This window comes from Rhinopithecus bieti, unplaced genomic scaffold (assembly GCF_001698545.2).
Source record: "Rhinopithecus bieti isolate Rb0 unplaced genomic scaffold, ASM169854v2 scaffold_17655, whole genome shotgun sequence".
NCBI classification, from domain to species: domain Eukaryota; kingdom Metazoa; phylum Chordata; class Mammalia; order Primates; family Cercopithecidae; genus Rhinopithecus; species Rhinopithecus bieti.
Window position 1 is genome coordinate 270,680 of NW_016809081.1, and position 72,089 is coordinate 342,768.

A 72,089-nucleotide genomic window follows, 5' to 3' on the forward strand; every position below is an offset into this window, starting at 1 on the left:
GGATCTCAGCTCACTGCAAGCTCCGCCTCCCGGGTTCACGCCATTCTCCTGCCTCAGCCTCCCTAGTAGCTGGGACTACAGGCGCCTGCCACCTCGCCTGGCTAATTTTTTGTATTTTTTTTTTTAGTAGAGACGAGGTTTCACCATGTTAGCCAGGATGGTCTCGATCTCCTGACCTCGTGATCCGCCCGTCTCGGCCTCCCAAAGTGCTGGGATTACAGGCTTGAGCCACCGCCCCCTTTATGGACACAGGATACTATCTCTTGGGAAAATATTTTGTAAGGGAGGTGCTATGTCATATAGCTAACTTTTAAGCAAGTGCCAAACTGATTTCTACAATGGTTGTATCATTTTACACTCTCATCAGCAAAGTATATATATAACAGATAAAACCTCAATTGCTCTATATCCTTGCTAGTGCCAAGTATGTTGATCTTATCCTTAATTTTAGCCATGTAGTGAGAATTAGAAAAACATACTGTAAAAATGATCTTACCCTTTCCTGATAATTAATGATTTTGAATAGCTTTTCTTGTGCACATTGGTGTTTTTATACGTTCTCTTCTAAAATGTCTGTTAAAATACTTTGCCAATCTGTAGTGGTTGGTTTGTCTCTCATAGTGGCAATGTAAGAGTTCGTATTCAAAATAGAATCTTTTGCCAATTATATCTAAAATGCAAGTATTTTCTTCCAGTCTGTGTTTTATTGTTTTCTTTTTCTTAACCACATTCTTAATGAGCAGAACTTTTTTTAAAATGACAAGTATCATCTATTCTTTTGTTAGTGCTTTTTGTGTCCTAAGAAACTGTTGCCTATGCCAAGGTTGCAAAGAATTTCAACTATACTTACAGAGATTGTATAGCTTTGGTTTTTGCATTTAGCTCTATGATCTATTTCAAGTCAATTTTGTTATTAGGGCAAGGTAAGGGTTAAGTTTCTTTCTGTGTTTTTTGTGTTGTTGTTGTTGTTGTTTGGTTTTTTTCCCATGAGTGCCAAATGTTCCACCCTTTTTCCCATTTAAATAACTTGGCACATTAATTAGAAATCAAGTGGCAATATAAGTTTGATTCCTTTTCCTGGATTCTGTTTGTTTCGTTGATCTGCATGTCTAACAATAGCACACAGTTTTGATTAGCATAGTATTATCATAAGTCTGGGAACTAAGTATGGTGTCATGCTTCTTTCACCTGTGTGGAGATTATTTTGCCTATTTTAGATCCTTCTGTACACATTTTAGAATCATATTCCAATATCTACAAATTGGAGTTTTAATAGGGATTGTGTTGAATCTACAGATTAGAAAAAATCTAACATTTCACAATTTCAAATCTTTCTAGCCATGAAAATATTATGCTTTTGTTTATCTGATCTTTAATTTTGCTCAGCAATGTTTTGAAATATTTTTTAGTACAGATATTGCACATATTGTTTACTTATTCCTAAGTATTTACATTTTGACTTTTAATCTTATTTTCTAAATATTTATAGTGTATGGAAGTTTAATTTCTTTTTGTTTGTAAACCATATATCCTTCTAATTTGTTAAATTTACTTTTATCTAGTACTCTGGAGATTGCTTGAATTTTCTTTCTACATAACTGTGTCAAATGTAAACAGAACATTTTACCTACCCTATTCAAAAATAAATGTGACTGTAGTTTATTTGTTTTGCCTTATGACACCAGCTAGTATATGTAATATAATGTTGAATGGATGTGATAAAAGGGATAGCCATGCATTTTTCCCCCAGATTTTGGAGAAAAACATTCGGTTTTCACCAAATAGATGTTACCTTTAAATTCTTGTAGATGCCCTTTACCCGATTGAGAAATCTATTTCTAGTGTGCAGAAGGATTTCACCAATAATGATTCTAACCAAATATCTATTATTGCATTATTTTTCTTGTTTGTTTTATTTTATTGTGAATTGCATTAAGTGATTTTCTATGCGTTAATTGAACCTTGCATCACTGAGACAAATCCTGGTTTATGTTTTTATTTTTATATAGTGCTGAATTTGATTTGTTATTGTCTTAAAGACGTGTGTCTATGTTGAAGAGGGATATTGAAGTTTTTAAAATATATTTTATAGCCTTCAGTATCAATGAAATGCTAGCTTCCTAAAATGAGTTAGAAATTATTCCCTTCACCACTATTTTCTTAAAATAATTTGTGTAGGATTGATAATATATCATTCTTAACTTTTATAGAATTCACCAGTGAAGCTTTCTGGATCTGGAGTGTTCCTTATGAGAAGTTTTGTTTCTTTAATCACAAATTCAAATTTCTTAAATGATCAGTTTTTTTATTTAAAATATTTTCTCATGTCAGCTTCAGTAATTTGAGTTTTTCAGGAAATTTGCTTAGCAAACTGATAATGGTATATTGTTATAATGTTTATAGGATTTGTAATGATGTCTTCTCTCATTAGTGACATTAGTAATTTGGACTTTTTTTCTTTTTCATTCTCCTGATCAGTTTTCACTGTAGTTTTACCTGTTGTATTGGTCTTTTCAAAACCAGCTTTTGGGTTTCGTTATTTATCCTTTTATGTCTGCATGTCTAATTTTATAAACTTCTAATTTTATGTTGTTTTTACCTGTTGACTTTGGATTTAATATTTTCATTTTTTCTACTTTACTAAGATAGAAATTTAGATCGATGCTTTCAAATCATTCTTTTCAAATGTAAGTAAAAATATAAACTATCTTCTGTGCACTGCTTCAAGTGTATCACACAAATTTTTACATCTTATATTTCACTAGCATTCACTAGGAACAAATATCTTTATTTGTATTTTGGGGGGAGGCTCTGAGTATGTTCTTTTATTTTCATATATTTGGTGATTTTTCCCCAAATATGTTATTCATTTCTAGTTTAATTTGCTATTTAAGAGAAGACATATTTTTTATAATTTTATTTCTTTTAACTCTATAGAATTTTATGACCTATAATATAGTCTTAATTTTTTTGTGCATTTAAAAAGAATATTCTGTAGTTGTTTGGAATGTCCTAAAATAAAATGTCAATTATGTCAAGTTGACTGGTAGTGTTGTTAAATTCTTTTATATTCTAACTGATTTTTCATCTTTTTTTCCCCTATAAATTACTGAAAAGTACTGAAATATCTAATTGTAGTGGTGGGTTTCTCAATTTCTTATTTCAGTTCTATCAGTATTTTGTTTCATGTATTTTAAAGCTCTATAATTAAGGGCATACACATTTATAATAATTACTTTCTTAAATCAATCATTTTGTTATAACTAAATACTCTTTTCAAAATCTCTAGTAACATTATTTACTCAAATCTGCTTTTTTCAGATATTAGTATAACCATACCAGCTTTCTATTCAATAAGGTTACCATGTTATATATTTTTGATACTTCTACCTTTCTTCTATTTGGGGCTTTATATTTAAAATGTATTTAGTTTTATCTTGCTTTTGTTCTCCAGTCAAATATTTGACATTTTACTTTGAATACGTAGACTATTTAAATTTAATGTAAGAATCAATGTGCTTTTGTTTAAGCCTACCATGATTTGGATTTTATAATTACATTCTATTTGTGTCATCTGTTTATTTTATATTCTCTCTTGCCTTTTAAAACTAATTGATCATTTTAGTATTCCATGTGGTCTCTTCTACAAATTTATTTGCTATACTCCTTTAACAATTTTTGGTGGTTTCTCAGGGTTTACAAAATAAGCCTTTAACTTAACATAGTCTTTAACATTATGCCACTTCTCACATGGTCTAAGAAAGTTATTATTTTTCCCATTCGTTGTCCTATGATCATATGATTTCCTACATATCATAAACCCTCAATGCATTATTTTGTTTAAGTAGTCAAATAATCAGTTATGTTATTTTAAACAATGAAAAACCTGTATTTATTCACAACTACACAATTTCTAATATTTTCTTTCCTTTATGAGGATCTGAGTTTTTACTGGCTTATATTTTATTTAATATGATTTTTTCTTTTTTAACATTTCTGTCGTCTCACTGCTGACAAATTTCTCTCAGATGTTTTTGGTATATTAACCAGGAAAGACCCAATGGAAACTCTATTAGGACTTCCAGAGCACTTTCTCTGTTTCTACAATAACCTGCCCTGCAAAATCCAGCTACATCATTCTGCAAGCTTGAATTTTTTTTTTTTTTTTTTTTTTTGAGGTGGAGTCTTGCTCTGACGCCCAGGCTGGAGTGCAGTGGTGTGATCCTAGCTCACTGCAACCTTCGCCTCCCATGTTCAGGCAATTCTCCTGCCCCAGGTTCAGGCAATTCTCCTGCCCTAGGTTCAGACAATTCTCCTGCCTCCAGACAGGGTTTCACCATGTTGCCCAGACTGGTCTCAAACTCCTGAGCTCAAGTAATCCGCCCACCTCGGCCTCCGAAAGCGCTAGGATTACAGGCAGGAGCCACAGCACCCGGCCCAAACTTGAATCTTTGTCTCCTCAGCTCAATAAAATAGCTGTGCACTGATTGGATTACCCGTTTTGGGGCCCAAATTCAGGAAGATCCTCCAGACATAAAGCCAGAGCTCACTTCTATTTGCCTTCTCTCAGGGATCATAGTCCTGAGCTGCTGCTGCTTCAATATCTGCTTCATTGGTTTCACTTATTTTAACCAGTTTTCTATTTGTTTTCAATAGAGGGGCAAGTTCCATAACAGTTACTCCACCATGGCCAGAAGTAGAAATGTTTTTTACCTTGAAAATTTATTTGTAAATGCCATCTTTTCTCTGGTTTTTGTTACTAATACTTAGTTATATATGTGGGAACTATTTTTACGTCTTATTTGTAGAACAGCACTGTGAATAGTATTTCTGAAAACTTGGTGAGAAGATTTTTTTTAACCTCCAATATATTCCTGAGTTAAAGCATCTGTACAGTTTTGGGTAGATATAATAGGATTAAGTGAGAAAGAGAGGAGTAGGTAAGGTCAGAAGCTTCAGTGATATTTGCACATATAGTTACAAGATCCATATTCCTTGTACAGTAGTTAATGTATTCTGTGCTTATTGATTTGCCTGACCAGTACTTACACAAGGGGCATAACTACAACAGCCAGAAAAACAATACATCATTGTGTCATCTATGTATGCAAAGATCCTCACATGCAGAACCTGTGACAAGGTAGGTATACTAAAATAGAAATCTGTTATGTCGACTATTTTATAGCTTGTCTTTTCAGTGCATGCTGAGGTTGTCTACTCCTTTATAAAATTTAATTCTGTATGATTTTTGAACAGCTATGCACTTTACATTTTTATTTAAAATATCCTATCCTGGAAGTTCAAAACTGACTGCCTGGGTTTAAGTTAGGAGAAAATAAAGCTTAATACAGAGACAAAGGTAACAGTAATTTAAGAAAATACGTCATAGCAAACTAAATATGAGTTAAATGCAAGAAAGCTAATATAGTCTATGATTGAATCCATTTAAATAAAATATTTACAATAAGAAAGGTGATAGTTTTATTTTTTTGCTTGCCAAGACCATGACCACATCCAAATGATATTTCATTTTTGATGTTTTCTTTTTAATAGGGACATATTGAAATGAAAATGTAAGAGATTAAGACATTGAAAAGTCTGGAAATCATGTACTGTGATCTGGGCTAGACTAGGTCATGAGGATTTACTAGACTAGGTAATAATTTTCTAGAGTTTTGAAGAAAATTTTATTAAATATTCATTTAACCTTAATTCAGAGCAGAGTCTGAGCATACAGGGAGGAAAATTAAAGAATCAGGCCATCTAGTGACAGCTCTCTACCAGTATTCCACTTTGCTAAGCAAGTAAGCACTGGCCCCAAACTTGTGTACACCATCCATTCAAACGAAGGTCATGAATAACCAGACCCAATTCCCTTAGAAGAACATATAGGAATAACTTATTTTTTTGCTCAAGGTTTCCCCTTGGGAGAATATCTCAATTGCCTCACTACTCCACTGTAAACAGTTTATTAAAGCATACCATTCAGTCAAACATACAGTACTATCCATGACAGAGACTGCTAAAAAACAGTTACCCTACTCACTACATATTCAGTCTTCTCAGTGTCCCTTATCAATAAGGACCAGGAGTTGGTGCTTCTCTTTTACTAAGTTAAGCACTATTTATGAAAATAATTGGAAAATTAGAAACTTATAGTGTTAAAATAACTTATTTTATTCAATGAAAAACATTGTAACTTTCTTCGAAGAATTTAAGAGTTGCTCTGGGAAGACTGAAATAGAAATTTTACATGTAACCCTGAAGATCAAAGCTAGGGTCAATATGTATAAAATTTAAGAGGTAAATGTTGGCTTTCTACCAAACTCCAGTTGTAAAAATTAAACTTATAGAGAATCACAGTAAGGGATATTTTCAAATCTTCCCAACCTGTGTAACTAACCGTCATTCAAATTGGCCATACCTCAGAAATCTTGATATCCAATATCTTATTCAATATATTTTGTTATTGTAACAGGCAAACTATATATCTCATATTCTTAATTAGTTGTTGATTTATGAAACATCCAAAATAGGTGATTTTGATCGACTAAGAGAGAAAACATGACTGTGCTCTATAGATTCATTCAGAGATAGGGGCATTAATGCTTCCACTGCAAATGGAAGGTAGAACACTTTATGGACAGGTAGACAACTGTACCATTGCCCTATTATGTACCCAGTTTCTTGTCTTTCCATTTACTGCTTTCTTCCTCTCATTAACATCATTCTTTAATATCACAAACCATTCTGCTTTCTGATTTTTTTGTTCTTGTAATCAATCTGGACTTTTGAGGGCTCTTCCTTCCTAACTTGGGTATGTTTATCTTCCAAGCATCTCTGATTAGCACAACTATCCTTGTGGGCCTACCTATATTCATTCCTCAGTAAGCTGTGTATCTCATTTTGCATTACAAATAAGGACTGTCTTCAATAACCCTAAACCTGCATAATTTAAGTATGATGAGACATACACAAAATAATACATAATATAAACAATGTCTGGTCTCCATTATGACAATCACTACACGTGATGGAGATAAACTTCATGTCCTTTTCCATTGCCAACTTTCATAAAACTTCACTACTGACTTTAACATTCCATATACCCATCTTTTCTTCATCTTATGAAAATATGCTGCCTGAAATTTCTCTCAAACAGTTCTGACTACCCATGATGATCTTCTTCAAGCCCCAGTCTCTCCACTTACTAATTTTCATACACATCTAGTCAGAGATTGATGTGAGTTTATCAGTTCAAAGTTAATACCTATTCCTGAATATAAGCCCCAAACATTGTATTTCCTTCAGGATTATTTCGCATCCTTACCTTTTAGTCACTCCAGTTTTAATTCTTAGGTTTCTTGTCCATTAACTATAAACTATGCTCAAGTTTTTTCTTCTTAAAAATCTTTCTTTTGATCAATCTTGTACTGTTATTCCTTTCTCATTCAAGTGTCTCAGAAAAGTTGTCCATTCTTACTTTTCCCGTTGAATTACCTCATATTCATGCTTCAATCCCTGGTTATCTGGCTTTCATTCTTACTACTCTAGTTAATAGATACCTGGGTCAGCTGGTATGATGAGAAGAGTAGAGGTCCAAGAACTATGCAGAAGGCAGTTTCAAGATGGTACAATTCCTGAATTGTTTGCTAAATTAGAAAACTAGAATATAATTCCACAATGGTTGAACTAGTTTACACTCGCATCAACAGTGTAAAAGTGTTCCTATTTCTCCACATCCTCTCCAGCACCTGTTGTTTCCTGACTTTATAATGATCGCCCTTCTAACTGGCGTGAGATGGTATCTCATTGTGGTTTTGATTTGCATTTCTCTGATGGCCAGTGATGATGAGCATTTTTTTCATGTGTCTGTTGGCTGCATATGTCTTCTTTTGAGAAGTGTTTGTTCATATCCTTTGCCCACTTCTTGATGGGGTTGTTTAATTTTTTTCTTGTAAATGTGTTTAAGTTCTTTGTAGATTCAGGATATTAGCCCTTTGTCAGATGGGTAGATTGCAAAAATTTTCTCCCATTCTGTAGGTTGCCTGTTCACTCTGATGATAGTTTCTTTTGCTGTGCAGAAGCTCTTTACTTTAATTAGATCCCGTCTGTCTATTTTGGCTTTTGTTGCCATTGCTTTTGGTGTTTTAGTCATGAAGTCCTTGCCCATGCCTATGGCCTGAATGGTATTGTCTAGGTTTTCTTCTAGGGTTTTTATGGTTTTAGGCCTAACATTTAAGTCTTTAATCCATCTTGAATTAATTTTTGTATAAGGTGTAAGGAAGGGATGCAGTTTCAGCTTTCTACATATGTTGGGCAGTATGGCCATTTTCATGATATTGATTCTTCTTATCCATGAGCATGGAATGTTCTTCCATTTGTTTGTGTCCTCTTTCATTTCATTGAGCAGTGGGGTTTGTAGTTCTTCTTGAAGAGGTCCTTCACATCCCTTATAAGTTGGATTCCTAGGTATTTTATTCTCTTTGAAGCAGTTGTGAATGGGAGTTCACTCATGATTTGACTCTGTTTGTCTGTTATTGGTGCATAGAAATGCTTGTGATTTTTGCACATTGATTTTGTATCCTGAGACTTCGCTGAAGTTGCTTATCAGCTTAAGGAGATTTGGGGCTGAGAGTATGGGGTTTTCTAAATATAGAATCATGTCATCTGCAACAGGGACAATTTGACTTCCTCCTTTCCTAATCGAATACCTTTTATTTCTCCTGCCTGATGCGATTCCTCAGGGTTCTAGAACTAGAAATACCATTTGACCCAGCGATCCCCTTACTGAGTATATACCCAAAGGATTATAAATCATGCTGCTATAGAGATACATGCACATGTATGTTTATTGCAGCACTATTCACAATAGCAAAGACTTGGAATCAACCCAAATGTCCATCAGTGATAGACTGGATTAAGAAAATGTGGCATATATACACCATGGAATACTATGCAGCCATAAAAAAGGATGAGTTCATGTTCTTTGTAGGGACATGGAAGAAGCTGGAAACCATCATTCTCAGCAAACTATCACAATGACAGAAAACCAAACACTGCATGTTCTCACTCATAGGGGAGAATTGAACAATGAGAACACTTGGACACAGGGAGGGGAACATCACACATTGGAGCCTGTCATGGGGTGGAAGGAGTGGGGAGGGATAGCATTAGGAGAAATACCTAATGTAAATGATGAGTTAATGGGTGCAGCACACCAACATAGCACATGTATACATATGTACAAACCTGTACATTGTACACATGTACCCTAGAACTTAAAGTATAATAAAAAAGAAAACTAGCATATAATTAATAATCATGTATTTTCCATGTTCTTAAGCTCTAAAGAATATTTTTTATTCTAAAAATGGAAAGGAATGTTTTAGCTTTGGAAATTTGGGAACCATTGACAGTATATTGGAAGTTGTTAATCAAAAAGATATTGCTACTTCTAGGAAGCTGGAGTAAATATACTTTTCCCTGTTCCTCTCTCAATTACAACTTAAAACTTTGGTCATGATACATAAAACCAATGTAAAATGCAATGGAATGAACAAAGGCACATTGTCTAAATAATTTGGGACTAGAGCAATGAAGTGATATATTCCCTGGGTTATCTTTTTACCTTATATATCCTACATGTGCTTGGAACTGGAGAAGCTGACAATCTAGAAATGCCAGGAAATACAAAATTAAAGTGCCCCAACGCAAGTCTGCTGTCTCTAATCAAAGGGCTAAGAAAGGGCAACTTCACAAGACAAAACACTGGTAGAAAATAACCACTCAGTGTTCAGTCAAACAGCACAGAAAATACTTTGGTGCCCATCCATGCCAACAAAGGTTGGTTGGGGAGCCTAGATTTCCACTGTCATGAGGCTTTAACAAAGTACCCCAATACTCCTACTGTGGTAGTATCAAAGAAGGCTATGTGGGCACCCAAAACATTCATCCTCCATGTCAGATCACAGGCACACTCCTATCCCCAACAATGTCAGTGGAGACAATGTGGAAATTCTGAACTTCCACTCATATTCAGCAGTAGAGAAGTGCTCCCTCTCCCACTGCTTGTGTGGAATAAGAGAGAGTCCAGTGGAGAGCCAGGATTTTCACCATTACCAGGTGGTAATGAAGTCAACTCCATTGTAGAGTCAGTAGAGATGATATGAAGAACTGGAAGTCCCATCCCCATTCAGCAGTAATGCGGGCCTCCCTCCTTCAAGTGTCAACAATGGCCGAATATGAAACCTAGACTTCTACCCCTATCTGACAATGACAAGTCAGTTCTCTGCTCCCCTTCCTCTGCCAGACTGATGTTGGAAAATCCAGCTGAAAAATTAAGATCTAGAGTATCACATAACAATTTAAAAGTCTAATTTTTAACAAATCATTTGCCATGTGAAGAACCAGAAGGATTCCAAACTGAATGGGGGAGAGGGGAAGAGACAGGAAATAGATACCAACATTGAAAGGGCAGACATATCAATTATACACAAAGATTATAAGGTTGCCATGATAAAAATGCTTCAACTAGCAATTACAATCCAGCTTAAAAAATGGAAAATTATCAAGTCTCACTAAAGGAATGGAAAGTCTCAGCAAATAGATGTGAGATATAAAGACCAAACTGAAATTTTAGAACTGAAGAAATACAATAACCAAAATAAAATGCTTAGCAAATGTGTAAAACATCAGAATAAAGAGGACAAAGGAAAGATCAGTGAGATGTAAAATAGAATAGAAATGATATGACCTGAACAGATAAAATAGGCTGAATAAAAATGGACAATATATAGTTTCAAATAGCTAGAAGGATATTGAATGTCCCTAGTACAAAGAAATGATAAATGTTTCAGATGATGAATATGCTAATTACCCCGATCAGATACATTCATTGTATGTATCAAAACATCAGTGTGTACCCCATAAATACCTACAATTGTAATTGTTAAAAACAGTAGCAGGGATCTGTGGGACTATAACAAAATGGCGTTCATGTCACTAGAGTACTTGGAAAGGAGGAAAGGATGGGCTAGAAAATATACAGAGTTAATGGCTGAGAGTAAAGGTCCACCAAGAGCATCCTGCTGCTGAGCCAAGATGGCTGACTTGATGCAGCCAAGAAGAGCTTCCTCCACTGACAGACCAGACCCTCAAGAAGACTAGCCCACTCTGAGCAGATATTCAGAAGAAAGGTATTGAAAGTAGATGGAGGGAGGGTGCAGACCTTGGGCTGAAGGGAGAGGAAGCTAGGAACTCTGCGCAGGGTTGCTGAGCACTAGGACTCATTCCTGGTCCTTGGCAGCTTCTGGGGAAGGGGTGAATTAAATAAGCATGGAGTGACTCACTGTCACCACAGACCTCCAGAATCTTAGCTGCAGAAGACCCCACAACCCTCATGGACATTTCAGTTGACAAAGGGAGCTGCTCAGGGAGTTGACAGAAACAGGACTCCAGCCTGTGTAGACCCCAGAGTGTTTGGTGCCAGAATGGTTGCAGTGGTGCACAGCCAGGATTACCCAAACCTAAGGCTTGCCACACTCTTCAAGGTGTCATTGGCCTTTGTTGACTGTTAGACCTGGACACAGCAGGGCAGTCTTGCCTGTGAGATGTGGCCAGTCTGATCTTAATGCCTCATTGCCTGCCAGCCTTGCCCACGGTTCCTTCCTGGCTATACCTGCTCAGCCTCGGATGCCAAACCAAGGTACTTTCAGGCACCTGCTACCATAAGCCCCTTGCAGGCAGGCCCTGCCTAACTGTAGATTGGCCCCTGCCAGTGCATGCCCACCCATAGCCTCCTGCCACCACATTGCACGTGTTCACCTGCAGCTACCCCCACAATCTCATTTATAATAGCCAGAAAAAGGATAAAATACCTGGGAATACAGCTAGCCAGGGATGTGAAAGATCTCTAAATGAGAATTATCAAACACTGCAGAAAGAAATTGGAGACAGGGAAAAACATTAAATGTTCATGGGTAGGAAGCATCAGTATTGTTAAAATGGCCAAAGTGCCCAAAGGAGTTTATAGATTCAATGCCATTTCTATTAAACTACTGACTTTTTTTCACAGAATGATAAAACAACTTTTAGAAGAAAACAACTTCTAAAATTCACAGGAAACCAAAGAATAGCCAGTAGAGAAAAAGCAATCCTAAGCAAAAAGAACAAAGTGGGGGGCATTATACTACCTGACTTAAAACTATACTACAAAGCTACAATAACCTAAATTTGGTGCCACTACAGAAACAGACACACAGAAATAACGCTGTACACCTATAATCATCTTATCTTCTAGATTAAAGACTTAAATGTTAAAGCTAAAAATCCTAGAAGAAGACCTGGGAAATATCATTCTGGACATAGGCCCTAGATAAGATTTCATGATAACTCCAAAAGCAATTGCAACAAAACAACCCTACTAAGTAACGTAAGTAACTTAACAAGCAAAAGGCAACCCCATTAAAAAATTGACAAGTAATATGAACAGATACTTCTCAAAAGAATATACACATGACCAGCAAGCATATGAAGAAAAGGCTTAACGCTAATCATCAGAGAAATACAAGTCAAAACCACAATGAGATACCATCTCACACTGGTCAAAATGGCTATTACTAAAAAGCCAAAAAATAACCGATGTTGGTGAGGTTGCAGAGAAAGTGAATGCTTATACACTGTTGTTGGGAATACAAATTATTTCAGCCTCTGTGGAAAGTAGTTGAGAGATTTCTCAAACAAAACAACTACCATGTGACCCAGCAATTCCATTACTGGATATATACTCAAAGGAACATCAATCATTCCACTATAGAAACCCATGTATGTGTATGTACATCGCAGAATTATTTGCAAAAGCAAAGAGATGGACTCAACCTAGGTGCCCATCAATAGTGGACTGAATAAAGAAAATGTACATATATACCATAAAATACCACAAAGCACTAGAAAGAATGAAGTCATGTCATTTGCTGCAACATGGATGCAGCTAGAAGCCATTAGTTCTAAGAAAAGTAATGTAGATAGGAGCAGAAAACCAAATACCATATGCTCTTACATGTAAATGGGAGCTAAACATTGAGAACACATAAACAAAAAGAAGAGAACAATAGACAACGTGGTCTACTTAAGGGTGGGGTGAGGGAGGAGGGGGAGGATTGACAAACTACCTTTCAGGTACTAGGCTCATCACCTGAATGATCAAATAATCTGTAAACTAAACCCCTGTGATACATAATTTACCCATGTAAACCTGCACATGTACTCATCAAATCCAAAATAAAAGTTTAAAAGAACTAAACAGCTATAAAATTTAAATGCCAAAATAGAGATAATGGTTGAAAATTTTCTAAATTTGTCCGAAGATGTAAACCTACAGATTCAAGGAAGTGAGCAAATTTCAAATAGAATAAAACCTAAGAAATCAATGTCTAAACACATTATAATCAAAGTTCTAAAACTACAACAAAGGATACATCTTGAAAGAAACCAGAGAAAAGGACACTTTTATCTTTGGGGGAAAGGGATTTATTTATATGACAGTAGATCAGAAACCTTGGGATCCGGAAGGAAGCAAAATGATTTTCAAGTGTTGAAAAGAATGGTCAATGCAGATCCTTTAGCCAAATATCCCTAAAGAATGAAGGGAAAAAACAATACATTCTCAGATGAAGAAAAGGAAGAGAATTTCTCACTAGCGCACACCTACTCTAAAATACTGGCTAAATGATGTTCTCAAGATAGGAGGAAAACAAAAGAATAAACATTGAAATATTAGGGGGAAATAAAACACAGAAATCATTTTTTTCTGTGGGCTTTCTAAATTACATTTGCTGACAGAACATTATTACAATGCTGTGATTTTAAATGTTATATAGGAGAAATACTTCAGGTAATTACATTAGAAATGTGAGAAGGTAAAGGGTCATAAAGTCAGGTAATGTTTCTCAACTGGTAAATGATAACACTGTTGGTCTGTGAAAAATTATGCATATAAAGTGTAATACAATGCCAACTATTAACATACAAAGAGAGATCCACAAACATTATCAGTAGTTCTATTTTGAATTTTTTGAGAAACTTCCATACTGTTTTCCATAATGATGGTACCAATCTACATTCTCTTGGTGTTCACCAACAGTGAACACAGTATCTCTTCTCCACAGCCCTTACAACACTTGCCTCCTGTCTTTGATAATAGCCATTCTAACAGGTGTGAGGGGGACATCTCACTGTCATTTTGATTTGCATTTCCCTGATGATTAATGATGTTCATCACTTTTTTGTATACCTGTGTGCCATTTTTATGTCGTCTTTGGAAAAATATCTATTCAGTTCCTTTGCCCATTTTGAAATCAGGTTGTTATTAAATGAGTTGTGTGTATTTCTTTATATGTTATATAGATTAGACTTTTATCAGATACATGGTTTGAAAATATTTCTCCCTATCAGTAGACTGCTTTTCATTTTGTTAATTATTTATTTTTCTGTGCAGAAGTTTTTTTAATTTGATGTAGCCCCACTTCCTGATTTTTGCTTTTGTTGGCTAAGTTTTAGGTGTGATACACAAAAAATCATTGCCAAGGCCAGTATCAAAATTTTTCTCCTAGGTTTTTTTTCTGAAAGTTTTATGGTTTCAAGTCTTACATTTAGGGCTTTAATCCATTTTGAGTTGATGTTTGTGTGTATTGTAAGATAAGGGTCCAATTTTATTCTTTTAAATGTGACTGTCCAGTTTTCCCAGTACTAATGACTGAAGAGATTATCTTTTTTCCATTGTATGGTCTTGGTGGCCTTGTTGAAAGTTCTGACATAGTATTCCATCTGCTAGGTATATACCAAAAATAAATGAAATCAGCATCTTACAGAGATGTTTGCACACCCATGTTAGTGGCAGCATGGTACACAATAACCAAGATACGGAAACAACCTGAAAGAAACACAAACATTGCACAGAAGGAAAAAAAAACTATATAATCTCATTTATATCTTTTAAAAAGTCAAATATATAGAAACAGAGTAGAGTCTTCATTTTCATGGTCAGGGGAAGGAGGAAATGAGGATATGTAGGTGAAAGAGTACAAATTTGCATTTAAGTATGATGCATAACTCTAGAAATGTATACAACATGAGGATTATAGTTAATACTGTATACTGAACATTTGCTAAAAACAAAAAATAGATTTTAAGTTGCACTCATCACAACAAAACTTTTTTTTTTTTTTGAGACGGAGTCTCGCTCTGTTGCCAGGCTGGAGTGCAGTGGTGCAATCTCGGCTCACTGTCACCTCCACCTCCCAGTTTCAAGTGATTCTCCTGCCTCACCACACCCAGACATGCACCACCACACCCAGCTAATTTTTTGTATTTTTAATAGAGATGGAGTTTCACCATGTTGGCCAGGATAGTCTCTATCCCTTGACTTTGTGATCTGCCCGCCTCGGCTTCCCAAAGTGCTGGGATTACAGGTGTGAGTCACCACGCGTGGCCACAGAAACTTTTTTCTAATTGAGGCGATGTGATGATCACATCAAGTGACGGATATGTTAAACTGCTTGACTAGTAATCATTTCATTAATATAAATCAAAATATCATGTTGTATACTTTAAATATATACAATAAAGACATATTTGTTATTTTTGAAGAAAAGAAACCACTAGAGGCAAATAAAAATGTAATTGTAGAAAATGTTCAAGCATCTCAGAGAAAGGAAGAGAAAAGAAAACAAATGTAACAAGAAAACGGTCAATCAGGAAATGGGCCTGCTTCTGCCTTAACATAACAAGAATTAAATTAAATGTGGATGGTCTCAGTATATCAATTAAAATATGAAAATCATACATATATATAAGATGTATATAAGAATTTATTATAAATATAATATAGACAGATTGGAAGGTAAAGTTTGGAAAATGTATCATGCAAACATTAATAGAAAGCATGAGTATCAACATAATATAAAAAATGTACACATCAAAACAAAGAACATTACCATAGACAGAGAGAGAAATTATACAAAGATGTCAAGTCTATCCCCCAAGAAGATAAAGTAATCTTAAATAAGTACACAGCAAATAACAGCTGTAAAATGAGTGAAGCAGAAACCAATTGAATTGAAAACAGTATAAGCAAATTCACAGTTATGGTTGGATATATTAACAGTACTTAAATACAACTGATAGACCAACCAGATAGAAAAGTAGGAAATATTTAAAACTCAATAATACCACCAACTAATGGGATCTAACAGACATTAATAGAATTCTACACCCCCCAACCAACAAAATAAATATGCATAATTTTAAGTGACCACAGAACATATGCCAAGATAAATCATATCCTAAGTTATAAAAACTTCACTAAATATGAAATAGTTGAAATCAGATAGTGTGTTATCTAATCATGATGAAATCAAACTAGAAATAAATAATAAAAAGCTAAGAGGAAAATTTCCAAATACTTAAAAATAAATAACACACTTTAAATAGTTCATAGGTCAAGAAGAAAAATAAATTACGTTGAAATAAGTAAAAGGGAAAATACAGGATAACAAAGTTTAGGTCATAAAGCTAAAGCTGTGCTAAGAGGGACATTTACAGCACTAACTTTATATGTTAGGAAAAGAGGAAAAGTCAAAAATCAGTAATCTAGGATTCCATCTCAGAGACCTGAAAAAAGAAAAGCAAAATCAACCCAAGACACGCAGAAGGAGGAAATAATAAAGATAAGAGCAGAAATCAATAAAATTAAAAACAGAAAATAGAAAAAAATCAAAGAAACACAGCTGGTTCTTTGAGACGGTTAATAATTTCAAAATTATCTAGAAAGACTGGCAAATTGAAATGAAACAAGATAAAAACTCCCAGTATCAGTAGTGAACCAGGCTATAACTATAGACCCTGCAGACAAAAAATGGGCAATAAGGAATTACTATGGGAAGTTTTTCACGACTGTATCTGACTACTTAGATGAAATGAACTACTTCCTGGAAAAATAAGCTATGACATTTGCTCAGAATGAAGTAGATCATTTATATGGATAACGCTATAACTAGTAAGGAATTTGAATGAACCATTTAAAGATTCTCCCTGCAACCACAAAATTTTCAGGCCCAGATGGAATCACTGGAGAAATGTACCAAATGTTTTAAAAGCTACTAACCCCAGTTTTAAACAATTTCTTCCAAGAAAAAAACAGAGGAGAAAATATTTTCCAATTCATCTTATGAATCTAGTATGACTTTAATACTAAAATAGAAAGACAGTACAAAAAGATTAAAGAATAATGTCACTTAAAAATATACAGGTGGTGAAAGAGAAAATATTTACAAACCACCTATTTATATTTTTATATGAACATATAAAATTTGACACAACATAGAATTTAGCAATACATACAGACATAGATAAATAGAATTTAGCAATACATAAACATAATTTATAATCATGACTAACTGGTGTCTGTTTCAGGGTTTCAGGCTAGGTAAATAGTCAAATATCAATCTATGAAAATCACCATATTAAGCTATAGAAGAAAGATTACATGATCATATCAATTGATGCAGAAAATCATAATAAAACTAATTCATAGTAAAAACTATCAGAAAACTGGAAATAGAGACTAATTCAACTTGACAAAGAATGACTTCAAAAAGTTCTACAGGTAACATCATACTTAATGATGAAAGACTGAATACCCTAAGATTGTGAATAAGACAAGGATGCCTTCTATCACCACTCTTATTTAACACAGTGCTATGAGTTTTTAATAGCACTAGAAGAAGAGGAAATGAAAGACATTCAGATCAGAAAAAATAACTTTTCTAAGTTGCAGATAGCACACTTGTCTACAGAGAAAATCCCAAGCAATCTACAAAAACATTTTTACAGCTAATAAGTGAGTTCAAGGTTGCAAGATAGAAGATAAACATTAAAAAATCTATTTTATTTCTGCATGCTAGCAAGAAATGCATGGACAATGAAATTTAAAATATACCACATATAAACAGCTCAAAAATAATTCTTTCGTGTAAATGTAATAAAACCTGTATAGGACCTATATTCTGAAAACTATACATTGATGAAAAATCAAATAAGATATAAATAAATGAAAAGAGATACTATGTTAATGGATTGAAAAAAATTAAACTAGTAAATATATTCCCCCCAAAAGATATACTGGCAAGACTGACACAATTATTATCAAAATACTAGCAAGATTATTTTAGACATAAATCAGGTTATCCTGAAATTTATACAGAAAGACTGTAGAACTAAAGTAGATTAAACAATTTTACGTTTTAAAAAGTATAAAAAAGAAAAATCAAATTATTTAATTTAATACTTACTCTGCAACTACAATAATCAGTAGCATGTGGTATTGTCAGAGAGACAGACACATAAATTGATGAACAAGTGGAGATCTCATAAATAGACCCACACCAGATTGTCCAACTGATGTTCACATCACAAAGGTGCAAAAGCAAGTCAATGGAGGAAAGATAGCCTTTCTGACAAATGGTGCTGAAGTAATTGGACATCCATGGCCTCCCCTCAATATGTAATTTGACCTAAATTCATAAAAATTAACAAAATGAATCATGGACTTAAATGTAAAGGTCAAAGCTATATAACTTTTAGGAAAAGAAACTAGGAAATCTTCAAGGTACAGGACTAAAGAATTTACAAACTTAGCACAAAACATGATCCATAAAAGAAAAGTTAATCAAATGATCTTCATTAGCTCATTACCTTCATTACTGTTGTGCTGAGGAAAAGGTCCTGTTAAGCTGAAAAAGAAAACCTAATGAGTGAGAGAAACTATTTACAAACCACCCGGCCAACAAAGGAAGAAGAGCAAGAATACATAATTCAAATCCCAACAGTAAAAAAGCAAACAATCTGATTACGCAGTTGAGCAAAAGACATGTAGATACATTCCACCCAACAGGATTTACAGATGGCGAATAAGTACATGAAAATATGTTCATCGTCATTAACCACTAGGGAAATGTGAGTTAAAACCACAATGAGATGTCACTACACATCAATCAGAATGGCTAAAACAAAAAAGAGTGACAACATAAAATTCTGGCAAGGATTCACAGAAACTGGATCACACATTGCTGAGGAAACTGTAGCTTTTGAGTAGCTCTCAAAAACACTTTGGCAGTCTCTTAAAAAAATAAATATGTAACTACTATAGAACCCAGAAACTGTGTCCTAATCATTTATCCCAGAGAACTGAAAACCTATGTTCACACAAAAAGCAGTACACAATATTTAATATGAGCTTTATTCCTAATAGTGGGGAAAAAACCCATGGAAATAAGTCTCTCACAGTCGAAAGGTAAAACGAACTGTAATATCCATACCATGGAATACTGCTCAAACAGTACAAAGGAACAAACTTTTGATACTTCCAACAATCTGGCTTTCCAGAGATTATGTTGTGTACCCAATCCCAAAAAGTTACATACGGTATGATTCCATTTATCTATAAAATGCATGAAATGACCAAATTAGGGCAATGGAGAATGTATTGGTGCTTGCTTGGTGTTAGAGGAGTTGAGAGCCAAAGGGGAACAGGTTTGGCTAAAAACAAAAACCGACATGAGGAATCTCTGTGGTAAAGGAAATTTTCTGTATCTTGACTATATCAGTGCTAATATCCTGGTTGTGATATAGTTTGTAAGAATTTGCCATTAAGGAAAACTTGATAAATTACACGTGGGATCTCTTTGTATTATTTCATACAACCACGTGTGAATCAGCAATTATCTCTAAATAAAAAGTGTAATAAAAAAAAAACCCAGAAAACAGAAAGTTTATGAGTACCAGAAGCTAGATAACAGTGGGTTATAAAATTTAGAGGGTGATAGGAAATTATATATTGGCAAATATTATGTTGTCCCATAAGGCAAATCTGATATTTATTGGTTAAATTTATAGGTGTTTCTTTCTCTGTGCACTACTCAAAGGTAGTTATTTACTCCAATTCAGTGCTCAGTTCTATGCTCTTTTCTATACACTCACTGAGTGAGCTCATACATTCTCATGGTTTTAACTGCCTATATGCTAATGATTTCCAAACTGACATTGTCAGTCTTTTTTTCTCAAACTTCAAATTCTTACAGTCCATTGCATAGCAGACATGCTCATGTGAATGTTCTGCAGACACCTTATTCACCTTATTCAAAGTGAGAATTCCTCACTTTCCTCCTCTTGCAGTCTCTGTTTCAATTAGTGTCACAACCCTCCAACTGTTCTGCCTAATTAGTAACCTGGAAACTATTCTTGACTCCCGAATAACTTTCAGACCTCTAGTCATTCAGGCACCAAGTTTAGACACTTTATTTTCACATCTATTTTTGCCTTGCTCAGGTTCTCATATTTCTCTCCTGCAAACTACTGTTATATTTTTCTAACTAGTTTCCCTTCCTGAGATTTGCCCACCTCATTAATCTTTTGCTCATCTTCCAGAGTTTTCTAAATTGCAAATTATCCATGCCATCACCAACTGTCCACAGAATAAAACTTAAAATCTATGTCAAAGTATAAAAGCTCTCTGTGATCTGATTTCTTCTACCCCTCAGACTCATTTATTTCTTTCTCTGCCTGGAACTTGATGTCCCGGGAGCACTGGATTGCAGGCAACTACGCTATGACATACTTCTCACCTTTTTTGTAATGACCCTCTGGTAGTAAAATGCTATACCTTTCCCCACCCAACCCTCCCAGAGACCACTCTCCGCTCCCCTCCATCTGTTTTATTACTGTTCAATATTTAAAACTCTTATTAAGCATGAATTCCTTATCCTGACCTTAAAGGATTGTATGATTGTCCCCCGTCCTCTCACAGCATCCTGTGTAAATCTTTACCATGGCCCCACCTACATACTAGTTAGATACCTGGTTTCCCCAGTAGACGAGAGCATAATCAAGGGCAAGAAGGATGCCGCACTACAGAATAATGATGCCAAGTAGATGTGGAATATTTCAAAAACTATCCCAGCTTTCATTTTATAAAGATCACTTTTTATAAACTCTCAGAACTCAAAATATTAGGAAGATGTGTATTTATTCATTCACTCATTCAACCAATATGTACTCACAACAGCCATTGTGCCAGGGGCTAGGAATGTAATGATGAAAAGGCAAGCTTCATGTCCTCAAGCTTACAGTTAAGTGCTATGTCACTCTGTAAAATGTTGTGTGCAATGGAAAAGATATAATTCTAGCATCTGTTTCACATGATCAATACAATGATTGGAAGAAAGTGGTGTTAACGATATTACAGGAAGCCAAAGACTCAAATATCAGAGTTAGACCAAGTAATCACCAAGAAAAGGATCCTGACAGAGACACAGTAGTAAGGTGCAGAATTAAATGTTTGAGGCCATTGTGGTGGGAGGAATTGAAAGAGTTTAGTTCAGAGCAAATAAGGATATGGGGTGAATGACTTTAAAAAAGTGTTTGTAGACATACTTGGCTTGATTTTATGGATGGATTAAACTGTGGGACATAAGTGGTGCCAATTCTAAACAACCTGCAGAGGACTTGTGACTATCCTTAGATGATCTTACTAGATTCCATGTTAGTGAGACTTTGCCTCACTGACTATGGGGGTATGTTAAGCCGTTCTTGCATTACTATAAATAAATACCTGAGACTGGACAATTTATAATGAAAAGAGGGTTAATTGGCTCATGGCCCCGCAGACTGTACAAGCATGGCACTGGCATCTGCTCGGCTTCTGGGAAAGCCTCATGACGGAAGGGGAAGTGGGAGTGGACGTATCACATGGCAAAAGCAGGAGCAAGAGAGCTTGGGGGAGGTGCCATATAGTTGTAAATAACCAGATCTCACAAGAACTCACTGCCTGGAGAAATCACTACAGTGAGGACCGCACTAAGCCATGAGGGATCTGCCCCCATGACCCAAACACTTCCTACCAGGCCCCACCTCTAAACTTGAAAATTACATTTCAACATAAGATTTGGTTGGAGACAAATATCCAAACTATATTAGGGGGATTCTGATCCCTATTGTTTTGCAGAACAAACTTCCTTCTAACAGATGACTCTCTAGACATTGTCATTCCTGACTCTCTAAATTGTTAAAGTCAAAAACCAAACAAATAAAACCCTTAGTCACTCTTCCCAGCACTGAACCACAAGAAGATTGTATCACTTCTTCTATAGAATAAGAAATTAAGAATTTCTTCTTTCCTACGTCATGTTACTATCGAGTCCCTCCGTTATGAGTGAGTTCAGTTGTACCAACTTAGAGTCAAGAAATCGGGTCCAGGACACCTGGGTCTCCTCAAGAAAGATGCCTGTCTACCTTCTCACGTTCTTTTATGTTATAAATAGGAATTCTTACAGAGACACCTGTCTCACTCCAGTTCCCAGGTCAACTCTAGCCCTACTTAGAAACTTTGCCCCCCCTGCTCTTATACTATTGTCTTTGGAGCAATTATGCTTTCCCAGGATTCAGAATGTTTCCCTGTCCCTGTGGAGGCTGGAAAGTTTTAGCTTCATGAGGTATGCATTCACTATAACAAAATGAAAGTGGTTAGAAACAGAATCATGAAATAATAAAGAACCACACAAAAGACTATGATCCCTGACTCCACCACCATGTCTACAGAGTCTGGGAACTCTGCAAGTGACAGAATTCACATGCAGTCCTTTATTAATCAATTCATTTTTATTCAACAATGATGTATAAATCCCCTACTATGTAGCAAACGGTGTTAAGTGCTTAGAGCTTTCAGTCTAGTGGGCTCTGTCCATTTGGTTTACAAACTACCTCTTAGTCCCAAGTCATTCACACTGAAAGGGCATACACAGGGGACTGCTGAGCAGCCTACCCTTTTCTGAAAAATAAGCACACTTTAGGGTTTATTGCTTCTTACTCTCTTGCCTTAAAGCCTTGGGTTTGGGTCTCTCTCTCTCTCTCTCTCTCTCTCTCTCTCTCTCTCGGCAGAGTCTCCTTCGCTCACCCAGGCTGGATTTAAGTGGTACAATCTCAGCTCACTGCAACCTTCACCTCCCAGATTCAAGCAATTATCCTGCCTCAACCTCCTGCGTAGTTGGGATTACAGGTGCCCACCACCATGCCTGGCTAATTTTTGTGTTTTTAGTAGATACGAGGTTTCGTCATGTTGGCCAGGCTGGTCTTGAACTCCTGACCTCAGGTGATCTGCCCACCTTGGCTCCCCAAAGTGCTGGGATTACAGGTGAGTCACCACACCCATAGGCTTTTCTTTTTAAGACTTCCAACACCTCCCTAAGTGAACCTGAACAGTCATTTCCCACTTTCTGCATCCAGTATATAATTCAAGCTAAGACATAGCTGTAGCTGTAGTAGTACCTACCAATATATGGTCTACCTAAGAAGGGTTGATAATCTCACTGCTATTATTTCCATATCTGATGTGCTTCAGGGTAAACTAGAGCATTACAGTGTTCAAAGGGCTTAGCTCTTCCCCACCCCTGTCTTACTGGTCTAGCACATTCCCCACTTCCGCTCAGTTTTCTGCCTTATACTTCAGTTTCTTCTTCAACCAGGAGTGCTCTCTTGAATTCCAATCCATTTGCCTAGGGTCCTAATACCCTTCCAAGCTCTAACCAACAACTTTATCCACAGGAAAGCATTTGATATTTAATCTTATTCTCCCACTCATTTACCAGAGTTCTTCCTTAGATGGACCATTCCTCTGAAATACCACTATTCAGCTCACCACCTGCTCCTACCCACCTGATTTCAGGTACTCCCACCATCTGTGGCCCTGCTGCTATGCCAAGCCATCAGTTCTGCATTTTACCAAGCCCTGTCATGCCTCCAGCAACAATTATTATGCACAGGTAGTTCAAGGGTGGATTGAGACTGCCATCTTTCTTATGATATTTCTTTCCATAGGACAGCTAGAAAATTCAAAATTAAGCAGTAGTACAATGAGTTGAAATAATTTACAGATATTTTTAATGCTGGAGAAAAAATAATGATCCGATTAAATCTTCCCCTAAGAAATCATTATTCTATTGAGTTCATCCAAATAGCAGGGTGTGATTTTAATTATTATAATGGAACATAATTGTCACTAAACTGAGGAGTTAATTATTCTGAAAATAATTGTGTCATTCTTCTACAAATAAAATGATACAAAAATGTATTTTGTGGCTCTGAGTTTTGAATAATACCAACACAGCCAATATATTTACTCATGTGAAACTTAAGCAACCCAATTTTCTCCCAAGAGTTGGATTTGCAATTTTAAACTTGCAAATTATACGGAAGCTTCATTATTTCTCTAATGGGAAACACAAGCTTCTTACAGAAGTGCCTCAGAATTGGCATTTGCCATCTATCTTAAATGCCACCATCCTGTTGGAGTGTTGTTATAGGTCTCACTGAGACTGTCTAGTTGTTTATATTTCTATTTTATAATTCTTGATCCATCGGTTAATTTTCAGACAATACAGCAGAGACCCAAAGACATGAAATTATCAGACATTACATTATCCTGAAATGAAGGCCAAAATTGTATCACCGGAGAAAAACAGTCAGTATTCTCAATGTTAAGATTGAATGGTGGCTCTCCGGGCATAATCGAAGAAGAGTGTTAGGCAAAAATAATGGAGTAGAAATATTTGGTAGCATAACTTATTTTTCTTATCTGGGACTTACTTCAATTAAGTTAAGCATCATTTCATACTATGTTTCTAGATTTCTTTTGGTTGGTATATCTGAACTTGCCTGCCTTTTCCATCATACCACCCATCTCACAGCCCATATTCTAGAACCTTGGGCCCCTTTACCTGTAATATTAATGGCTTAATGAGAGTCTTATTCTCTCATGAAACCTGTCCTGTGAGTACTTGAATCAATAGGAACCATTAGTGTTATTTGCTATCATAAAAGTCTTTTGGTTTTAAAATTATTCAACTGACAGATGTCATAAAGTCAAGATAAGAGGGAGGGAGCTACATAATTTGGAACTGGCCCCAACAGATGTGTCAGTGATCAGAGGAGCATATGGACAGGTTGGAATTTAAGCTTTAGGTAAGGGAGAGTCAATTAAAGATTAAGTGAATACAAAGTTTCCATTGGGCCCTACTGATATCAATTGCTATCATGGAAAACTAAGACTAGACTTTTTTTTTTTTTTTTTTTAAATAGAATTCAGGAAGAAAGAGGGACTGGGACCAGCACACACTAAATCCTTAATACATCAAAATTATAGTTTCATGTATTAATATGGTTTATATTCTAGTATTTGTCTAGTGGTTAGCATGAAGTAGGAACCTCATGACATTCAGGTAGTAAAGATGAGAAAATGTAGCACTAAAAGGGGCAGTGTGAGTGGCCAGAAAGAGAAAGAAAAAAGTATGTAGGAAGAGGTTTGTCATGGAAAGTCAGGAAGTATTCAGTTGGTGCAAAAGTGACTGCAGTTTTTGCCTTGATTTTCAATGGCAAAAACTGTGATTAGTTTTGCACCAATAGAATGTTTTCACACAGACAGGTCAGTTGTATCAGAGGTTTTTGAGAATCAAATAAACTGAGAAGAGAAAAATGCTCATTGAATTTAACAAGCTACATGTTACTGGTTACTTTAACAAGCCGATTTTGTGGAAAGAGGAGGATAGAAACTAGATTGGAAGACTGAGAGGTAAGTGGCATGAATGTTGACAATGATTATAGACAACCAAGGGGAGATAGAAGATATGGGGAGGAGGGTAAGAAGAAAGATTTGTGTATTTTTGTGTTAATTGGGAGGAACTCCAATGTGTTTAGAAACAACAATTCAGCTGAGAGGAAGTAAATGAATATGCAAGAGAAAGAGAAGGGGTTAAGCAACACAGCATGGTCTCTGATCAGGCTAGCATTCATGAGACCAAAGCAGAAATTCAATATGAGGATTGGCCCCAGATTATAGGAGGAGCAATTCTTGGCTCTGTCATTAACTCTTAAGAGCAACCCTAGAGGTTGGTAATTCCATTTTATCAGTTAAGACCTGCTTCTCTCTTCATGAAATACCAGCAGCATATCTGAGGTTTGATTCCTGGGAGCCTTTTCCAATTTGCGATGAGGATTATGTTATTTTTACAATGATGAGAAGCCTGAAACTCCACCTGCTTCCAGATAGGAAAGCAAACTTCAGACAATACTGCAAATGTGAAGCACACTCCCTCTGGGGTGTCCCTAACCACCAGTGACAGCTTCTGGTTATGTTGCTTATAGATCCTAATCCTGGGAGCAGAGGCTTGAGTTACTTATTAACGGAGAATGGAGAAAAACAAGGTTGAGATACATTCTAAGTGTCATTTCCAAAATGTATTTTTTAAAAAAGATTAAAAGGGGAAATACATTTCCTTTTGTCCTACTTGTGGCTCATGTCATACCATTGGCACAATCAATGACCCTGCATGGGTTATTCTGAGATTGTGGAGTCCCAAAGAATAAAGTAAGCTGAAAGCAGAAGAGCCTGCCACTGGCCTGGAACAGGGGTCCATAAACTAACCCCACAGATCCTACATACATTTTATTTTGTTAAAATAAAACATTCAAACAGTTATGCCTAGTAATTTATGTATTCTCCATGGCTGTGTTTGTGCAACAGTGGAAAAGCTGAATTGTTGTTACAGAGACCCTATGAGTCTCATAGACTGAAATAGTTATTCAGCCCTTTTCGTAAAAGAATTGGAGCCCTTTTGGCCTTGAGGAATGAAAGAGCTATGCAATGCCTCAGGCTACTGATAGAGAAGGAGGTGAGACTTCCCACTTTTCCAGGAGGAGATGCTTTCAGACTAATCTCATAGGTAGAATCCACAGACCCAGATAGAGGGCTGGATAGTAGAGGCAGTGCCCAAATCCTCATAAGTGTTCAGAGGTCAAGTTCCTCTCTTTTGTTAGAGGACTATGATTCCAAGGGGACTTTGCTTACGGAAGCAATGCAAAACCCAAGAATTAAGGCACAACAGAAGGCTAAGTTAGAAGCCATAACACTGGCTTTGGGTCACTTACAGTCAAGAGTCTGGTGGTACTGACTCTAAGGCAGAAGAGTCTGGGCAAAGGGCAATGGTCACTGTGTTGAAACAGAAGTCAGTAGACAAGATCCATAGCTGTTGTAAATTCTTCATAAATTAAAATGATAAAGCCTGGGCTCGATTTCATTAGTAATAATAATAGCTTACCTAACATTTGTTGAGAACTTTCTCAGCTCTCGTAATTATGCATTATACTAACATACACAGCACAGTATTATTATTTTTGTAAATTTTAAGTTCTGGGATATATGTGCAGAACGTGCAAGTTTGTTATATAGCTATATATGTGCCATGGTGGTTTGGCACACCTATCAACCCGTCATCTAGATTTTAATTCCCACAAGCATTAGATATTTATCCTAATGTTCTCCCTCTCCTTGCCCCAACGCCCCAACAAACCCGGGTATGTGATGTTCCCCTCCCTGTGTCCATGTGCTATCATTGTTCAACTCCCTCTTATGAGTGAAAACGTGGTGTTTGATTTTCTATTCCTGTGTTAGTTTGCTGAGAATGATGGCTTCGAGCTTCATCCATGTCCCTGCAATCGACATGATCTCATTCTTTTTTATGGCTGCATAGTATTCCATGACATATGTGTGCCACATATTTTTTATCCAGTCTATCTTGATGGGCATTTGGGTTGGCTCCAAGTCTTTGCTATTGTGAATACTGCTGCAATAAACATATGTGTGCAAGTGTTTTTAGAGTAGAATGATTTATAATCCTTTGGGTATATACCCAGTAATGGGATTACTGAGTCATATGGTGTTTCTGGTTCTAGAGCCTTGAGGAATCACCACACTGTCTTCCACAATGGTTGAACTAATTTACACTCCCACCAACGTGTATAAACGTTCCTATTTCTTCATAGCCTCACTAGCATTTGTTGTTTCCTGACTTTTTAATGATCACCATTCTGACTGACTTGAGATGGTATCTCACTGTGGTTTTGATTTGCATTTCTCTAATGACCAGTGATGTTGACCCTTTTTTCATGTGTTTTTTGGCCACATAGATGTCTTCCTTTGAGAAGTATCTGTTCATATCCTTTGCCTGCTTTTTGATGGGATTTTTTTTTCTTGTAAATTTAAGTTTCTTGTAGATTATGTATATTAGAACTTTGTCACATGGGTAGATTGTAAACATTTTCTCCCATTCTGTATGTTGCTTGTTCACTCCAATGCTAGTTTCTTTTGCTATGCAGAAGCTCTTTAGTTTAATTAGATCCTATTTGCCAATTCTGGCTTTTGTTGGAACTGTTTTTCGTGTTTAAATCATAAAGTCTTTGCCCATGCCTATGTCCTGAATGGTATTGCCTAGGTTTTCTTCTAGGGTTTTTATGGTTTGGAGTCTTACATTTCAGTCTTTAATCCATCTTGAGTTAATTTTTGTGTAAGATGTAGGAAGAGGTCCAGTTTCTGTTTTCTGCATATGGCTAGCCACTTTTCCCAGCACCATTTAATAAATAGGGAATCCTTTCCCCATTGCTTGTTTTTGGCAGGTTTGTCAAATATCAGATGGTCATAGATGTGTGGGGTTATTTCTAAGGTCTTTGTTCTGTTCCACTGGTCTATATATCTATTTTGATACCAGTACCATGCTGTTTTGGTTAGTGTAGCCTTGTAGTATAGTTTGAAGTCAGGTAGCATGATGCCTCCAGCTTTGCTCTTTTTACTTAGGACTGTGTGGGCTATATGGGCTCTTTTTGTTCCATATGAAATTTAAAGTAGTTATTTTCTAATTCTGTGAAGAAAGTCAATGGTAGCTTGATGGAAATAGCATTGAATCTACAAATTACTTTGGGCAGTGTGGCCATTTTCACAATATTGGTTCTTCCTATGTATGAGCATGGAATGTTTTTTGATTTGTTTGTGTCCTCTCTTATTTCCTTGCGCAGTGGTTTCTAGTTCTCCTTGAAGAGGTCTTTCATGTTTTATTCCTAGGTATTTTATTTTCTGCTAGTTTTTAAATTTGTTTGCTCTTGCTTCTCTAGTTCTTTACCTGTGATGTTAGGGTGTCAGTTTAAGATCTTTCCAGCTTTCTGATGTGGGCATTAAGTGCTATAAATTTAGCTCTTAATACTGCTTTAGCTGTGTCCCAGTGATTCTGGTACATTATCTCTTTGTTCTCATTGGTTTCAAAGAACTTCTTTTTTTCTGCCTTAATTTCATTATTTACCCAGGAGTCTTTCAGGAGCAGGTTGTTTGATTTTCATGTAGTTGTTCAGTTTTGAGTGAGTTTCTGAATCCTGCATTCTAACTTAATTGGACTGTGGTCTGAGAGACTGTTATGAATTCTGTTCTTCTGCATTTGCTGAGGAGTGTTTTATTTCCAATTATGTGGTCAATTTTAGAATAAGTGACATGTGGTGCTGAGAAAAAAGTATATTCTGTTGATTTGGGTTAAAGAGTTCTGTAGATGTCTATTAGGTCCACTAGATCCAGACCTGAGTTCAAGGCTTGAATATCCTGTTACTTTTCTGTCTCACTGATATATCTAATATTGACAGTGGGATGTTAAAGTTTCCCACTATTATTGTGTGGGAATCTAATTCTCTTTGTAGGTTTCTAAGAATTTGTTTATGACTCTGGGTGCTCCTATATTGGGTGCAAATATATTTAGGATAGTTAGCTTTTCTTGTTGCTTTGATCCCTTTACCATTATGTAATGCCCTTCTTTGTCTTTTTTGATCTTTGCTGGTTTAAAGTCTGTTTTATCAGAAACTTGGATTGCAACTCCTACTTTTTTGCTTCCCATTTGCTTGGTAAATATTCTTTCATCCCTTTATTTTGAGCCTATGTGTGTGTTCGCATGTGAGATGGGTCTCCTGAATACAGCACACCAGTGGGTCTTGACTCTATCCAATTTGCCAGTCTGTGTCTTTTAATTGGTGGGATTTAGCCCGTTTATATTTAAGGTTAATATTGTTATATGTGAATTTAATCCTGTCATCATGATGCTAGCTGGTTATTTGGCACATTAATTGATGCCGTTTCTTCACAGTGTCATTGTTCTTTATATTTTGATGTGTTTTTGCAGTGGCTGGTACCAGTTGTTCCTTTCCATATTTAGTGCTTCCTTCAGGAGCTCTTGCAAGGCAGGCTTGGTGGTGACAAAGTCCCTCAGCATTTGCTTGTCTGGAAAGGATTTTATTTTTCTTTCACTTATAAAGCTTAGATTGGCTGGATATGAAATTCTGGGTTGAAAATCCTTTTCTTTAAGAATGTTGAATATTGGCACCCACCCTCTTCTGGCTTGTAGGTTTTCTGCAGAGAGATCTGCTGTTAGTCTGATGGGCTTCCCTTTGTAGGTGACCTGACCTTTCTCTCTGGCCATCCTTAATATTTTTTCCTTCATTTCAGCCTTGGAGAATCTGATGATTATGCGTCTTTGGGTTGATTTTCTCATGGAGTATCTTAGTGGTGCTCTCTGTATTTCCTGAATTTGAATGTTAGCCTGTCTTGCTAGATTTGAGAAGTTCTCCTGGATAATATCCTGAAATGTGTTTTCCAACTTGATTTCATTCTCCCCATCACTATCAGATACACCAATCAATTGTAGGTTTGATATTTTCACATGGTCCCATATTTCTTGGAGGCTTTGTTCATTTCATTCTTTTTTCTCTAATCTTGTTTTCATGCCTTATTTCAGCAAGATGGTCTTCAATCTCTGATATCTTTTCTTCCTCTTGATCAATTCAGCTATTGCTACTTGTATATGCTTCACAAAGTTCTCATGCTGTGTTTTTCAGCTCCATCTGGTCATTTATATTCCTATCTAAAGTGATTATTTTAGTTAGCAGTTCCTGTAATCTTTTATCAAGGTTCTTAGCTTCCTCGCATTGGGTTAGAACATCCTCCTTTAGCTCAGAGGAGTTTCTTATTATCCACCTTCTGAATACTTTTATCAGTTCATCAATCTCATTCTCTGTCCAGCTTTGTGCCCTTGCTGGAGAGGAGTTGTAATCATTTGGAGTAGAAGAGGCATTCCGGCTTTAGGAATTTTCAGTGTTTTTGCCCTGTTTTTTTCTCATCTTCATTGATTTATCTAGCTTTGATCTTTGAAGCCAATGACGTTTTGATGCAGTTTTTGTGTGGGAGTCTTTTTTGTTGATGTTGTTGTTGTTGCTTTCTGTTTGTTAGTTATCTTCTAACAGTAAGGCCCCTCTTCTGCAGGTCTGCTGCAGTGTACTGGAGGTCCATTTCAGACCCTGTTCTCCTGGGTATCACTAGTGAAGGCTGTAGGACCACAAAGATTGCTGACTGCTCCTTTTTCTGGAAGCTTTGTCCCAGAGGGGCACTGGCCTGATGGCAACAAGAGCTCTCCTGCATGAGATGTCTGTTGACCCCTGTTGAGAGGTCTCTCCCTGTCAGGAGCCACAGGGGTCAGAGGCCCACTTGAGGAGGCAGTCTGTCCCTTAGCAGAGCTGGTGCACTGTGCTGGGAGAATCCCCCTCATCAGGATCAGTGGCTCTCTTCAGAGCTGGCAGGCAGGAAAGATAAGTCTACTGAAACTGTGCCCACAGCCACCCCTCCCACAAGTTGCTCTGTACCAGGGAGGTGAGAGTCTTATCTGTAAGCCCCTGACTGGGGCTGCTGCATGTCCTTCAGAGATGCCTGCCCAGTGAGGAGGAATTTCTAAATTTCTGTCAGGCCGCAGCTGCATTGCCTCGCTGTTGGTTTCAGTAGATTTATTTAACTTACTGTTAAATACTTCTGTGGTGAATTCTGCTGTTGGCTTCAAGTAGATTTGTTTAACTTACTGTTAAATACTTACTGTGGTGAATTCTGCCCAGTCCAAACCTCCCAGTCTCCTTACCACTGTCAAGGCAAAACCGCCTTCTAAAGCCTCTGTCATGGCAGATGCCCCTGCACCCCCAACCAAGCTGCATCTTCTCAGGTAGACTCCAGACTGCTGTACTGACAGTGAGAATTTCAAGCCAGTGGTTCTTAGTTTGTTGGGTTCCATGGGAGCAGGACCCGCTGAGTGAGACCACTTGGCTCCCTGGCTTCAGCCCCCTTTCCAGGGAAGTGAACAGTTCTCCTGGGTCACTGGGGTTCCAGGCACCGGGGTATGGAAAAACCTCCTGCAGCTAGCTCAGTGTCTACCCAAATAGCCACCCAGTTTTGTACTTGAAACCCAGGGCCCTGGTTGTGTAGGCTCGTGTGGGATCTCCTGATCTGCAGAATGAAAAAATCTGTGGGAAATACCTCCTACTGGGGTGAGTAGCACAGTCCCTCATGGCTTCCCTTGGCTGGAGGAGGGAGATACCTAGCTCCTTGCACTTCCCAGGTGAAGCGACACCCCACCCTACTTCTGCTCACTCTCTGTGGGTTGCACCCACTGCCTAACCAATGAGATAAACTGGATACCTCAGTTGGAAATGCAGAAACCACCCACCTTCTGTTTTGGTCCCAATGGGAGCTGCAAACTGGAACTGTTTCTATTCAGCCATCTTGGCCTCTCCCCAATAAGATCAGTATTAAGTTCTTTACATGAATTGTTAAGATGTAATTCTTACAGCAATCCTATAAGGGTAGTTATGCCCAAGGCCACATAGCAAATAACTGAGCTATGATATAAATCCAGGCAGTCTGAAAGTTTATATTTCTAACCACTAATTTTTTAAATATGTCATGTGGCAAAATCTAATATAATTCCCACGCTAGAAAATACTCCCTTAAATAGGAGCTACAACTATGCAACTGCCCAATGGGTTCATTTTGCCCACTATTCAGATAGAGCCAATTCATCAAGACAGGGGAATTGCAATAGAGAAAGGGTTTAATTCATTCACAGCTGGCTAAGCAGACCAGGTTTTATTACTACTCAAATAAGCCTCCCCCAAAATTTGGAGGCTAGTTTTCCAAGGATAGTTTGGTAGGCCAGGGAATTGGTGTTGCTGAGTGGTTGAGGATGCTAGGGTAGTGGAAAATGGTCCTTGTGTGGTCTGAGTCCACTGCTGAGTGGGGCACAGAAGTGGTTGTTTGATCCAGGTGGAGCCATCAGTGGTCAGAAATGCAAAAAACTGAAAAGATATTTCCCTTTTACATTCTACAATAGTGATTTTATCTGTAGGAGTAATTGTGGAAGTTGTAAATCTTGTGACCTCTAGAATAATGTCTGGTTATTATTCCACCTAGACCTTAGCAGAATTCAGGCACTTTCCATACTCTTAACCTAAGGCATTTTCTTAACTTTACAAAAGCTGTTAATTTTTGTGGAAGGGCTATTATAATTTAAACTATAAACAAAATGTCTCACAAAATTAGCTTGACCCAAGCCCAAGAATGTTTAAGGGCACTTTGGCAATTAAAGGCAAGATGGGGGTTGGTTAGATTACACGTCCTTCACTATTAAAATTTTCTCACTGTTACAACTTTTGCAAAGTTTGTTTCAAGTAGAATTATTTAACTTACAAAATGAACTTCCTATTTACCTTATGTAGCCTACTAGGTTAACCTTACTGATAAACTTTGGTGTTATTTTTCCTATTTAATTTTATTGTTGTCCTTCTTTTGTATACCACTGTTTGTCTTAGTAAAGACATCATTTTGAAGATAGAAATGTCAAAGAAAAAAATGAACTCTCAAGTTATAAATAGAACAGAATATAACATGCATATTATTTAGAGGCTTTGGAATTCTTAGAAGCAGAACTTATTGGAGAAACACATTATGTCAACATACTATTCATATTATCTCAATAAATTCAAAAATATCTCCACTAGAGTTTCTCCTTTGGGTTAAAACATTATTTACACAAAGGGAATTACAACCTGAGAATTTCCACTCTATTATACCTGGGTAGATGCTGAAACCTTTTTTGAAAATAAAATTAAATTTTTATTTTTTATATTTTTTGTCTTTTTAAAAAGTTTTCTGGGCACATAATAGGTATATACATTTATGGGATACATGGGATATTTCTATACAGGCATACAATGCAGAATTATCACATCACAGAGAATGGGGTATCCTTCACCTCAAGCATTTAACCTTTGTGTTACAAGCAATCCATTACACCCTTTTACTTATTTTTAAATGTAAAATTAAGTGATTGACTATAGTCCCTCTGTAGTGTTATCAAATAGTAGGGCTTATTAACACTTTTAATTACTTTTTTTGTACCCATTAGCCATCCCCACCTTCTCCTCCCAACCCCCATCCTCTAGTAACAATCCTTCCATACTCTATATCCCATCCTCCATTGTGTATATGTACTAATGGATACCATTGTACCAATAGTATTTCACTGTGTATATGTACCAGTGGATATCAATTGATTAATGAATAAAGAAAATGGATACATTATTTACCCATTCATCTGTTGATGGACACTTGGGTTGCTTCCAAATCTTGGCTATTGTGGACAGTGCTGCAACAAACATGGGAGTGCAAATATCTCTTTGATATACTGATTTCCTTTCTTGGGGGTATATACCCAACAGTGGAATTGCTGAGTCATATGGTAGCTCAATTTTTAGTTTTTTGAGGAAACTCCAAACTGTTCTTCCTGGTGGTTTTACTAATTTACATACCCCTAAACAGTGTAAGAGTGTTCCCTTTTCTCCACATCCACCCTAGCATTTGTTGTTGCCTATATTTTGGATATAAGCCATTTTAACTGGGGTAATATATCTTATTGTAGTTTTGATTTGCATTTCTCTGATCCATCATGTTGAGCACCTTTTTATATGTGTGTTTGCCATTTGTGTCTTTTGTGAAATGTCTATTCAAATATTTTGCCCATTTCTTGATCAGTTGTTAGATTTCTTTTTTCCTATAGAGTTGTTTGAGTTCCTTATATATTCTGTTTGTTAATTTCTTCTTAGATGGATCGTTTGCAAATATTTTCTTCCATTCTGTGGGTTGTCTCTTCACTTTGATTATTTCCTTTGCTTTGCAGAATCTGTTTAACTAGATGTGATTCCAGTTGTCCATTTTTGTTTTGTGGCCTGGCTTGTGGGGTATTGCTCAAGAAATTTTTGCACAGACCAACATCCTGGAGAGTTTCCCCAATGTTTTCTTATAGTAGTTTTATGGTTTGAGATCTTAGATTTAAATCTTTAATCCATTTTGATTTGATTTTTGTATATAGTGACAGGTAGGGGTCTAGTTTCATTCTTCTGTATATGAATATCCTGTTTTCTTAGCACCATTTATTGAAGAGACTGCCTTTTCCTCAGTGTTAAGTTCTTGCAACCTTTGTCAAAAATGAGTTCACTGTAGATGTTTAGATTTATTTCTGGGTTCTCTATTTTGTTCCATTGGTCTGTGTGTCTGTTTTTATGTCCGTACCATGTTTCTTTGCTTATTATAGTTCTGTAGTATAATTTGAAGTCATGTAATGTAATTCCTCCAATTTTATTCTTTTTGATTAGGATAGTTTGGGCCACTATAGGTCTCTTGTGGGTTCATATACATATTCAGATAATTTTTTCTCTTTCTGTGAATAATGTCATTGGTTCATTGGTATTTTCATAGGGATTACATTGAAACTGTAGATTTCTTTGGGTAGTGTGAACATTTTAATAATATTGATTCTTTCAATCCATGAATATGGAGTATTTTTCCTGTTTGTGTCCTCTTCAATTTCTTTCATCAGTGTTTTCTAGTTTTTATCATAGAGATATTTCACTTCCTTTATTGATTTCTAGATATTTTATTTACAACTATAATAAATGGGATTGCTTTTTAAATTTTCTTTTCAGATTATTCAGTTGACATATAGAAATGCTACTGATTTTTGTATGTTAATTTTGTATCCTGCAACTTATTAAATTTATTTAGAAATTCTCATGGTTTCTTTATGGAGTCTTTCAGTTTTTCCAAATATAAGATTATATGATCTGAAAACAAGGATAATTTGACTTCTTCCACTTCAATTTGGATGTACTTTATTTATTTCTCTCCTCTGATTGCTCTAGCTAGGATTTCCACTAGTATGTTAAACAACAGTGGTGAAAGTGGGCATTCTTTTCATGTTCCAGATCTTAAAGGAAAGGATTTCAGTTCTTCCTCATTCAGTATATTAACTTTGGGTCTGTTGTATGTGGCTTTTATTATGTTGAGGTATGTTTCTTCTATATCCAGTTTTTTGAGGGTATTTATTATGAGGGAGTGTTGAATTTTATCAAATGCTGTTTCAGCATCAATTGAAATGATTATGTAATTTTTTACATTTCATTCTGTTGATATGGTGTATCACATTGGTTGATTTGCATATGTTAAATCATCCTTGCATATCAGGGATAAATCCCACTTGGTCATGATGAATGATCTTTCTAATGTATTGTTGAATTTGGTTTGTGATATGATTTGGCTGTGTCCCCACCAAAATCTCATTTTGAATTTCCATGTGTTGTGGGAGGGAACCGGTTGGGGGTAACTGAATCATGGGGGCAGGTTTTTCTCATGCTGTACTCATTATAGTGAATCATTCTCACGAGATCTGATGGTTTTATAAGGGTGAGTTTCCCTGGACAATCTCTCTCTTTTTGCCTGCTGCCATCCATGTAAGATGTACTTGCTATTCCTTGCCTTCCTCCATGATTGTGAGGCCTCCCCAGCCATGTGTAACTGTCCATTAAACCTCTTTTTATTCCCAGTCTCAGGTATGTCTTTATCAGCAGCATGCAAATAGACTAACAAGGTTAATTGGTACTAGTAGAGTGCGGGTACTAGTGACAAGGTACCCTAAAATGTGGAAGCAACTTTGGAACTGGGTAACAGGAAGAGACTGGAACAGTTTGGAGGGCTCAAAAGAAGACAGGAAAATGTGGGAAAGTTTGGAACTCTCTAGAGACTTGAGGGCCTTTGACGAAAATATCTTTATCAGCAGTATGAAAATGGACTAATATGGTTTGCTAGTATTTTGCTGAAGATTTTGCATCAAAATGGACATTTTAACAATATTGATTCTTCCAGTCCATGAACATGGAATATTTTTCCATTTTTTGGTGTCCTTTTCAATTTCTTACATCTTATAGTTTTTATTATAGAGTCTATATTTCTCAGGGATATTTGTCTGTAGTTTTCTTTTTTGATATGTCTTTGGTTTCAATATCAGGGTAATACTGGCTTTGTATAATGAGTTTGAAAGTAGTTTCTCTTCCTCTATTATTCAGAATTTGAGTTTAAATAGGATTGGTATTATTCCTTCTTTAAATGTTTGGTAGAATTCAGCAGTGAAGCTGTTGAGTCTTGGGCTTTTCTTTACTGGAAGATTTTTTTATTATTGTTTTAGTCTTGTTACTTGTTATTGGTCTGTTCAGGTTTTGGATTTCTTCCTGGTTCAATCTTGGTAGGTTAGATGTGTCTAGATATTTGTCCCATTTCTTCTAGATTTTCCAATTTATTGGCATATAGTTGCTCATAGTAACCAGTAATGATTCTTTGAACTTCTTCGGTACTGCTTGTAATGTCTCTTTTTTATTTCCGATTTTATTTGTTAGTATCTTCTGTATGCTTTTCTTAGTCTGGCTAAAGGTTTGTCAATTTTTGTTGATTCTTTCCAAACACCAACTTTTGTTTCATTGATCTTTTGTGTTGTTTATTACAATTTCATTGACTTCTGCTCTGATCTGTATTATTTCTTGTAATTTTCAGTTTGGTTTGCTCCTGATTTTTTAGTTCTTTAACATACCCCATTGGATTGTTTATTTGAAACTTTTTTTTTAATGTAGGCACTTATAGCTATAAACTTTCCTCTTAGTAGTGCTTTTACTGTATCACATAGGTTTTGGTATTTTGTTTTTCCATTATACTTTGTTTCAAGAAATTCCCTTCTTAATTTCTTCATTGACCCTGCTGGTCAATCAGGAGCATATTGTTTAATTTCCATGTATTTGTATAGTTTTCAAAATCCATCTTGTTAATTTCTTGTTGTATTCTATTATGGTCGGAGAAGATGCTTGATATTATTACAGTTTTTCTGAATGTTTTTAGATTTGTTTTGTGATCTTGTCTATCCTTGAGAATGACCCATGTGCTGAGGAAAATAATGTATAATCTGAAACCATTGGATTAAGTATTCTGTAAATATTTATTAGATCCATTTGTTCTATAGTGCAGTTAAGTCTGATGTTTCTTCATTGCTTTTCTGCCTGGAAAATCTGTCCAATAGTGAAAGTGTTGTGTTGAAGTCTCCAGCTATTATTGTATTGGGGCCTCTCTCTTTAGCTCTAATAATCTTGCTTTATATATCTGGGTGGTCTACTGTTGGGTGCATGTATATTTAAAATTGTTATATCCTCTCACTGAATTGACCCCATTAACATTATATAGTGACTTCCTTGTTTCTGCTTATAGTTTTCAACTTGAAATCTATTTATCTCATGCATGTATAGCTACTCTTGCTTTTTTGGTTTCACTTGCAAGGTATATCTTTCTCCATCCTTTTATTTTCTATGTGACTCTTTATAGGCCAAGTGTGTTTCTTGTAGGCAACAGATCAATGGATCTTGTTTTGCTCATCCATTCAGCCACTCTGTCTTTTGACTGGAGTGTTTACTCCAAAAAATGTAGTTTCTTGCTTTTAATTTTTTGTCTCTCTATTGTAAGTTTTTTGAGTTGGAGATTATCATGAGGTTTGCAGATATTATCTTATAACCCATTATTTTAACTTGATAACAACTTAACATTGTTTGCATAAACAAACAAAAAAAAAACAAATAAAAACTCTACACTTTAATTTTGTTCCCAAACTTTTAAACTTTTTTTTTCTATTTATATCTTGTGCTATCAGTGTCTTAAAATGTTGTTGTAGTTATTTTTTAGTGGCTCATTGCTTATTCTTCCTACTTAAGATAAAAGTAGTTACACATCACAGTTACCATTTTATAAGATTCTGGGTTTTTCTTGTACTCACTACTACCATTGAATTTTTTACCTTAGCATGATTACTTGTCACTTATTCATGTTTTTTTTTCCATTTGATTGAAGTACCCCATTTAGCATTTCTTGTAGGACAGGTATGGTATTGATAAAATCCTTCAGCTTTTGCTTGTCAGGAAAGTCTTTATTTCTCCTTCATGCTTGACACATAATTTTGACAGATATACTATTCTAGGGTAAAAGTTTCTATCCTTCAGCACTTTCAATATGTCATGCCACTTACTCCTGGTCTGTAGGGTTTTCACTGAAAATTCTGCTGCCAGGCATATTTGAGCTCCATTGCATGTTATTTGCTTCTTTTCCATTACTGCTTTTAGAGTCCTTTCTTTATCTTTGATCTTTGGGAGGTTGATTATTAAATGCCTTGAGGTAGTTTTCTTTGGGTTAAATATGCTTGGTGTTCTATAACCTTCTTGTACTTGGATATTGATATCTTTCTTTAGGTTTGGGAAGTTCTTTGTTATTATTCCTTTGGATAAATGCTCTACCTTGATCTCTCTCTCTCTCCCTACCTCTAAGGCTAAGGCTAATCATCTTAGATCTGTTGGTTTTTTTTTTTTTTTTTAGAATATTTCCTAGGTCCTGTAGGCTAGGCATGCTTCATTGTTTATTATTCTTTTTTCTTTTGTCTCCTCTGACTATGTGTTTTCAAATAGCCTGCCTTCAAGATTACGAATTCTTTCTTCTGCTTGATCAGTTCTACTATTAAAAGACTCTGCTGCATTTTTCACTATACTAATTAGATTTTTCAGTTTCAGAATTTCTGCTTGATTCTCTTTAATTATTTCAATTTACTTGTTAAATTTATCTGATGGAACTTTGACTTTCTACTCTGTGTTCTCCTGTATTTATTTGAGTTTCCTCAACATAGTTATTTTGAATTCTCTACCTGAAAGGTCATATATCTCTGTTTTTCCAGGATAGGTCGCTGGTGTCTTATTCAGTTCATTTGGTGAGGTCATGTTTTCCTGGATGGTGCTGGTGCTAGTAGGTGTTATTCAGTGTCTAGACATTGAAGTGTTAGATATTTACTGTAGTCTTCACTCTCTGGGCTTATTTGTGCCCATCCTTATTGAGAAGTCTTTGCAGATATTTGAAAGGACTTGGGTGTTGTGATCTAAGCTGTATCTGCTTTAGGGGGCACCTCAAGCCCAGTAACAATGTGATTCTTGCAGATTTGTAGAAGTACTGCCTTGACAGTCTTGGACAATATCTGGGAGAATTCTCTGGATTACCAGACAGATACTTGTTCTCTTTCCTTAGTTTCTCCCAAACAAACAGTTTATTTCTCTGTTCTGAGCCACCTAAATCTGGAAGTAGAGTGACACAAGCACGCCCGTGGTCACTACCACTATGACTGTGGTGGGTCAGACCTGAAGCCAGTACAGCACTGGGTCTTGCCCATGGCTTGCTGTTACCACTCCCTGGCTACTGCCTATGTTTTTTCAAGGCCCTGGCAGTCTACAGTCAGCACTTGTTCTTCTCTTTAGGTTGGTGAGTTCCCACAGGCCCTGAGTGGTTCCAGAGGTGCTCTCCAGGATTCAGGCACTAGTGTCAAAACCTTAGAAGTCTACCTAGTGCTCTGTTCTAGTGTGGCTGAGCTGGCACTGAAACCACAATCATTTCCACTCTTCTGTTCCCTTTCCAAATGCAGAGGAAGCATACCCCATAACCACCACTATCACAGGCCATGGGGAGTACTGCCAGACTACCACTGATATTTCTTTAAGGCCCAAGGACTCTTAAGTCAGCTTCCTGGCCTGGGATTCACCCTTCAGGGGAGTGGGCTTGCCTCTGGCCCAGGGCAGGTCCAGAAATGCCAGTTAAGAGCCAACTTCTGGAATCAGGGACCCTAGGAACCTACTTGGTGCTCTACCCTCCTGTGTCCATGATGGTACCTGAAGCCAGCAAGTCTCAGAGGCTCATCCAAAGTCCTCAATATAGTACTTGGGTATTGCAGCTGGTTTTCAGAACCAAAGGGCTCTTCAGTTGGCATTTGATGAATGCTGCCAGGACTGGGTCTTTCCCTTCAAGGAAAAGGGCTCTCTTCTGGCCCATGGTGTGTCTAGAAATGTAATCTGTTACATTACATAACAAAAATGTAATCTGTTAGCTAGAACCTGGAACAGAGGTCTCACCTCTGACCATGTCCCATCCTGCTGTGGCTGAGCTGGTATCCAAGACGCAAGACAGGTTCTTCCCATTCTTCCTTCTCCTCTCCTCAACCTGAAAGAAGGGGCCTCTTTTGAAGCTGTGAGCTGTGCAGTCTGGAGTTAGGGGAGGGAGTTGGAGAGTCACTACTTTCTTAGTCACCCCAGCTGGTATCTTAGTATATTGTGCCTACTGCTCCTGTCCACTGTCTTTGGGCCCAGTTCAGCACCAGAACTCACCTAAGAGTTGCTGTCCTTATGGCCCAGACTGACTTTCAAGTTTACTTAGAGACCCAGAAAACTTTAGCCCTCAGTGATGAGGTTTGTGGGAACTTAGATTTGGACCACTGGGATCTGTGGTTCCCCTCTAGCTAGGGATGCTTTAAATGCTCCCTCCATGGGTGGACATCAACTGACTGTGGGCTGATTTTTGTTTCTGCACTAGCGGGACAGCACTGAGTTCAATGCCTCACAAATGCTGTGCTCTTCCTACCTCAGTGTCCAGAGACACTAGGCAGCTGCTGCTGGGTAGGGGGTGGAGGGGTGTAGAGGAGGGGTGGTGTCAGCTATTCCAGGCTATTTTTTCTATCTCTTTAGTGCCTCTTTCAGTGAAACAATGTTAAAACCAGATTCTATGAGGGCTCACCTGATTTTTTGTTTTATGAGGTATTTTTTCTGTATAGACAGTTGTTAAGTTGGTATCCTTGCAGGAATTGGGGGGTGGGGATGACTGGTGGAGATTTCTATTCTACCATTTTGCTCTGCCTACTTCCTCTGAAGTCTGTCTTATACTTTACTTTTGCACAAACATCAGTATATTTTCTTTCTAATATCCTCCTAAAATATATCAACTCCTTTCCCTGGCTTTCAAAGCAATCTCCAAATAGACCCCATCTACATCTCTAAACTTGTTTTTTTCTAAACCAGCTACTCTGTTTGTGTTTATTTTCTCATCCGAGTGTAAATCTCTGCCTTTTCTGCATTTTCCAACATGTTGGGGTACCTCCCCTGAGCTCTCTCTCTTCACTACCATGTAGACCTCTACCCAAAGAACAATAGAACTCTCCATTAAAATCTTCCTGACCCTATCCCTTTTCTTAAACTTCATCACAAATCTATTAAAACACTTACAATTTTGGCAGTACAGTTTTTTCCCAAATTATATTATCTTCAATTTTTGTATGTAAGTACTATCTTCTTAATTAGATTATTATTTCCATAAAATAGGACATTTTCCACTTTCTTTTCTGTGTTTTCAACCTAGCCCTCTCCTGGGTGACAAGTTTACTACTGACTTAATATCAAATGGTCATGAATTTGAATTCTGGCTTCTGTGAATTCAGCTATTTGAGCTTGGATAAACTGTTTAATGCTTATAAGTCTCAGTCCTCACCTGTATCAGAATGATGAGCATATTTTTGTTTCAAAATATTGTTATAAGTACCCTGAAATCAAGAATATTGTCATCTGGTTCACTACTACATACTAGCACATACAAAGAATAGTACTTGAAAAACAGGGGTTAATCAATATTTAAATAAATGTAAAGATAATGTAAAATGATGTTTATCAAGTTTATAACTGGCACAAAGAAACTCAATAAATGCCCAATCCTGAGAACTATTCATTTGTCAATTGGCCTTATGAATGAGCTTAGCTGAGAATCAGTGATTGAAACCTTTTTTTTTCACTGTAGTGGAGATAACAGCTTCCTTGCTGGACATCACAAGACATTTGAAAGACGAGAGCAGTCATGGGACTCACAAGAAAGGTGCTAGCAAGGTCATCAAAATGCTGTACAAATAAGAGATGTGACTCACATATAAAGATGATGTGTAGATCTCAATGTCAAGTGTCACCTCACCTCATGGAACTCATGATTTGTGAGATTTTCACATTCAAAAAAATATTTAACAACTTATTTTAAGTCCCTGGAGTTTTGTCCTAATTTCTGCATTGGGGGTTTAGAAGTTTTACAATATTTTTATTGGTCTAGATACAGAGGTAGAATCACACCAAGCCCTATGAAGTACAGAATGCAGCATAACCAGACTTCTTGGATGTTGTCCAAAGTGAATTATTAATAAAGTTTAAGAAAATGTTGTTTTGGCCCTCCTATTACTATTTAATTCATAAATGTCTCACTGGCATTGCAGGGCATAAATGATTCTCCATTAGCTTAGTATTCATTGTAGGTTGAGAAAGAGACAATTGGGTTGTGATAACATTAAAGCATCTTTAGAGGTTTCCAGGACATGATAGAAAAGGTAACATAATGTCAAAAGCCTGAGCTTTGGCACCAGACTAGATTGTATTCGAATACTGGCCTTTCAGAAATTTGCTGTATGATTTTGAAAAACCACTTAACTCTTTGTGCCTCCTTGTCTTCATCTGTAGAATAAGGATAAACAACAGCTGCATTTTAGGTTTGTTGTTGAAATAACATGGAATGAAAGTGATTGTGATATTTTACTTTGAATTTCAAAATCCCTCTCATTGAGGGTCAAGTACCTTCTATGAAGAAGATTGCAGAGAAGGGAAACATGAAATCTTAGAAAGCAACATGGAGTGTAATGCATAATAGGGCTAAGTGGCATATAAATTAGGGTAATACTTGCTTCCGTAATAGATAAATCCCCAGAAATCACAGTGGTTTACCATAATAAAAATTACTGTCTTGCTGACAACTCAATGAGCATGGTCAGGAAGTGAACTATCACAGGGTGATTTAGGTGCCTAGTCTTTTCCATCTCATGACCCCCACCATCTTTCAGGACTTCTAAGTCCTTCACTGTTAGCCAGTGGTGAGGAAAGAGTAAGGGGTGTTCTAAGAGGTTTTTATAGACCAGGTATGAAAGAGACAGCCATCACTTCCACCACAGTTCAATGGCCTCAGTCGTATGGTCACACTAAACCGTGAGAGAGTCTGTGAAATACAATCTAGCTCTGTGCCCAGAAGGAAAAGGGAATGATTGTGGTAAACAGTTAACAATGTATATACCACTAGTAGTAAATACCAATCAGCAAAGGAATCTATTACATGAAACAGGGATGCAGACATCAAATATGTAAACTATTAAATTTAGGGAAAAAAACTCTGCTAGTTATTGAGACCTTAAGAGAAAGTTAAGAAAAGATCAAACAAAATGGTAATAGACAATACGCAGAACTTGAGTGGATGTGTATTACTTTAACCACAAAAGTGAGGGTAACCAAGAACCAGAAGAAATGTGATCAACTAGAAATTAAGGTCTCATTCCATGCTTTAATTTAGAATATCAACATGCCAATGAAAATCCATACATACAAGTAAAATTAATTTGTGGCAAGGCCTTAATTTTACCTAGTTTCACCTGAGAGGAATTTTGGATTAAAAGAAAAGAATTAAGGAAGATTGTATTCCTCAAAAAAAAAAAAAAAAAAAAAAAAGAAAAGTTTGCATCAAAATGAAGGAAATTAAATATCAGGGATTAAAGGTTATTAAAGGTTAAATGAGTATCAAATGCCTCAGATAATTTTTGCTGATTTTAATCACAGTAAATATTCACTGCTATAACATACGGCTTCAATCCACCTTGTTTTGCCTGGTGTAGGCTGGCATAGTTTTTAAGAAGGAAATCCCCTATAACATGATTAGTTTCCTGACTAGGAAACTGACACTCAGTGTCCCCGTGGTTTGGAGTGGTGTCACAGTCTGCTGCTTGAATTGCTTTCGCCACCTTAACAGTGCCCTGGCGGGTCAAGCTAACTAAGAGAAGCAAGTCTGTAAAAATGAGAAGGAATTGAATGTTGATCGTCTTCTTCAGCTGACTTTTCTTCCTGCTCAGAGGATTTTACTTTTAATAGTGGAGGCTCAGGGGGCATTGAATTGGCTCTGTTGCTTATTTCTTGATTATGCCAGTGGCTATTTTGTCCATAATAAGAAAGTCTCATTGTGTCGGGAAGCTTCTGGGTTTGACCCACTCTCCCTGGCTCCTAAGAAAGAACCAGAGGGAGGTTTTAATTTATCTGACATTGTCTCCATCCTTGGTTCACCCCCATCCTTGCCATAATGCTCTGAACCAGACATCTCATTTTCTTTATCTTTTTGTCTCCAATCCCTCTCTAGCATCTCTTGGTTTTAGTATAAAAGAAGTTTACATCTCTACCAAACCAATAATAAAGTCAATGAAAAATTCAATTAAGATAGTGCCAAATATGAAAGGATTCTTGGATGGACAAACCTTCGAAGCTTATGAATAATCTAGGTCAGCAAACTGTAGCCTATGGGCCAAATCTAGCCTTCTGTGTGTTCTGTACAGCCTGTGAACACAGCCGTGCTAGTTCACTCAGTACTATCCATGACTGCTTTCCCATAACAATGGCAGAGTTGAGTAGTTGCTACAGAGAGCGTATGTGGATTCCTGGGCCCCAAAGACTAGAATGTTTACCATCTAGGCCCTTGTAAAAAATGTTGCTGAATCCTTACCTAGATTGTCATAGATGCAATGGAAGGATATACCAAGTATGAAGGAATAGAGATGTTGTGGCAGAGAGACAAATACGAGTAAGTTATGCACAATAAGCAGTAAGTAGATTATACATTATATTAAGTAAACATTAAAAACTACACACACACATAGGTACAGAATAGGTGAAGGGAGAAGCATTTGCTCTTTGAGAATAACAATCTTATGTTTTGCGTTTTTTATTTTTAATCCTTTCCACTACTTAAAGCAAGACTAAGAACACAGGAAGTAACAACATTGCTAGTTTACCAAATACATTTAGCTTCAAAAAGCTGCGTGACTGCCCACGTCTCTATCTCTAGGCACTTATTTCTGTTGTCACTTTGTCTCGGCCAATATTGGCTGTTTTAAAATGGAAATTCCTAGAGGAACTTGCATTTACCTCTGCTCGGTTAATGAATAGACGACATTCTCTATTCTTCTTCAGGGTCACTAAACTGGAACTTGTCTTGAGAATTAAATGTACTTTAATTAAAGCTTCAATATAACAAGAATTTTGCCACCTTACATAGTTTTCTTGTGGCCAGGCATCAGTGATAATGAGACTAAGACCATGGACTTGATTCCCATGGAGCCTACTTAACGCTGGTCTATTCCAGGTTAACAAACATTATGAAGCTTCTCCAATGTGCCAGGCACTGTGCATGTCATTAAGACTATGAAATTGAATAAGGTACAGCTGCTTTCTTGAAGAATCCTAGAGCTTAGCAGAAAAGATTGGATAGTCTTGTGCCTAAGAGACTGGAGTTACAAGTAATATTGTAAGAAATACAGATAAATTGCTTTGCTACAATCACTTAAAAAAGGAGAAAACAAGGAGGATTACGAAAAAATTTGGAAAGAACCTGTGTTTGCAATATGCTTCAAAAGCATATACCATTTTTTAAGGTAAGAGAATGATGACAAGGAGCCTTATCGATATAAAGTATGTACACAGCACTGAAAAAATGTATAATATATTTAGTAAACACTACTAGATTCTAATTTACTCAGAATACAGAACATACATATGGAAGTAAGGAGATTAAATGTTTGTGGGGAGTCTGGAAATTCAAACTGAAAAATGTTGGTTTTATTTGCTAAACTAAGACAAGCCCTGGTGGATTTTAAGCAGTGAATAACTGGAGAATGGCTAAGAAGGGCAGACTGGCAGTCTGCATAGAATCAATTGGAGTTTGAAAACTTGAATTGGAGGTGAGAGGAGAGTTAAAGATCTATTGCAGCAATTCTAGGAGGGACATCAATGAGCCCTAAACAGAATGCTGGTGGTGAAGATGGAAAAGAGGTAGACTTGAGCAACAGTACAGAGACCAAATCTAGAAGACTTTGGTTATAATTTGCATGTTAATAGAAATAGGAATTAAAAAAAAAAAAACCTTCGTTTGCAAGCCTAGAATGCTCTTAAAAAAAAAAAAAAAAAACTATTAAATGGAAAATAAAGTCAAAGGAAAAGATAGTTTGTTGGGACTTTAGGGGAACTATTAAAATTCTACACTTAACATGTTTATTTAAGATTCAGGAGCAAGGCTTTAATAAAGTTATCTGGTAGGACAGGATTTAGAAGAGAGATTCAGGATAAACAGAAAGATCTAAAATTTTCTTAAACGGAAGTTGTTTACACAGATGTTATTGTAATGAGCACAATTTGAGAAGATGCACATATAGAAAGAGAAGTGATGAGGCCCAAGAATAAAATCCTGGGCCATGGCTATGTTTGAGAAAAAGTGAAGTCATCCATTAAAAAAAAAAATTTAGTGAAGTGGTACAAGTGTAGTTCTGTGTCCAGGCAGGAGGGCCACATTTCAGGCAATCTTATCACAACTAGGCAAAAAAAAAACCTGGGAATCTACATAAAAGCTTCTACAGTAAAACGTGCAGCCAAGATAACATACTAAATGATGGCAACATGTGAGTATAAATGTGCATAACAAAAATGTGGAAATGGACTGGGTGCAATAGCACATGCCTGCAAACCCGGCACTTTGGTAGGCTGATGTGAGGGAACGCTTGAGCCCGGGAGTTCAATATCAGCCTGGGCAACATAGCGAGACCTTATCTCTACAGTTTTCTTTTCCAATTTTTTTTTTTTTTAACCTGGGTATGGTGGCACATGCCTATAAACCTAGCTACTCAGGAAGCTGAGGTGGTAGGGTCACTTGTGCTCAGAAGTTTGAGGTGGCAGTGGGCTAGGATCACCCCCACTGCACTCCAGCCAGGGCAACATGCAAGACCCTCTCTCAAGGTGAAAACTTTACCCCAAGCATTAGCCAGAAATCAAAGGCTGAGGAATTTTAGGGGACTACGTTGCCATTTAAGTGTTCTTGGTTTTGTTTCAAGAGAACATATTTGGGTCAATCTATCTAATCCAATCATAGCGAATAGGAAAAACAAACCTAATCATAGTCAGTTGTTGCATTCTCTGTCTGAAAGAGGACTATGCTAACTAATGGGAGCATGTAGCATAAAGCCTCTAAGAAATATGTCAGATGACTTGAATTTGTCAATGTGTGTCCAGCAACCCTCCAGACAGGGTTTTCAGAGGAGCTGCTGTGCATATTCTCCCCTCCTTATCTGGTTTATCCAGTTTAGGTGCCATTAAGAATATAGGGCTAATTCCTCATGTTGGATTCCAAGAAATGTTTTGATGACAAATTGACCATTCCCATGGAGCACGGGGTAAATGTGCTGACGAGGATATATTCTGGGTCATTTGGGATAATATATTAGTAAATTAGCACTCTGAGTTATTAGACTATTAGTCTCTAAATGTATTGATAAATGTATCTAGACCTGCCTTCATGAGAAGACATTAAAACTAATATACTACCCTCTGTTTTCTACAGATTTCTATAAATTTCATTTCATCTCACCTCTTAGCTGCAACTCAGCCTTTATACCTAGAGGTGCTATTCACATCGTATTGCTTCTGGGTTAAAAGCATTGTTTTGGTTACCCACTGGTGGTTAACAAACCATCCCTAAACTTAAGTGGCTTAAAACAACAACGTATGATTTTTCACAAATCTGCAGTAGGAGCTGGGCTTAACTGGGCTGTGCTGTTCCACATGGCACCTGAGGGGGTTGAAACTCTATTATAAATGGCAATTGCTTCTTCATTGACAGGTTTGGGGATAGTTAGAACCACTATGGACATGACAAGCTTTTCTCTCTTCTTCATGTGACCTCTCCATTATGTCTGGCTTGGGCTTTCTCACAGTACGAGGGGTCTCAATGTAGCTGAACATCTTACATAGAAACTGAGTTCCAAGGCAGGGAGTGGAAGCTGACAGCGATCTTAAAAGCTGGGAGGAAACTGGCACATCACTTTTTCTGCTACATTTTATTTGCAAAAGGAAGTCTAACCAGATTCAAGGGAAAGTTAATAGTCGCCAGCTCTTGATGTGAGAAGTGACATGCACATATAATTGGAGAAGAAATTGTTGACTGTTATTTTATAAATATAGGGCAGGAGGCACACAATAGACAATGACTATTGAATAAATATGAATAAATTAATGAATGAATAGATTATAACTAAAGAACTCCTCTCCTTAAATAAGACCTAATATTCTTTCCTTAAATTTATGCCTACCTCGAGGAGCCTTATTTTGTTATTAAGTAGAGTTGAAAATTTAGTTTTTCCAGTTCAACCATTGTGGAAGACAGTGTGGCGATTCCTCAAGGATCTAGAACTAGAAATACCATTTGACCCAGCCATCCCATGACTGGGTATATACCCAAAAGATTATAAATCATGCTGCTATAAAGACACATGCACATGTATGTTTATTGCGGCACTATTCACAATAGCAAAGACTTGGAACCAACCCAAATGTCCATCAATGACAGTCTGGATTAAGAAAATGTGGCACATATACACCATGGAATACTATGCAGCCATAAAAAGGATGAGTTCATGTCCTTTGTAGGGACATGTATGCAGCTGGAAACCATCATTCTCAGCAAACTATCACAAGAACAGAAAACCAAACACCGCATGTTCTCACTCATAGGTGAGAATTGAACAATGAGAACACTTGGACACAGGAAGGGAAATATCACATGCCAGGGCCTGTCATGGAGTGTGGGGAAGGGGGAGGGATAGCATTAGGAGATATACCTAACCTAAATGACGAGTTAATGGGTGCAGCACACCAACATGGCATATGTATACTTATGTAACAAACCTGCACATTGTGCACATGTACCCTAGAATGTAATGCGTAATAAAAAATAAAATAAAATAATAAAAATTTAAAAAGTGAAACCTAAGTTCAAAAATAAANCTTGGACACAGGAAGGGAAATATCACATGCCAGGGCCTGTCATGGAGTGTGGGGAAGGGGGAGGGATAGCATTAGGAGATATACCTAACCTAAATGACGAGTTAATGGGTGCAGCACACAAACATGGCATATGTATACGTATGTAACAAACCTGCACATTGTGCACATGTACCCTAGAATGTAATGCGTAATAAAAAATAAAATAAAATAATAAAAATTTAAAAGTGAAACCTAAGTTCAAAATAAATAAATGCATATTTAAGTTAAAACAAAAAAGAAAATTTAGTTTTCTAGATAGCAGTATTTGTTTTGGTTATTCATAATAAATTCAAGAAAAAGATCTTCAGAGTAACTTTGAAAATAAAATATTAATAATAGATAATATAGGGCTTTCTATAGGCTGGGCATTCTTATAACTCTTTGACATTTAATAATTATAAAATTTGACTTTATAGATGAGGAAAGCAAGACACAAGCAGTTAAATATCTAGCCCCAAATCACTGGTAATTTGTACTCCTGCTCAAAATCGCTGGTAATTTGGTAATCCTGCCCAAAATTGCGGTAAATTGTGGAGCCTAGGTTTAAAACCAGATTTTAACCATTATGTTTCTGTACCACTTCTCCTGCTTAAAGGGAAGCGGGTTTTACATGGGAATAACTTTTCTTCTTCCATTCATCTGCATTATCTTTGTATCCTTGCCCTTTATCTTCTTTGTCCCTAGTAAAGTTAGAATTTTCATTATTATATAATAGTGAAAATAGGGATAAATGGTCTTCACATGGTTCTTCAAATATACGACTGCAGGTTTACTAATTATACCTCTATATAACTGAGAGTATTTGATTTGGGAATAGGACTCTATTAGTCACCCTTAGCACCACTTTGGAGAACAAGGCATGGAAATGGAACATTTTAATGAGAAACAGTTCAGATTTCTGTACTAAAAATACATTTACAATAATTTGTAGATAATACTTTTTATTTAGGACTTCTGATCCTAAATTCTGCAGGCAACACAGGACATCTAAAGAGAATCATACACAGAAAAACCCCAGAAACCTTTACATTTCATAAGGATTTCCTCTTCACATTTGAATTTAGTCGATAATTATATAAGCAGTTATTTTAACGAATGTCTCCAGCCAAATCAAACAACTATTTTATTAGAGTTCTTGTTTATATGTATAATACAAAGAAATTTGAGAAACAAATGTTTATATTGATTGAGCAAAGTGGATTTATAACTTTATAATATGGGTTTTAATCCTGAATCCTGACTCTTCTATAACTGGTTAAGTGAATTTGAGAGTACTAGTTAATATCTCACAGATCTATTTTCCATCAATAAAATGAACAAATCTATACTTATCTTATTGTTCCCTAAAGAGAATTAAAAGAATAATTTTACATATCTATTTCTATGCCTGGCATTTAGTGTGAGTACTTTGTAAATGGTCGTTTTCTTACTTTAATTTTGAACTGTTACATATCAAATTACTTTCTATTAAAATGTTTTGAAATATAAATATTTTGGAATCTTTTGTATAAGACTTTTAAAAAATAACATAGCTGATTACAATGATAGTACTACCATATTTTGTATGGGCTTTGTAGTTGAAAAATGATTTTATATTTCCTGTAATGTTCACAACATATATTTGAACACCAATAATTGGTATCCCTATTTTCAGGTGGAGAATATGGAGACTGCCAAGATTTAGTTATTTGTCCAGAATTCAAGACTTTTTCCAGGACTCACCACATATACAGTAGATGACCTTTAGGAATGCTTTGGGAAAAATCAAACAAAATCTTTTATGATGACTGTGATATTGAGAAATTTGACTAAAGAAGTGGGTTTTTGAATCTCACTTCAACCCTCAAGCTACCGTCCCATCTGTCTCCTTTCTTCAAATAATATTCTCAAAATAGTTGTCACTACTCAACGGCCTCCACTGCTGCCTCCTTCTCATTCCCTGCTCACTTCATGCCAGTCTTGTCCTGTTGCCACCACAGTAAAACTTTTGACATAAAAATTTAATTTCCAATTCTCCCAGTTCAGCAGGACTTTTCTCACCCTCAATCTTCTTTGATTTTTCTATTACAATCAACACTAATGATCACTCACTCTAAAATTCCTCCCTATGTTCATCCTTTCTTTCTGACTGCTCATTTCCTGTCTTAATTTCTCTTTCCACTGAAGGATGGAGAGACAGTCCTTATGGCTTTTCTTTCTCTTTTATTATATTCTCTTATTATCTTCTCTGATTCTATTTATCTCTTATTAGATTCTTTCTTATTATATTCTTCAGGTGAACTCACTCATGCATTGCCTCAACCCTGACTCTTGTATTGATTGCACAAAAGTCTACATTTTTAGTCCAAATTCTTTCATGTAGCTTAGTTTCCATAGTGCCAACTGCTTCTTGCCCACTCCCACCAGGATGGTCAGTTGGAAGAAAGATTTGAACGCTACTCAGAAACCTTTAGTGACTCTGCAAGGGCAGTATTTGATGCCTAAGGGTGGGGGGTTGTGCACATGTGTGAAACACACAGAGATGAATATCTTATTTTGGCTGGGGAATAAAGGACAGGAAGGTAAGAAGTTAAAGTAGCTCTAGCTACTTGGCAGAAGTAGCTAGAGTAAAATTCTGGTAACACTCTAGATTTTAGACTTGTTTCTGCAGAAAACTGGTAGAAACTTCTTTTTCAGTTTTCTTTCCTATTTCTAACCTGTCTCTCTGCTTTTAAATCCATCAAACTGTCTGTATATAAGGTGACCAGCACACAATAAGAATAAATGTATGGCACCTAAACTTTGTTATTTAATTATGTCCCAAATAATTTAGGATCATGCTGTATTGTACAATATTCACCAAGAGTTCTAATTTTTTCAACTCTTGATCTCTTGTTACTATGCCTTCCTATACCCTACACCTGTAATGCAATACTGCCTCTCTAGCATTGTCCTTGGAGAGTCATGCTCAGGAGCAAACTGTTATTAGACTATTAGACCACACTATGTTGACCTCAATGTACATAGGAGCTTAATAATCACCTGATTGTTTCCCCTCATTCCTGTAATCAAGTGCCTGTTGGGTCATCTGAAACTAACAAACCAAAGTATTTTGCTGAACAAAAAAGATTCTGCTTCCTGTATAAGTAAGCACAGCATCTCATGAAAATCACTTTTTGAATAAAGCCAGAGAATATTTCACTTGCAAACCTATCTGGTCTCTACTCTAAAGTGTGTGTTTGTGCATAATCTGAAGTCGGCCTCTTCGATACTAAGACTTTGCCCGGCACTTAGTTTCAACTTCTTTAGATGCAAACCAAAACACCCCTGTAAAGTGAGAATTCCTTTTCAAAGAGCTCTGTAACCCAGAGATGTCAGTACAGGGGAAGAACTGAATGTGATTATGGATTCCAACTCCTGTTCTTTTCTTCTATTAGTCTTTTGAATCTGCAGCAGGAAAATCAGGACTTCGAGACTCATTGCCTATCCAGACAAACTTTTCACTTGGCTATCATCAGTTCTAGGGCCTGACATGCCTTTATTGATTAAGATATTGAATGAGATGTTTTGCTTTGAACAAATAAAATACCTGAAATATTTAAATAGAACATTAAATTAGTTTCACCTGCTTTCCACAATACCACTGGATTCTTGGAGAAAACAGAGTGAAACGACAGATCTATTTCTGCCTTTTGCAAAATGCATCTGTGTATAGAAACCATTCTGAATATCCTCTTGATGAATTAACCCTCTGCGTTACTAAGATGCTTTCTTCTACAGCTGAACGAGAGCTGTTTTTGCCACTTGTTGCCCTTGTATCAACTCTTTTCATTAATAGGAAAGGTTACTATTTTAACAAGCATTGCTGAATAATAAATATCAGAAAATGAACCACTTCTGAGTTCTACCCTTTAGCTATCTCTCTCTCAGGCTTGGAAAGGAAAGATTTGCTGGAAAAAAAAAAAAGCTAGTTTATGACTGGAAAAAAATCATTAATATTTTGGAGAGATCTTAATACAGAAAAGCCACAAATTTAAACCCAAGGGCAAATAAACCGTCAAGGAGGACATTTGAGCTGATCCAAGAAGGCCATTTGGAATCTCACAGGCAGACAAAAACAGTAAATGTTCTTGACTGGGGAAAGAAAGTCCCAGAGGCATGAAAGAACATGGCATATTCAGAAATTCCCCCACTCTGGTCCAAATTTTATTCACTGAGGGGAGCAGTGAGGAATGAAGCGGCAAAGATTAATCCCAGACTGATTTATTTGGGCAGAAAAAGGGTGAGGGTGGGCAGGGTACAGGTGCAGATCAGGGACATGAACCTTAGGCAAAGCAACTCAGAAACTTGTCAGTCGAAATCCTTGAAAATGACTGCTGTCATTGGTGATGGCAGAAAACAAAAATATCTTCTCATTTGATGTTCTATTTCTAAAGAGAGAACATAGTAATTGTAAGACACAGTACTGGCTTGATTTAAAGCCTATTAGTCATGCACATACTTTTGCTGACCCCATCCCTAATTTGAAATCTAGAAAAACTTTAAAATTATAACAGCTGCTATTTGTGATACTTTACATATCTTTTTAGAAAGCACTTCCATAGTGGTAGTAATAATATTAAATATCATTTATTGAAGCTACTCTGTGCCAGGCATTTTATATTGTTCTCATTGGAATATTAACAATTACTTGTAAACTAAATATTATTATCCTAATTTATAGGGGAGAAAACTGAATAAATGTTTCAAAGCTTTAGTATTTTACCCCAAGACACAAAGCTAGTGTGTAATAGAACTACAATCTAATCAAGAGTGCTGGTGACACCAAAGTCTATCCATTACAACATGTTTGTTGAGGGAATCCACGGTGCTGAAGAGTTCAGATATTCTAGTTGCTAAGTCATAAGTCTGGAAATGTCAGCACTTTCTAAATTTTTATTTTTTTCAGGGAAATTCTTTGGAAATATGCAAGCTCTATGACTTGACTTTGTATAGCGGGGTTTTGAGCATATAAAGCCTTTTCTTCATGAACTTTCAGGAACCTTTTAATGGTGAAATATGTCAAGCAATAGTTACCCTTCCTCTTCCTTGACGTCTTTAAAAAAACTCCACATACTTGACTGTTTTACCTTCTTGAAAATCTCTTCTCTGTTGGTCTTGGTTATACCCCCACATCACAGTTCCCTCCAACCATTCTTATCACTTTTTTTCATGATCTTTTATTAAGGATTATTTCTTCTATTGCTCATTAAAAGTTAATGTTCTCCAAATCATCTTCTCTTTTCTTTTTATTCGTCTATACACTCTCTTAGTGTGGTGTTATAGTTTCACAGTTTCAATTGCCTGCAACACAAAGATATTAATATCCTAGTGCCCCAAACCTATTAATATATAGCCTTACATAGCAAAAGAGACTATTCAGATATGATTGAAACATCTTAACATAGAAAGATTATCCTGGATTATCTAGGTGGACCCCCTGTAATTCCAAGAGCCTCATGGAAGGCAAGATGGTCAGAGAAAGAGAAGGTACAAGAACAGAATCAGAAATCAGAAGAGTAGATGCTATGCTGCTGGTATGAGAGAGAGAAAGGGGACCACAAGCTAAAGTATTAAGGTACCCTTTGAGGCTGGACAAGTTAAGGAAGATGGATTCTCCTCCAGAACCTCCAGGAAAAAAAATAAAATAAAAAAATAGGCCTGTCAATACCTTGAGTTTAGTCCAATGAAACTGATTTCAAACTTCTGATCTCCATAACTGTAAGATAGTAAATTCATACTGTTTTAAGCTACTGTATATGGTAATTTGTTATAGCAACAATAGGAAATTAACATATCTTCAATATATTAAGAACTTTCAGGCACTGAGTCTTGTCCCCATATCTCTCTTGAATTCCAGAATGATGTAGAGGACTACTCATTAATTACCTCAACCTAAACACCCCACAAAAATATAGTTGAACTGAGCCCAACCATCACCACCACCCACCCACTGAATTAGCAAGAATCACTCTTGACCACTCCATCTTTGCCAGCCTCATAGACAAGCGTTGTCTCAAAAGATGGTCATGATCTACCCCAACAGAGGTAAATGACAGAATAACTCACAGCTTTGCATCACATATTTATCATGACATTCACAAAACTTGTCTTGCCGGGTATTGACCAAAGACACTACAATGTCTCAGTAAGGCACGGATAAAAGACTTTAGCTATAAGACTTGTAACTTATTGGTGACCTTTGAAATATGAGCTGGCTTCAGTGGAAAAGGGGAGAAAATCCAGAACTATTCACACCAAATGTAGAAGAAAAGAAAATAAAGAGTGGTAAATACAATTTTCTAAAGAGTGCTACCAAAGGTGACTAAAGAAATTTAGATCTTAGAAATGTCAGTCAAATCCACACGTTATTCTTCATCTGGTACCTAGGAAATTATATTCAGTCCTTGATAACATTTTTTGAGTGATATTAGATTAACTGGAGCTCATCTAAAGAGTAACCAGAAAGGATAAAAAATTTTATATGATGAACTATTAAAAAATGTAAATATTCAATACTGAAGTACTGACATGGTGTGAACTCAAAGGTTTAGATTAAAACCAATGCCTGAAGTACTGTGACTCACCAGAAAAAAGAATTTCTACTAATAACATAACAATAAGCTAATTATTTACATGGAATGACATTACATAAAATAAAACAGTACATTTGACATTATTATTAGCAATTAAGAATAAGCTGAGTAAGCATTTAGTACCAAAACTGTAGTACGGAATACAGTGCAGTAGGAACCAATGGGCTACAAAGAAGTAAAGAAAAAAAGAAAAAGTCTTGATTTGCATCCAGACTTTGCAGTTGCTTTGTTGGCATGTGAACATTTCACCTTTCTCAGTCTCATTTTTTTCCATATGTATTACAAATAATTTTTTTAATCAGTGAATTTTTTGTAAGGATGTGTTAAGTGATGCATTCAAGCACTTAGCAAACTTCCTGGCACACATCAATTTTCCATAAATAGTGATATTACTAGAAGAAGGAGAATTCAAACATTGGATAATGCATTAGTCTAGATGAGCTCTAAGACATTTCTAAAATCTGTTTTCAACAATACAGCCATATAGTTAATAAGAACAAAACAACTTTTCTCTAAAGAGAATTGTAATACTTTGAAGAAATGCCACTAACGTACTTTAAGATACAGATCTGAAGAAATAGGAAAGCTAAGGAAATTCCAGATTACCAGAGCCTGAAGGAGAACTGAGTCTCGAATGGGTAGGCTAAGGCTTTGGCTGCCCTAACCACATACACTCATCTTATTAACCAAGAAGTGTGAATTTAAATGGCATCAAAATGATAGGAGGTAAATGTTGGGCTCATATGGAATGTGATGACAGAAATGAGATCCTGATAGAAAGCCAGAATCCTTGATGCACAAAATGAAAAATTCAGGCTTATCATAGAGGACAAAATGAAGCTTAAAGATCTTAGTCCAGACACTAATTAAAAAAAAAAAAAATAAGGCGTGTTCCCCCGCCCACCTCCCCGCACAGAGAAGTTATAAACTCAATCCTGAACCCACTCGGGCTTGTACGTGATTGAGAAGCCACCACACTGAGTATTCACATAATAAGGCCCAAGCAACCTGGGCAGAAACAAAGACCAATCAGTCAGGTCACACTTTGAATTGAGCTCAAAGTACAAAATTAATAACTCATAAGGAAACAAATTACCATGAATTATTGTGAGTAATATTATACCTGGAAAAAATCATTGACAATATAATATTGGATAAAAATAAAAATATGTTTACAACAATTTAATAAATAAAAGAACAAAGTATGAGGAAAAAAGATCTACTATTAAAGAGATAAGACATAGTTTATCCACCCTGTGGAAAATAAAGATCCATCCTGTAGAAACTCACCAGCTGCTTTGGAGAAAAGCAGCAACATAAATAGATAACTGGACTTGGAATTCTCTGTGATCACAGAGTTTGATAATACTTACACCAGGAGGTTTTCCTCCCATTGGACAATCCAAAAGATCCCAATGCAAATAAATTTGGGAGACTGGTTTCTTCACTACAGGACTTCTCAGAACTTTCAGTAAACTGATGGAAATTATAAATCCCTAAGAAAGAAGAATATGAAATTACAGTGCTTCCCAAAGTTACTTGCCCATTTATTCAATTTGGAAATGTTTTGTGTATTCATTTTTGCCAAGTATATCATGGGTCTATTGCGCCACTGAATACTTGTCTACACAAGTGCAAGTGAAATGGAAAAGTTCCCTTGTCCCTCTCGCAGTACATGTGATGGGTGTGTGACTCACTTCTTCAGTGCCCTGATGCTCAAACTTCTAGGGGAGCATAGGGAAGGGCAGGCTGTGGAGCTCTGACCTCATGGCAGTGTGTAGGGGTGAATGTTTACAGCTGAAATCCCAGTGAGCGTGTGTTACAAGATGGTTTTTTAGTTTAGCCGTCCATATGTGGCTTGCATTAGTCAGCTCAGTTAGATCCCTGCCTTATCACAAGCACAGAGGGCATTCTGTATTCCAGGGTTCTTGCCTTGGTCTACCAGAAGAATCAAATCACACATGGGCTTGGAGAATGAGTGCAGGGTTTTATTGAATGGAAGTAGCTCTCAGGAGATGGGGGAGCCAGAAGGAAGACGGTTTTCCCCTAGAGTCAGGCCACTTGATGACCTCGGCTCTCCTACAATTGCCTGGGCAAACTGCCTTGGTTTGCCGCCTGATGCCCTGTCTGGGTGCTGGTGTGATCCTACACTGGTGCATTCCTCTCGACGTCCAGCCGCCCATGCTTCAAAAATGCCTGTCCTCACCCAGGTCCATGGGCAAAGGCCTGGGGGTGGAGCCCTAGCCAGGGACCATTCCCTCCTCTACCCAGCACTTCCCTTCCCCCTTCCTTATCACTTAAAGGGAGCACACCCTTTCCTTCCCAGCATTTCCCTTCCATATCACAAGGACCAGTCAGAAAGCTCAATGAATCCTCATTGGAAATGCACTGACACCATTATGACATGAGACCACAAAGAGAAATCATGCTATTTAATGCCCCAGGGAAACATCATTCATTCCCTTGAAAAAGCACTTCAAGATCATGTAACTTTTTTTGGAACCATAGAGTTTCCATCCACCAGTAACAGGCCTTCTAAGAATTAAAAACACTGGAAAATGAATATTCATAATTTATTCAAATAAATATTCAAATCAGCAAAGATACCAGTTACCTTTATAGTATTTTTTCTTCATCTTGCAATGACTGTGTCTTAGTTTACTTCTCTCTCAATCAAATATCTATGTCCCATATGGCCCTCTCCTCTGGTAAGCGTTTTGGCAAACTGATCCCTGCTGATATGTTAGTGAGGACTTTCTTTAATCATAAATAAAATGTTTGCATTTTCACATTTCACGTGGAGAACAATGTTTTAAGTTCCTGGAGGTGGCTCACTTCTCAGACCTCCTACTGGTTTGGAAATATGAAGAAGTTAGCATTGTGCCTAGCACATAATAAGCCATCATAAATATTGCCATTATTTGTATTCTTCTTGGCAGCTGAATTAACTTGGAAACCCTTTGGACCTCAGCTCCTCTATCTATAAAAAGGTGGTAATAATAATAAGTCTCTGACTGTGTCACTGCAATGATTAAATAGGATACACACAAGTTTCTGGTGTTGTGTCTGCTATAGAAGTTATTCCTTTCTTTCTGTGCAGAGGCCTAGCATAACTTTAGCTGCAGTTGAGTAGTCTTAAGATTAGCCTGTGATCACAGAATCTGAGACAGAATACAGAAAAACTAAGCCACGGGCTTGTAAATGAACAGACTGGGTTCAACTGCTATCTCCAACATTCTTGGAGTGACCCTGAGCAAATCACGAATCTTCAGGACCTTCACATGTAAAATGAAGATTGAAATAATATGTATTATATATGTGTGTGTGTGTGTGTCTGTATACACACACAGATACATGTAGATCTAAAGTGTTTAATATATGAGAATTATTACCATGAGTCTACCCTTAGGAATCACTCCATTTGAGTTTCTCTTGATATCACCTATGCCCAGGGTTTATTCTGATGACACTACTGACTAGAATTTTAACCCATGTGAGCCATTTTCTAAAAAGACACAAGAGGGACAGAATATCCTTTCCTACCTAGTCAACCTGAAGCCACATCTCCTCTATGACAGGGTTCATTCTTTTGCTTCTCCTTTTGCTTCCCCAAAATGAACATTGTGTAGAGCACAGTGCATAAGTGTAGGAGAGGTGGCTGTGGTGGGAAGGAGTGGCCCTGTGTCCTTGGTCTCAGGCTGCCCCTCTTGTCCTGCATGACCATGGACAAGTCACCCTCAGTGGAGGAAATGAATGGACTGGGGCCACTCCTTTCTCCTGCTGGTTCTTTACTCCTGAGGAGTCTCTCCAGTATTCGTTGCCTTCTTCCTTGTGTACATTTTAGAGAACAGGAAAAAAGAGAAAGGAAACATGAGGGACAGCAAAGGCAAACCCTCCGTGCAGACACAAGTTGTGATATCTTCACAACGCAGTGCAGAGAGGACTTCTAAAGGTCCTCCAGTCACATCTTCCCCCTGTTCCCTACCCTGAGGTTAGGTATGAGGACAAGTAGAGATAGTCATTGCTTATTTAACACACTTGAGGGAAGGTAAATAAACATGGTACATATCATCAAAACTGGTATAATTTACAGAATTCTTGAATATCCTCTTGCCTAAAATTATCTTTACCAGAATCATAGGCTGCCTAAAATTCCATCCTTGAGGAGTTAGTCCTGTGGCTTCAAACAGCAGGTATGCAAATTCCCAAGTAGAAATAGCCTATTACAATTATTATTCACTAATATTCCAAACAGATTATTATTATTATTATTATTATTTTGAGACAGAGTTTCGTTCTGGTCACCCAGACTGGAGTGCAATGGCATGATCTCAGCTCACTGCAACCTCTGCCTTCTGGGTTCAAGCAATTCTCCTGCCTTAGCCTCCCAAGTAGGTGGGATTACAGGGGCCCACCACCATGCCCAGCTAATTTTTGTATTTTTTGTAGAGACAGGTTTTTGCCCTATTGGCCAGGCTGGTCTCGAACACCTAACCTCAGGTGATTCACCAACCTCAGCCTCTCAAAATGCTGGGATTCCAGGCATGAGTCACCGCACCTGGCCCCAAACAGATTATTAAACCTTCTTTAAGGTTGCAGATAAGAGAGCACTGATTCAGAAATAACAGAGTTAGGGAGAAAGAGAATATGGAAAGGGAGTCATGACCATGAGGCCTTGGACAGCAGAGGAGAGAGAGTGCTGAGCAGAAAGCTGCCAAGGATCAGTCCGTTACAAAGCTGGCCCTGGAGAGAAGGGAAGGTGAGGAGGGTGTGGCTAAGGGTTTTTAATCTCTAAGAAACCAGAGGGGAAGCAAACCATGAAGAACAGACACAAAAAGATAAACTGATAAAAGATGAACTGCCCCCCATGGAACTATTGTACTACCCTCCTTCAAAGCTGTGACCTTCCCAGAACCCTGTCATTTATACTAATTTTAACAATTGTAATATGTTTACTTGGCTGTCTCCAAGATGTGAGGCCTAAGACAGACTCCAGGAAGAAGGGGCTCACAGAAATTCACACTAGTTGTATACACACAACTTTCTTTGATCAGAGGAAGTCAGGTACTAGTTAGCACAAAGAACGGAGAGAAATACATTCTAGACATTCCAGAAGTGCTCCAGCCTCCTTCCTCTCTTCCAGGAAAGGCATGGAAGGAAAGCCCCATCCACCATTGATAAAAAATTGGAACACCCTAATGGATTTATGTTTGTGCTGGTTTGATCTTGTTTTTCTTTTGTTTGTTTGTTTTATTTTGTTTCCCCCCTAACTGGCTTTAGATGAAAAGAAATTCTCCTCTTCCTCCCCACAGACTCCCTAGCTTCTTCCAAGTCACCATCTATTTCTCTATCTCTACTTTAGTTTTACATCATTAGTCTCTCATGATAACTTTGTGGGTGGCCTCTTCCACCCCTTCTTAAGCAGATTATTATGGCAGATTACTGGATTAGTGGTTAGACCACTAATGATGGTATATGACCATTTCCCACCTCTGTGAACATTGACTACTCTGTCAAACAAAAATCTGTAAAGTCTTTTTCAGTTTCATTGTTTTGTAATTCACCTAAGGCTATTCTTTACTCTCAAAATTCTCCAAAGAAAATGGTATAATATACCCTCAGAATAAACCTGCCCTAAATCTCCAGCTTGGAATTTTACTTCTTTCTTTATTTCTATTCTAGATAAAACTATATTTATATTTGTATCTGTATCTATATATTAATGTGTTTGTTTATATCTCAATATAAATTGCCTATACCTATTTTTACACTCACACCAGAATCATTCATTTACCTGCAGGGCACATTCAATCAAATATCTTTCTTTCTCAACCTTTTGTCCCTTTCTTAAAGGACAGGACATTTTGTGCCCAAGGCTTAAACTAGTCATTGTCTCTTTAGCGAAGAAACCTGAAGAGACAGTTTTCTCAGATGATGATTGGCTATTAAAGGATTTGGAAGCCCTTTTGATTATGGGATCTGATACCTTACTACCTGCCACCTCCAAGGGACCAGTAGCTAAGAGCTTCCTCAGGAACAGCTGTAGGGTCTATAGGATTTCATGAGAGATGAAACTATTTACCTGATGATAAACCAATATCCTTCTCAAAAGGTTTCTTAAAATTCAACAAAAGGAAGGTGATTTTTTCCTTGATCCATCTATTTTCCTTTCAAATCTTTTTTTGCTTACAGCAGGCCTGATATTAAAAAAAGAAATATAGGGGTGTGTGTGTCTCAACATGTGCATATGTGTCTGGATGACTATGTGTAAGAGCATACGTGAGTGTATATACTTGTGTGTGAGTGGAGAACACTGTGTGTGCTGTGTATTTCTGAATCTATGAGTATATTTTCTGGCTCCGAAGTATATTCCAAGTGTCCTGTTCCCTATGCTCTACACAGCCTAGTGACCTTTCTGCAAATATTTTTGCCTGTCAACCATAAATGTGCACATACAAAGCAAATCTTTGCCTTCCAAGGGATTGCTGGCAAAGGAAATTCATAACAGGCAGTGTGATTTTGTACACTTTTATGGCATACAAGGCAAGGTCAGGCCATGAAAGGTCATAGAAGCCTTCCTTTATGTCTCTAAGATGGTCTACCTCTCACATAACCTAAGTTAGAGAACATTATATAATAATGATTATCTGACCCAGATATTTTTTTTATTTTGTGAACAAAAAGGGGAAAAGATAATCTACATTATTTGTACTACTCTTTATACAAGGTGATTAGTCAAACTCCTCCCTTTGGAAGACATTCACAGTCCCACAACCACTCTTATCTAAGCCCACTTTAACTGCCTGGTTCTTTTTTTTATTGATACGTAATATATGTACACATTTATGGGTACATGTCATTATTTTTACATGCATACAATGTGTTGTGTAATGATCAAATGGCCTCTCTTCCAACTTCCCTCGAATCCACCATTCCTGGGTTTGCCATTCAATAACCTAGTGCTCTTTAATAGCACTGAATCCTCTCGAACAATGCACAGACTCCTTTGCCTGAAATTCAAGGGCCTCCACAGTCCAGCCCCAACACTACTCATCTAGCTGTATCTACGTGTATCAGTGGTTCTCAGTTCTGGTTCTCCTAGCCCAAAATAAGTAAGTTACAATGTCTGCAGAAGGTACAAGGACCAACCATCCCTCTGCTTTCAGAACTAAGTTTCCCTGAGATGCAGGGCTTTCAGTCCTCAAACCAGGCAAGTCTTGAACAAATTGGTGAGTTTGATGTACTTGAGCCCTACATCAAACATGGTCTTCGTGTTATTTCTGAGACTCACCAAAGGTATTTTTACATGGTACAATCATTCTACCAGTCTTTTGTCACCTTCATCCATTGACTCTACCCTAAGGTGCTATTTTCTCAGAGCCTTTTGCACATTGTTCCTCTTCCCATGACTTGTCTAATACAAAGTGTTATCTGTCTGCCTGGATTAACTGCAAGTTTTCTCCACAGTTAATAACAGAGCATGCAGACCCTCACCTTCATATCTGAGGCCTCTGCTTTGCTGTCAAACTGCCTCCATAGGAGAGATAAAAGCCCTGCTCTCTAACACCCACGTAGAGAATCAAACAGCCTCCCCACACAAAGGAGTGCAGCTTTCATCACTGAGAAGTCCTTAATATTTATAAAAAGAATAGTTAACATTCTGGACTGAAGGATTCATATTTGGCATCATTCCACCATGTACAGTCTTCACCAAGAACAATGAATAAAATACATGTCATATATTTGAATGACATAGTGATTCTGTTGGCTATTCCAAAACAAAACAAAAAGGTATATTTCAAAGTAGCTTGCTTTCTTTATCTATAGAAACTGTTCAAAACATTTAAATTTAGGTCTCTTGAAAAGTCTATGTCTAGTTACCTCATTGCAAGTACATACCTGGTATATATGAATGTTTATTTGTATATCCATGTTTTGACTTCTATTTACTTACAGTGGGGCAAAATATGGATTTTATAAATGTGTGTGTCTTCTCTCTCCATTTTTTCTTAATATTTTATCTATTTCCCATTTATTTTGCTGGAGTTTTCCAAGTCATATCCCAGCAAAGAGAGAACACAAATAGAAAGAAACAAAACAGACAGAACAAAATAATTCTTCACTCTCAAAATGTCAACATAGGTATTCGAAACTTACAAAGAGGACAGGATTTGAAGTATCTAAATATATTTTAGTTTGAAGAGTTTAACATTTGAAGGACTAAGTTTTATCCGTAAAAATAGCTTGAGGAAGACTAGAATGGGAGTCAACCCACCCTGTCCTCAGGTTAGATAAAGACTCCATTGTCTGGAGAAAAATGATGAAAGAGGAGAGGAGAGTAAGAAAGGGTAAAGGGGTTCTGATACTGAGAGATCCTGTACAGGAGCCCATATGGACTAACCATACAGCCAGGGTCACATCTGAAAGAGGATGCTAAAGAAACCCAGGTGTGTATGGGCAGGCCAGAACAAAGGGAGCATGTTAAATACAACTCCAACAGTTGGAAATTTTTGTCGGGAAGTCTCTGTCATCCCATCATAGTTCAGGAGTAGAGAAATAGAAATGGCTGTAACAAGTAAGCACAGAGGGCATGAAGCACCAGCAAGTCCTTTCTAGTGTCAGATTTGTTCAATAGCCAGAGATTTCACCTGAAACTAGAAAGAATCAAAGAAGTGGCCCTCAAGGTTACATACAAGGTTACATATGGCCCAAAAGAACATACATACTATCTTTATGGTGTACTTTATTACGGATTATTTTCATTGGAAACCAAACATGAATATAGTCGCTTTAGGGGAATACCTAACAGCGACCTGTAACCAGATGTCCCTTCCTCCCAGGGTCTGAGACTTTCTCTCTCAAATAATTTAAAAGCATCTTCAGGTATAGTGAAAGATAAGACTCTAACATTTTAAAAAATTAATTTTTATGATTAACATTTTCTATTGGAATCATCCTATGAATTACCTATTATTTACATATTTTACAGCAAGGGTAACTCGAACCCAAAGAGGGTATGTAATTTGCTAGTGGTCAAAGAGTTAGTTATAGAAATCAGACACAAACTCACATTCTTGAGCTCTGAGCCTCAAGCACTTTCCATCACACTGCACTGTCTCTCCCAACCTTTTCCTTGTTGTTGTCCTTTGTTTTTGTTTTTTTAAATCATGTATCTCTATCTCTGTTTTCTCCAGGTCCCAGTAAGAACAAATCCAGATATCCCTGGTAGGTTGTAAAATGGTGTGTTGGTCAGAAGCAATGTTGTGGGGGATACTATGACAGTAAACAAGGCATCTGGTAAATCCCCAGGGCCAAAACTTAGAGAATGCAGGAAAGGCAAATCCATATTCTCGCAGAGTACAAAAATTAATATCTATTCCAGTGACAATAAATTACTTTCTTCTCTGTGGACAAAAAGGAATCTCATGTAATTGACCTGCCATGAGTTGCCAGTTAGTGCCCTGGGGTTTGAGCCTGCTGTGATGTAACATTAATTTCTACTGCTGGCAGATGGAGTTCTCAGCAGTGGCAGTTACCTGAGTAGTCTAATAAGAAAGCCGTGTTTTTGACCCTATGCCTAACTTTCCTCACTGTCATCATAGCCACCTTTATTCATGAGTCCAGTGAGCAAATATGGAGTGTCAAGAAAGAGAGGCTGAATAATACCAACAGTGATGATTACTTTTTTCATGTGATTACTGTGGCCACAATAATCATGGAAGCATCCAATTGGGGGTACAAATGTGATATGGTTTGTCTCTGTGTCCCCGTGCAAATCTCATCTTGAATTTTAATCCCCATAATCCCCAGGTGTCAAGTGAGGAGCCTGGTGGGAGGTGATTGGATCACAGGGGTGGTTTCTCCCATTCTGTTGTTATGATAGCTAGTGCTCACAAAATCTGATGATTTTATAAGGGACTTTTCCCCCTTCCCACAGTCTCTCTAGCCTGCTGCCAAGTAAGACGTGCCTGCTTTCCCTTCCACCATGATTGTAAGTTTCCTGAGGTCTCCCCGGCCATGCAGAACTGTGAGTGAATTAAACCTCCTTTGTTTATAAATTACCCAGTCTCTAGCAGTATCTTTACAGCAGAAAATGGACTAATACAAAATGCCCTTACATTCTAGACAACTTTAAGAAATTCATTCATATATCAATTACCAAAACTGCCTTGTTAATAATCTTCTGATATTTCTTTAATTCCAAGTTTCTAACCAGCTTTCCAAACCATTATCGACTCCTATCCATGGAATTGATGTATATCTAAAGCCTCAATCTTCTCTTTTTTCAAACAAAGTGATCATCATATGTATTTTTAACATTTGCCCAATAGGAGTATTATCATAGCTATTGTTATTCAGGAGTATCTCTGAGTGAGACAACACACTTTTGGCTGATGTCAATGTATTAGATTGAGTCAGCTATAAATAAAGCTTACTTGTTTTTTCCTCAGTCAATTGATACTAGAGGAACTCTTTATGAAGTCATAGTTCGCCTAGAAAAAATGACAGTAAACCCACAGAACTGGGCACATTGGGAGTGTTAGTAATCTCATTATGTAACATGTTGAGACCTTTTGAACATGCTTAGGCCCAATCCTGTATATCTCATTTCCTATTGATGTTGGTGTCCTACTGTGCACACTCAGCTCTGTGGTTTACAAGTTCATGATAGCAGCTGAAACAGCACATATGATGACTTGTTGACCCATTGGATCAAAGTTCTATCAGAGAATCAGAACTAATAGTATATTTGATGCTTCTCATTATCATAGGAAATGGACTTTTTCATTCTCATCTTTGTGTACATGTTTAAGTACAGGTGATTCATGGCATTTGATAAGACCATCCCACCTTTTTAATCTCTTTGCATTTACTATACAAAACTGAGGAATTTCTGATATCTTAACTTTACTTAACATAAGACACTGTTATATTTAGTTTTCAGTAAACAAGTCCTAGGTATTTGCTAATATAAATTAGCAAACAGCTTCTCCTCCTGGACTTGGATCTCTTTTTGGTCCTGTGAGTCAAACTGAGGTATGTCTGAGGTCATATCTGGTAGGGTGGGATATGGAGAGAATAGGTATTCTCTTGCAAAAGCACTGATTACAGGGTCTTCAGATAAAACAGGAAGAATCTCATCAGCCTTGTATGGGTGGTAGGGAGTAGCTGCTAGTGCTATCTGAGAGAGTCAGTAAAGTTTGGAGGTTCAGAATACTCAAAACCAACTAAATCACCTCAAATACCTAAGAATTTTTAGGCTTAACTTTTTTTCAGTCAATACCCTTATGTGTTTAGTCAAGACCTGGAAAGACTCTGAATTGTCCCCATTTTATTTCATCAACCCAGAATCAGTCTCTGGATTTGATGTTTAGTTACATAAACACAAAGGAATACAAAATTCTTTTGAGGGCACTCACAGAAACTCTCTAGTTCTCTTTTCAGGACTTGAATCAGGATTTTAAAACTTGACCCCATTACTTTCTTGCTTTGTGCTCTTCAGTTCAGTTGGAAGCAACAGCCTGGCCTGTTGTCATTATATTCTTCACACCTATCAACATGGCCTACCTAAGCATAGCCATTGCCTTTAATAGGTGTGTCTTTCCCAGTAACCAAAGGCAATAATTTAATAATTCTTCCATCAGTAGATGTTACAGATTACCAGCATTCCAGTCTCTACTGCTAACTAGTCTACCCTACCTTCAAGCCAGTAGGTCAAACAACTCTAACGTCCATGTCCTTCATCTGTCTCATCTGAAACCATTCTGATACTATTATACCTTTCAGAATTTCTTAGTTGCAGATGCCATAGTCTCCTGTAGCTAAATTAGGCAGAAAGGGATTCGTTACAGAATTTCTAGCGGGCTAGATGATAGAGGCAAGAGAAAAGGCATTCAGCAAAACAGGACTCTCATAACAAAACCCACAGTCACTTCCACTCTATGATGACATCAGTGCCATTCTGTATTCTCTGAAGAGTCAGTCTCCATGCTGCCCCTTCACATTGTCAACTTCCTCCTTCCCTGTCTCAGGTGGTGGCTTTGCTTGTGGAATTTAGGTCATACACAGAAGCCATGATGAAAATGTTTAGCTTTCCAGCCTCTAAAGGATGGGGAGATACACTGAAGAGGAGTTGGAGTTGGCATTGAGTGAGGTAATCTGCACAATGTAGCCAAGGTGCTTTTGTACTTTAAACAGGTTTTGGAGGCAAAAGTCTATCAGTCAATTATACTTTTATTGCTATTAATAAATATTGTTGCATGGAACTCCTCTGAGAAGTACTCTCAATACCTTAGACGCTTGCATTTAATTTATTACTATGATCTGTGCTGTCTTATATTAGTATCCAACTCTTCTATATGAATATGTATAGAATTTTACTTCTCTGCCATTAATGTAAACTCTTCAAGGATGGTGGGATGGACTTCTTTTATGCCCCACCCACTAATAGGAGAGAGTACATCAGAAACATGACAAGGAACATAGCTGTGACCTCAGACATCAAGATGAAATCCCAACATATGTGTGTCAGTAGATGTGTCACCTTAAGTATCCACCACTCTGATTTTATATTTTGTACCCTAGAAATGGGAACCTTTTAAATAAGACAATATTTTAAAGCAAATAGTACAATTATAGAAATTATAAAAATTTATATGGTTAGATGCCCTGCCAGAGAATGCACTGCTAAATAATCCTTTTTTGTTTGTCTTTTTAGATTTGCTATTCCTTTTACCCTCTTCTCATGGTAGAGAAGTGCTGCATTTTATATTATAATCTACTGCATAACATTTTTTATAAGTATTGAGAGATGCCACCCTTAAATGGTAGGTTTTGTTTGAGCAAATCCAACGCTAGCCAATTGCTCATAGGGAGGAATATAATAAGATCCATTGATTTGTGGCGATTTTTAAAAAAATGTACCACAGCCTTGGAGAGGTGGTCAGTAGAAGGAAAAGTGATGATTCTTCCAGATGTTGGAGGGTACAGACAGAGGCATGAGTCCTGATCCAATACTTTGAGGCTGGGGCTAGGTGTATACATTTAAATAGATGATTATTAAGAACTGTGATCCTGGGAACCCAAGGAATGATGACTCTTGCCCTGGAGGCTAGGGGATCCTTCTCTTTCAAAAACTACTGTGGCTTCTGCAGAACCTCAACAAGCAGTAACACCATCAGAAGAGTGGGCTGACCTGATCATCAGCCTGTAAGTTACCGAGTCTTCAGCTGTCATATTATAGCAGTGAGAAGCAGTGGCAACCTGGTTTTGATGGTGTAGAAACTCCTGTAGAGTGAAAAACTCCCTAGGATTCTGTTACAATTAAATAGAAAAGGAATTAGACACTGAAATTCTTGATGTTAAACAGGTGAGCGAGTGAGTGTTTTATTTGAAAAACTAAGAGACCCGAGTATACTAGATACCCTCAGTCTGTAGAGCAATTCATACCATTTACATTTAGTTTGCCTTTCTTTCTATTCAGAATTTCTGTCCTAACTTTTCCAATAAATATCTGAGTTTCAGGGATATCATCAAAACTTGAGGACCAGTACTAAGTAAAGTGTTATAATTATCACATTATGATGCTCTATGCTTATTTTTCTTTGGGAGGATAGGAGGTAAAATCACTTACATGGAGAAGAACCATATATTTTGAAATCGCTCTGTTAACACCTTCCAAGCTCAAGTCTATGGTTATTGCTTTGTGTATCACAGTTATTTGAAACATTTTAGAAATATCAGCAAAATAAGAAACATCATGGACTTTCAAGGTTGGCTATATTTTACCTGATATTGTGCTCAGCATCTAGCATTCTTAGGTAATTAATGGGGTGTGCTGGTTTAAAAAAAAAAAAAAAAAACCATAAAGCTGTTTGCAGTTTTCTGAGTCTGTATACAAGTTGTGGGAGTCTTCAAAGCAATGGAGACCATAAGACTTTAATGAATTTTATATACAAAATGAGGACATTGCTTCCTTCTCACACTCAATGGATTGTTCAATGGATTTGCATATATAGATAAGTCATTTGTACATGTCTGTTATTCAGTGATCCCTTCTCTCTGTGTGAACTCATAGCACTTATTGCTTGCACTGTTCATTAGGTGAAAAAGTATTCTAAATGCCTTGAGACAATATGTTATAGAGCCTTGATTGCTTCTCTCTTAATTGAGTACATTCTTGAAGACGGCAAGTACCTGAAGCAAAAGGCTAAATTTGGGGGGACAAAATACAATGACTTGCCCACTGCAGCAGCCCTCTAAGAAAGGAGTGTCACTAAGTGATGTCAAAATTCTGTGGTGGTCAATTTACAGATGTAATTATTATCCCTTATCACGCTCACTGATGCCTCCCTCTCTTGATCATTCCCCTTCCGTGACTAATCTTCTGGCTAGGATAAACTCTACTCCTGTTTCTGCCTCATTTAATCACGTGGCAGCTTTCTTCATTGTCATTTCATGGTTTCACAGTGATTTTAAAGTGACTTTTATCATTCTGCTTAGCAATTAGGACTCGTAATGCTAGATTCATTCTCTGGGTTCTAAGTTCAAAACAAGCACTGAGACTCCCATTTTCCACCTCCCATATGTGGCAATTGAGGAAGAATAGAATTAGAGGTGACAATTTGCCAAAATTTAGGGTGTATGAGAGGCTTCCTACATAGATGATTTGATTCTAATGAACGTGCAACTTAAAGAAAAGGGAGTATCCTTGACTCAATATATAAATATAGTCATCTCTCTATCTGAAATACTTTCTTTCCATTATGATCCCCATTCAACTTATAACCTGTGTATTTACATAGCTAAATATCTTCCATGAGTGCCTGTATGTGTTGTCTCTACTCTCTTACATTCAATTAACTCCTAAAATCACTTTTTCCACCCTATCTGCCTGAGTCCCAAAAAGAAACATATGCATCTCAAGTTAGAATGATTTAAGAAAATATTATTTACAAAGATAATATTTATAAGAGATGGTGCAATAACCCAGGGTAAGTATTATAGGAGCCATGAGAGCCACCACTAGGCCCAAAAAGATAAGAAAATGAAGTGCTTACTGGAACCCAGAAGGAAAAAGACATAGACAGGACACCTTAGAAGTATGGTGATTCTAGGACCATACCGGCCCAAAGTGACCTTACAGGGAGAAGCTGGGAAACGGACATCCTGACTTTTATCTCCTTCTTCCTTCTATTCTTCTTGGCATTCCCCTTTGGAAAAACCCAATAAAAGCCAGACAATAAAGGAAAACATTGATGAAATATGCAGGTCAGCTTTTTGAGGCTTTAGGCAAGTAAAGAAGGGTGGTGAAAGTGGATATGGGGTTGGAAGACACGAAGACACATTTCACCTCAATGTTCCATTGGAATTATGCCCCCAAAAAGTCAACTCCTCTCTAGTTTTCATACCAAATGGCCTATTTTTATTTACTTGTCACCCTCATTCCTTTGGCTCTTTGCTTCTGGATTCCATGACACACTTCACTCCTAATCTTTCCCTAGACGTTGGTTTGTCTTTTATTTTCTGTCTGCACACCTA